General features: G+C 41.2%; 1 protein-coding gene across 1 annotated transcript; it reads left to right on the top strand.

Moving 5' to 3' along the window:
• Positions 1 to 32,314: 32,314 nt before the first annotated feature.
• LOC147624835 (uncharacterized) lies at positions 32,315 to 37,831 on the top strand. The gene is made up of 2 exons (XM_086818065.1): positions 32,315 to 35,059; positions 35,257 to 37,831. The coding sequence occupies exons 1-2, from the start codon at positions 33,728 to 33,730 to the stop codon at positions 37,363 to 37,365; spliced, it is 3,441 nt and encodes a 1,146-aa protein (XP_086674191.1). The 5' UTR covers positions 32,315 to 33,727; the 3' UTR covers positions 37,366 to 37,831.
• Positions 37,832 to 72,089: the final 34,258 nt, after the last annotated feature.

Here is a 72,089-nt window from a genome sequence, read left to right on the forward strand (position 1 = left end):
CATACCAAGGGCTATGTAGTCAAAGGGTCGAGAAGAGCTATACATGTTGTGTTATGGTACAACATAGTTATGAAGAAAGGGTGTGCCGTAATTTTACCACGCATTTTTCGACGGTGTTTTTGAAGACTATCTCAACTGATATTTCGACTACTATTTCGACGATTATTTCGACTGGTATTTTGACACTTATTTCGACTGTCATTTAGATGCTTTTTTCGATGGATGCAGGAACTTTCGACGCTGTTTTCGAGCAGATGTAGGAAACTTTCGATGCCATTTTGGACGGATGGAGGAAACTTTTGATGCTTATTTCGACGCATGCAGGCATTAATTTTTTTTGGCATAATGGTGCATCCAGCTGCACTCTTGTAGCTGGATGCACCATTATGCCAAATTTATAGAGTACCAAAGGCAACTGTACTCTGATGTGAAGAACGATGCGAATTTGTTGAAAAAGTTAGAGAGAGTGCCATAACGTTTTCAACATTACAAAAGTAGGTACACAATTCACACAAGTGCAAACAATGGCCAAAATTAAAATTTACACATCAAGCTCTGACGAGATAAGCCAAAATTTGCATACAATCTATACAAGCTCAAACAAAGATGTGAGCTGACCAAAATGTGTATGTACAAGGGGAAAGACATGGGCAAGGCCACTCTGCGGAGCCCTCACTCAGGATCAAGCATTGGTCCCTACAAAAATCATACAAGACGCTTTTTTTGGTATACCAAAACAACGATTTAACATGACAAGGCAAAGCAAGTATACAAATCATAAGGTTAAGTCTTGCCGTATACTTACCATATCTACAATGCGCCCCCAATTGAGGTTGGCGCCTTCTCGCTCAAGCTTCTCCAAAAGATAGTATGTGTTATGGCGGTGAGCAATGTCCTCCTCTTCTCCCTTGTCGGCTGACCAACCACTTGATTCTAAAAGTACCAAAACAATAAGATAGGTGTTGATACTTACAAAGTAGACATAACATCAAATGAAACATACAAGATAAATGTTGATACTTACAAAGTAGACATGGAATGCGTCCCAACCGCCTCTTCCAAGGTGAGAGCTTCCTACGCTCTCCATTCGGGCTTTGGCCGCATCCTCTTGTTGCTTGTAGCGTTGGGGATTTCGAGCATGCTTTTGCCTCTCCTCATTCCAATCCTCGGTGCTCATGTACCAAGGCTTCTCACCCCCTTCCTTCACTCTCCTAGTCACATTTCCCCACCAATGTTTCATGACGACCACCATGTGGTCCTTTATCCACCTTATGGGGATGACATCACTACTGCCGACCGGCTTGTACTAATCCTTGATTTGATTTATGACTCTATCTTTCTTGTCTTTATCCAACTTTGGCCATAAAGTCATAAATGGTAACAATTCTAAAATGGGATTGATCATGGTGATTAGACACAAGATTAAGCATAGATTAAGGTGGGTTATACCACACTAAGAACTCCATGAGAGAGAGAGAGAGATTGCACACTCAACACTCAATTCTATTGCTCTATCTCAAATGAACCATACAATGATATAGGCTCTCTAGCCTTATCACACTTTACATGTCATCATCCATGTGGCACTCCCTTTTCCACTTCTTTTGGTCAACACTCACACACCATACAATATTACATGTGGCATTCCTATCTCACCACAATATCTTGCACCTTTAGGGTGCTTTCCCACATACACACAACACCGCGATTACATCTCTCAACACCCCCTCTTAATCAAGGTGTTCTCACTCACCCATCACCCATACAATTTAGCATTGCCCTCATGCAATGCATCTCCTCTCTCAACACTCCCCCTCAATGATAAATTGGAGTGTTCAACAAACAACATGTGTGCGCGTGTCTACCATCTTAGACACCAAGTCTATTTTGAGCCGACTCGCTCACATCGGAACCACTGAGTCCGATTTGAACATGGAAGTTCGGGTTGGAACCAACCCATGCGCATGAACCTCACACGTGCATCGCTCATGTACACATCACGCAACAACCATTTCAAGCTTCTAGGTGCTCGGGCAGAGCGACCCTCATACCAATGATGCCATGGGTGAAATACACATACAAAGCATTTTGGTGAAAGCCGAGCAGTGAACCCTATGTGTGAACAACCTCTTAACAATTTGTGTGTGTAAACTTTTCCATATACATGAATAGCTTGCAAGATTCTATATAAACAAAAACTTTTTTCGTGGGTGTGAAAGACCCCTTACAACATTAAGGGTTAAACCTTCAATAAAAAAATTTTCTAAAAAAAGAATCGACTTTATCCACCGCTTGGGAGCCTGGCATTCCTTCAATGTGCCGATCATGCCGTTTCTCTGTGCGCCGAGTCTATAGGCTTTTTCTTCCTTTGGTAGACCTCGACCCCACTAGGGTCTTCTTCTTTGCGAGCTACCTACGGTGCCGGCCTTCCATGGCAACCTTGTTGCTCAATCTACCTGCATTGCTTTTGTCTTGCTGCGCTTCAAGCTCTTCACAAAATGAGATTCCATGGCTTGCTTAACGTGCTATTGTGCTACTGCTAAATAAAGGTGTTGTCTGAGATACCATCTCTAAGATCAACATTTGATAGGAGTTGCAGCACTTCTCTGTTGCTTTGAGCTACGTAGAGTTAATGATTCTTTATGTCAATTCTTTGCTCCCTTCTCTTGCCAGTTCTCCTTCAGTCCACCTCGGGAACTCTGCCTTAGCTTGAGTTTGCCGAACTATTCCTTGTCCATTCCCTTATACTTGCAGTTGCCATACCTGATTTCTTTCAGCTTTCGTGAATCTATGTGATGGCATATTATTTTTTAATTTTATCTTTATAGTTGTGCGATAGGTTCTCTCATCTCCTATCCGCTTTATGAGCGGTGATGATGACCATGGCATGCTGATTCAAGGTTCTCCTAGGATGTCGTCTCTCATAGCTTGCCATTACCTGTGTTGTCCTTCTCTTCTTTCACTTGTATAATTTAAGCTGCTTTTAGTTGTCAGAGCTCTAATCTTGAGCTTCCATTTGCTTGTTCTCACCTCAAGCTTTAATTGCCATAAAGCTTGCTTCTCATCTCTGTAAGCTTTCTTCTGATTTTCTTATAGCCCATTGACATGGCAAACATAAGCTCTAATGTGAGTTTTTCCAACTCGCATGCATTCTTCTTGACAAAGCATGCACTCCAAGAACTCTTAGACATAGCTCCTCCTTGTTGGCCAAAAATTATTTGCCTCCTCAACCTCTTTCATAAGGTTTCATCATAGCCATTTACATGGCCATGTTGAGCTCACACATGAGCTCCATAACTGCTTGCCTCTTCCATCTTTGACAAGCAAGCTTTCCATGCGGCTTCTCTCACAAGGAAACCACTCCAAGGGTGCCTTCAACTAGATTTCTCACAAGAAATCTCTAGGTGCCAAACATGTGAAAGCTATTAAGTGCTTCCACCATTGTTGCCCATCTTCCATGAGCAACTATGTGAGCCATGCCCTTTCAACATGCTCCAACATGAGCTGCAATCAGCCCATTATAGCTTGCCACCAAGTTGACAAGCTTGCACCTCTTACACTCTTTGCCCAAATGCAAAGAACCATGGGATCTTCTCATCCCACAAATCAACAACTCTTCAACATTGAGCATTTTTCATGCTCAAAACCAAAACTTTGAGGCAAAACCTCACAAAACCAACCTTCTTTAGATGCCTTTGTCTCCTTGGCAACTTTCTTGTTGACAACAAAGACTCCATAGCCTTCATACTTGCTGAAATGTCCATTTTCAACTTCCATGATGATGAGCAGGTTTCCCATGTTGCAAAAATCCCATTTACAACTCTTGGGCAGCTTCTATGCAACCTCCTTGTTGCAAATCTCCTCTCAAACTTGAGAATGGCAGCTCAAAATCTCTCTCAAATCCTCACAAATGCAAATCCAAATGATAATATGAGTGTGCTTAATTTTTTCCATAATAAATTAAAAATAATGCTTAATCAAATAAACACATAACCAAAAAATTAATACATAAATATTCACCATGACCAAGAGCCCACCCATGCTCTGATACCATGTTAACAATTCTAAAATGGGATTGATCATGGTGATTAGGCACAAGATTAAGCATAGATTAAGGTGGGTTATACCACACTAAGAACTCCATGAGAGAGAGAGAGAGAGAGAGAGAGAGAGAGAGAGAGAGAGAGAGAGATTGCACACTCAACACTCAATTCTATTGCTCTATCTCAAATGAACCATACAATGATATAGGCTCTCTAGCCTTATCCCACTTTACATGTCATCATCCATGTGGCACTCCCTTTTCCACTTCTTTTGGTCAATACTCACACACCATACAATATTACATGTGGCATTCCTATCTCACCACAATATCTTGCACCTTTAGGGTGCTTTCTCACATACACACAACACCGCGATTACATCTCTCAACAACATTTGCAAAGACAATGTGGCAAAGCTCGCGGATGCAACTCTTCATCTCTTGCCCGACATTATCCAAAACCACATTGCCATTAACAATTGTGTAAAATTTTTCTCCACTGGTAGGTGTGGGTTATGTGTCAAAACGTCGCCCACCGATGATCACGAGCGTGGAGTGCTTTTGGCGCTAGATGGGGAAGGACGCTCACGTGGGGGCGTAGACCCATCCGTGCCCCCACTTGGACAACAACCGCCTCCACCTCCACTACTCGAGCGTTGTGCTCTGCGAGTGGATGAGTGACCTGATAGGAAGGGGTTCTAGCGGCTCTTTGTGGGGTTTCTACAGGTGAACTAGGGTTAGCGCGGTGGTGGTGCCCGATGGTGCGCCCGAAGTGCCTGCCCCTCTCCTAAAATATTGTTGTGCCATCGCTCTTTGCTCGGGCATGGCTTGTGCTAAAAAACCCATGAACTGGTCACGCGACATGACATATGGAGAGAAGGATGGAGAGTAAGCCGGTGTCTCATCTGGAGTGCGAGACATGTTTCAACACACACATAACAAAGCCCACATGGACACTTTAATAAGAGCATACACATGAATTATCCCTCAACATTCATTATGCATAAAGCTATGCATGAGGCTTATGCATAAAGCACTATGCATAAGGCCTTATGCATAATGCATAAGGCCTTATGCATAAAGCATTATGCATAAAGCTTATGCATGAGGCCTTATGCATAAAGCTATGCATGAGGCTTATGCATAAAGAATGAATGAGCATTATGCATAATGCTTATGCGCAAATCTACAAAACAAATCCCTAGCACCCAAGGGTGCAATAATAATAGAGGAAAGATAGAAAAGCACTTACCTCTTTTTCGTGATGTTGAAAGAGAGAATTAGAGGACCTACAAAACCAACAAAAGGGTGAGAAAAGGATTAGTAATGCATACATACAAAAGCTTATGCATGAGGCCTTATACATAAAGCTTATGCATAAAGCATTATGCATGAGGCTTTTGCATAAAGCACTATGCAAGAAGCCACGCTATCCTAAACTAAACCGTATCCCGGCACTATGCATTAAGTATGCATACATAGAGCTTAATGCATGCATAGATTAAGCTCTATGCAGGCATTAAGCTCTATGCATAGAGCATAATGCATGCATAGATAGAGCTGAATGCATGCATAGAGCTTAATCTATGCATCCATAGAGCTTAATCTATGTATTAAGCTATACAAATAGAGCTTAATGCATAGATTAAGCTCTATGATTAGAGCTCTATGCATGTGCATTAAGCTCTATGCATAGAGAACCTACAAAACAAAACCACTCTTTTTGGTAGATAAAAATAGAGGAAAGAGAGAAAGGAATTTACCTCTTTTTGGTAAAGTTGAAAGAGAGGATTAGAAGACCTATAAAACAAAACAAAAAGTTAAGAAAAGAAATAGTGATACAAAACCCTAAAAGTGTGAATAGCATGGATACACAAAGAGGTTTATCCTTCAACACACACACATCAATTTTACAACTAAGAGGAGAGGAGAGGGGAGGGGATGGGAGGGGAGAGGAGGGAGGGCAAAGAAGGAGGTGGAGAAGAGCTTGGGAGAGAGAAAGAACCTGCAAAACAAATGTGTAAGATTCCTCCTCAGCCTGAATAACAATTAAGCCTCTACTTCAATCCCTTGTAATCGTTCTATGTTTCTGAATACAAGAAAATATTATTTTTCCTTGTTTGGCCTAGTGAGATAAAAATTTCTAGAGAGTGGTAAATCAATATTGGGATATTTTTGGATAAATAAATTCTACAAATATCAAAAAAAAATTTCTCTCAAATAAAAAATCAAAATAGATTTTCCAAGGTGCAATTGGAATTAATAAAAAAATGATTTAGAAGACCTTAGCCTAAGGGTCAAGATTTTCTAAAAATTTTGGATTATGGTCCAATTAAGGTTCCTATGGACCAATAAGATTAATCCAAGTGTTGGGATAAGATAAATCCAAAGAATAAAAGAAAATACCCAAAAATGAGTAAATGCCCACATAAGATGAAGAGTTGACTGAGTACTAGATTTATTAGTTAAAAATTATGAAGTATTAATAAAAAAATGAGATATTTTGGAGTAATCATTCATTTTTGACACATTAGTAAGGAGAAGGGGACCCTTCAAGGAGGCACCTATTTCACATGTGTGAATGAGTTTTAAACTAAAAAATAATAGGATATTTTTATCTCTCCTCTCTCTTGGATCAAACCAAATAAAAAAGGGAGCCAAACTGGTTCAAATCTTATCCAAATTAGACAAACGGGTTCAAATCTTGTCCAAATCCAGCCAAACTGGTTCAAATCTTGTCCAAATCCAGCCAAATCCAGCCAAACTGGTTCAAATCTTGTCCAAATTCAGCCAAACTAAAGTTGAAAAATTCTAGAACTCAGTTGGACTTAATTAGTGGCCTCTCTCACCTATAAATAGACCCTCATTCTTTTGTATTCTCATCTGTGAACTAAACGATACCGATATTACTCTAAGATAAGCTTATTTTCTATTATCCTCTACAAATTGAAGAGATTGGAGCTTCTCTCTCTCTTCAATCTTCCTTGGAGTCTTCAAACCAATTGATTAGTTGAGGGCCTCTAGTTTGATTAAAGAATCAAGCAATCTAGGAGGTAACATGTGGTTTATGGTCTTTTTTTTTAAAAAAAATCTCCAAATGTTTCTCTCTTCTAAACCCCTCTCAAGCTTGAGAAGCATTCAATTGAATGGCTTTTTAATACATTTGAAGTTTAATTGTAGTGATAAAACACATAAATTTCCATTTATGCTAAAATTGTAATGTTTTTTTTAAGCATTTCTCTCTCTCCCCCAAAGAATGGTCATTCCTATGACCTATTCTATATTCAAATGAAGCTTCTCATGAAGCAATTCTCTAATCTAAAAGTAATTTCTATGCTTGTCAAATTGAGACCAAATAAGTGGCTTTTTAATACTTTTATGCTATTTAATTCATGAAAAAATTAGGAATCAAGTCCATAATTAGATATTGATCCAATTAATGATTATTCTATCATATGATATTACTAAACTTTATGTTTTCAAAATTATTGAGAATTATCAGTAATAGCAAGCGGAGCTATGGCAAAATTTCTAAAATATTAACATATAAATCATTTTCATTCATAATATGAAAAGAGGACTTCCTACCATATTCTAGGATTAATCATCCTAGATTAATTGAATGATTCTCATTATAATCATGAAAAAATTAATTTTTATGTTTATGCATAAATAGTTAATTAGAAAAAAGAGAAATTTCTAGTAATCCATTTTTATGTTAAAAGAGTAATCCCCATGTCAATGGAAATCCATGTATTCCAATGAAGTAAGAGAAAAATTGGGATGCTAAAATAATGTATATTTTATTTAAAAATTAAAGAAAGATTTTAGTTAAATTTATCTTTTTACATAGATAAATTTAAATGATGAAAGAGGAATTCCCACCATATTGGAATTCAAATACTTAAACGAGGAAAGTGTAATTCCTAGTGTAAAGGAATTAATGGAGATTTTTATTTAAACTTTAAGAGAAAATTTAGTTAAATTTCCCTAATTATGGGAGGGAGTTCTGAGACTACTTTGCATGGAGGCTGCAGGCTGAGCTGGCACTCTTCTAGGGTTGCCCTGATTTTGGCACGGGGGACTGTGATTGGACTGATATGAAGGAGTTTGTCTCTGAACTCTCGGACCTTGGCTTCCTTGGCCCATGGAAGGAGTTGGGCAATCCTTGAGTTGGTGCCATAACCCTTGATAACCGAAACACCTGTTTTCCCTTCGAAGCTCTTCCCATTGCATTCTAGAAGAGCCAGAGTTCCTAAAAAAGTGCTCTGAAGGAAAAGGTCTTCCTTCATTTCTGAAACTTCCCATCTCTTGGTTCTGATTGGGACCTTGGTGTCTTTTAGGAGGTGGAAGGTTGAAAGTACTTCCCAGGGTTTGGAATCTCTTGAAGGATGAGGGGGCTAGCTTTGGCGCGGAACTTTAACAATAAAGGCTTCGACAAAGCTCTTCGCCATCCTTATAGCTTCAGCCATGGAAACTGGCTTGGCATTCTTGACCGGTGTCCAAAGGTTCGTTCATTCCTCAAATGAACCTGGCCATGGGTTGCTCTTCGTCTAGTGGTAGTGAGTACTTGAGGAGAAGAGCGAATGCCTGGTGTGATATTCTTCAATAGTTTAGCTCCCATGGGTTAACTCTAAGAATTCATTCATCTTGGTTTCCAAAAATCTGGGGGGACAAAATCTCTTCCTTAAGTAAGTCTTGAGATCATTCCAAGACTGGGTGTTCCTATCCAGATGGTTGGTCTCGCAATGGTTTCTCCATGCCACCCTGGCTGTTTCCACTATCTTCAGCCTTACCAGAGCCATTTTGCTCCTCTCGTTGTATCCGATGATATCAAAGTATTCTTCCATTACTTTCGACCCACTTCTCCACAGCCTCGCCCAAGTTCTCCCCTTCACCCTTGAATGGACTTGGCTGGGTTCTGTGAAGGCTTTGCGAACATCGAGGTCAAGCTCTTCCTCATGAGTGAGAGGATCTGGCTATCGGCCCATGGTTCACGCACCTCATGATTCTGTAAAAAATGATACATTATTAAATTCCTATTTGATTTTGTCAACGAGATCCTAAGACTTAAGAGATTCACAAAATAATTGCTTAAACAAGATAATCGATCTTATTGGAGGTCTACGACATAGGTCCGAGGAACAGATCTTGTTTCTTCAATTCGTCATATAATAAACAAATCACTTATATAATTGAGAATTTTCCATAAAACATTTCTTTATTTATATAAAGGTTGCAATATGTACATAGAGCAACATGGCTCCATAAAATAAAAACCTCCATGGTATAAGCATGAGACTGCAATACTAGGCTACTGGCATGCCACAATACAATTGTTTCCTTACCGCTAAAGGTGCTACAATATTACTACTTTGGGATAAAACATCTAAGAAGTCTATAAATATGACAAGAAAGCCTAAAATCTTAAGGTGTGGAGTGATATAGGTTAACACCGCGAACCACCTTTAGCCGAACAGGACCATTGCTAAAGTGATATTATTCCTCATCAGGCGAGCGCTGGCAGGCGAGCGCTAGTTGCAAGAGGCATGGACATATTGCCCTGCGTGCCACTTATGCTACCGTCTCTCAGCCGGGTCCGGGAAATATAATTCCTCGAAATGATTTGCGAGTCTGGCTCTACTCATTTTGAGTCGTAAAGCAAAGGAGACGATATGCTCGAAGGCGAAAGCAGTTATATCTTGAGGGCTGAGAGTGAGATCGGGAGGAATACCAGATAAACATGGAACTTCCATCTATAAAACCAAATTCATTGATTAAAAGTCTTCATTAATGAAGCTTAAGGAATGAAAACACAATACGTAAATGCTCTTTTTAAGTTTTTATTATAAATTTATGATAAAATTCGTTTTTCCTTCTTAGTTTCCAACAAATCTCTGATACCAGCTAACGAGACCCCTGCCCCCTCTGCGATTTCCCCCTCCGGGGTGCCGATCGGACGGAAGCAGTGTGGGCCTCTCACGCAAGGTAGGGATTCACACTCGGGGCCTCGCCCCCACGGATGTCCGAACAAGAGACTAGCCTGGCGAACCGAACCCAGAAAAACTTCCCTCGCCCGGAAGGCACGGGCGATTCCACTAAGAAAATCATCTAACGGGAGAATTAATCTATCGAGTCAAAGTCTTAACTAACCAAACTAATCCGACCAAACTCGTAAGTCACATGGTCAGATCAAGGAAGAGACTTGCTCTTGGTCTATAGAATCACCGCTTTTTTTCCCCTTTTCGAGGCACATCCGTCGTTGATTCCTTCTCACTGAACAAGGGTCTTCCTAGGACTTAATCTAACTAACGTAACTTAATCGTATCTATCTGTAGTATCGCAGGAATCCCCCGATCTAGCCTAATCCCAATTGGCCCATGGGTTAGCCAACCGCCCAATCATTGTATTGGTAGGATTCCTTTATATAAAAATTTGGTTATATTTTGTCCCGGCGGGTACTGAGGAAAAGAGTTCCCAGGCCCCCTAGCCAGTGCTTCAAGCAAAATTCAAGGTAGACACACCACTTACACTCCTTAGATGAAATTGCCTTTTTAATAGATTTGACTATCTTTAAAACAATCTTTCAATGAAACCATAGTATCCTCCAAAATATCCAGTCCATTGTTTTACAAAATTTATCATCAAGACTCTCCAGTTGAAGACCAACTGGTCAACCAACGAGATCCAATATCAAAATTCAAGGTAGACACACCACTTACACTCCTTAGATGAAATTGCCTTTTTAACAGATTTGACTGCCTTTAAAACAATCTTTCAATGAAACCATAGTATCCTCCAAAATATCCAATCCATTGTTTTACAAAATTTATCATCAGGACTCTCCGTTGAAGACCAACTTGTTGACCAATGAGATCCAATATCAAAATCCAGTTCACAAAAATAAGTCCCTTCTATATCATCGAAATCTTCCTCGATATATGCATGGGTGTCCTAGCAACCGCGAGCCTGTGCATCACCTGGTCAGAACCTCTAGGATCCTACTTAGGTGTCCTAGCACTTCACTTAGGGACCGTTTCGTCGGTCCTCGCCCATCATACCGGAAGCGCACCAGTTTAACCGTATCGTGGTTGGTCATCCAAGACCTCGGCTGGCTTTGCCCACAAGACGAGGGACGTCCTTTGACGACTCCCCGCCGCCAGCTGCTGCTGCAAACAAATCTCTCCTTAGTTTTAAATCATAAGCCAAATGCTTCCTCCAGCATTCTAGTGTAAAACAGTCCTTTAAAATATAGAGGTTCTATGCAAGTAGAATTCCCAGTTTGAGTTTGATTCCACAAAACCCTTTCTCCCACAATCCAGATTTTCTTAATGAGAATCATTGATCTCACATCAGGGTAATCCCGTGACATCCTTTGACGACTCCCCGCCCGTTGCAACGAATCTCTCCTTAGTTTTAAATCACGAGCCAAATGCTTCCTCCAGCATTCTGGCGTAAAACAATCCTTTAAAAACAGAGGTTCTATGCAAGTAGAATTCCCGGTTTGAGTTTGATTCCACAAAACCCTTTTTTCCATAATCCATATTTTCTTAATGAGAATCAATGATCTCACATCAGGGTAATCTACCCATCATTTGATTGAATTTCCAACTTGACTCTTGATGATTTCGGTTAAAGGAAAACTCCTCTAATTCAATGGTAGTCTATTCTTTGTGTCGAGATTTGGAATTGGTCACGAGGTTTTTGCTTGATTCAGATTCGAGAGACGGGCAAGTAATTTACTGGCCGCCATTCTCATGGTCGTGGTCTAACAAAAAATTATTCAGTTTACTTCTAGCTTTGATTCCTAAGGATTTTCTTCATATAATTTAACGGAACTTCTAATCGTAAGGAAAATTCTAACTTTATGAGTTTCTTTCCTTTCCAACCACAATAGAATTTAGAAATAGTTCTATACAAGAATATTGGGATTTTATAAAAATATTCTTCTTCCACTAATCTAATTTTTGACTATATATCAATTTATTGATTTATCCACATATAAATATCTTAAAATATTCTTTCCACCAATTTAATCATCAATATTAGTATACCCTAATTTCCTATGTGAAATTTTGGTGAAAACTCCTCTTTTATCTCAAAATTAATTTAGACTTTTTTTTACTTAAATACCATGAAAATTTCTCTTTTTAATTAAATACAAATATCCATATTTTGGAATATGTCAAAAATTTCTCTTTTAACATTTAAATGATTGAATCCCAAATATCATGGGAATTCCTCTTTTAACATTTAAATTCTTATGCATAAAACTAAAATTTTCAAAAATTTCTCTTTTCTCTTAATTAAATAATTATGCATAAATACTAAAAAGTATTCTTTCATGCATAAATACTAAAAAGTATTCTTTCATGAATATGATAAAAATCATTCTTTTTGTTTAAAATTTCTAAACATAGAATATGGTAGGAATTCCTCTTTTAGTATTATGCATATAAAAATAAGATATGTATTTTTTTTTACAAAATTTACCATAGCTTTGCTACTATTACTGATAATTCTCAATTTTTCTAATTGAATAAAAACTTGTAACGAAAATATGATAGAAGTTTTTCTTTTAAGCTTAAAATTAAACTATGTATACATATCATAATTTTAACCATAATTATAAGCATAACTATGATTATTCTCCTTGATTAAGCTAAATTAAACATTCCTCTTTTGCCAATTTGTTAGGATAATCCTTTTCTCATTTAGAATGAGTTAGAGTTTTTTTTTCTACTCATAAACAATCTAAAAAGAAATAACCATTATTTTTACTAACACAAAATCATGAAAATATCAATTCTTAATCTCTAGCTCATGAAGCCTAGATTTGAGTTTTGAAATAAGAGATTATCATTGAGAAATATTCTTTTGCTAAAGATTTAGCCATAAAGATGACTACTCTTTTTAAGAGAGAGATTTACTTAAGGAAAGAATTACAATTAAGCATAAAGATTAAATTAGACATTAAGAATCTTAGGGAAAGCTTGATTTGAATAAAACCATCATTTTGAAAGCTTCTCAAGCTTGAGAGGGGCTGAGAAGAAGAAAGTTATTGAGATAATTGAAAAAACCATAAAAATTAGTCTTACCTCTAAGTTTGGCTTGATTCTTTAATTAGTAATGAAGTCCCCAACCAATCAATTGGCCACCAAGAGGAGAAGAGAAAACTTCAAGAGTTGTTGGAGAGAGAGAGAAGCTCCAAGCTCCCCAAGAGAAGAGGAAAATTAAGGGATAATAGAAATATGCTTAGGGAAAGCTTGATTTAAATAAAAACCATCATTTTGAAAGCTTCTCAAGCTTGAGAGGGGTTGAGAAGAAGAAAGTCATTGAGATAATTGAAAAAACCATAAAAATTAGTCTTACCTCTAAGTTTGGCTTGATTCTTTAATTAGTAGTGAAGTCCCCAACCAATCAATTGGCCACCAAGAGGAGAAGAGAAAACTTCAAGAGTTGTTGGAGAGAGAGAGAAGCTCCAAGCTCCCCAAGAGAAGAGGAAAATTAAGGGATAATAGAAATATGCTTATTTTAAGATAATACTAGCATGGTATACCTCAAAGATGAGAATCCAAAGGAATTCGGGTCTATTTATAGGTGAGGGAGGCCACTAACCAAGTCTAACTGTGTTCTAGAGCTTTCCTGCTTCAGTTTGACTCAATTTGGACAAGATTTGGACCATTTTGGCTCCCTTTTTGATCCAGTTTGTTCCAGGAGAGAGGAGAGATAAAAATATCACATTTTTTTGAATTAAAAAACCCAAGTAATGATGAAGAAAAAGGCACCTACTTGACGAGGCTCCCGCTGCTTACCAAGGTGTCAAAAATTCATCATTTCTAAATATCTCAAATTTTTTTTACTAATATACCTTAATTTTTAACTAATAAGCCTTGTACTTAGTCAACTCTTCATCTTATGTGAGAATTTACTCATTTTTGGGTGTTTTCTTTTATTCTTTGGATTTTATCTCATCCCAACACTTGGATTAAGCCTATTGGCCCATAGGAACCTTAATTGGACCATAATCCAAAAATTTATGAAATGTGGACCCTTAGGTTAAGGCCTTTAATACACATATTTAATTTATTCCTAATGTACATTGGAGAATTTATTTTGAACTTCTATTTAAGGGAAATATATCTTAGATATTAGGATAATTTTTATATCCAAAAATGTCTCAATTTTAAATTACCTCTCTCTAGAATATTTTCTCTCTCTAGACCAAAACAAGGGAAAATAATATTTTCTTGCATTCAGAAATAGGGGATGATTATAGGGGATTGAGGTAAAAGCTTATATCTTACACTGATATAACCCTAACCATAGAGGGAAGCCATATCCACACTCACATAATGCATAATAGAGGAAGACTACACAAACACAATACATGTGTTGTGTTCACACACCAAATAACCCTAACTAAGGTCCACACACTATGGCTAGCTAGACACGGCCATTTATTGCCACACACATGCTATTGTCTACCATGCTAGCACATATCATGTCTGTCACATCGAGCTTGTAATCTCAACACTTGTAAGATCTGCAAGGTAACATGGTATAACTAGTAAGGTGTCCTAGTCAAAAAGAATTGCACTTTAAGCACAATGTAAACACCTAATCAAGCAGTGAGGAAATGTTTTTCTGATTGGTAAAATTTTTCCTAGTTATTTATAAGGGTAATATTAAGGTTGGTCCAAATTCAATTTAAGCCAAAATTGAGTTAAGAATATGCCTATGGTTATGAAGTTAGTCTCTACACACTATCATTTTTTGTGAAAGAAAATGAGTCATTTCAAACAACAAAAAAAATCACCAAAACTACACCCCACCTCAAGTTTTACCTAAAAAACCCAAAAAACCTACATTTTTTTATAAAAAGAAATCGACAAAAATGCATCAAAATACTACTAATTTATATTTTCTTAAATAATCCACATCATAATAAGGTATACTCCATTCCAAAGATAGCATGTTTTTAATAACAAAAACCTTATGTATTACTATGAAAAGGTGCCATAGTGACAAAAAAGAACATTTTGCAGCTCATATCCCTTGGCTCCCTCACCATTAAATCCACCACATGGTATGGTATGTAGGAATTATAACCACCAATCACTCCACATCTACTAAGTTAACACCAAAAAAGGGACTAAACTAAGGCTTAATAAAGCATTATCCCTCCATACTCAAGTTCAAGGAGCCTAACACCACCGATGCATCAAACCACTACCCAAAACCCATGGTCCAAACCACCTACCTGTAAACCCATGGTCCAAACCACCTACCCGTAAACCTCTAGAAAAAACCATTTGTGGTTAATCCACTTACCATTTTCCATTTACCACTCACTCAAATCCACCTAGTTTCATTAAACCATAGTTTTTACCCAAGCCTTTGACCCTTAGACTATTTAATTAACTTGTCCAAGGATACACACACTTAGGCTAAACCAATTTAGTTTATCTTTCCAATGTGTTAATAATGTTTTTACACATACTCTTGACCCTAGGGTAAAACACACATTTTGAATTTAAATATGGACTGTAAGTTTTTTAAATTCTCTTGGGATCTAGGTGCTTTTAAACATGGGTATAGTCACACATGTGCACATGTGCTCCCGTATTTCATCTATAATTTCTTACGCACTTTTCCCTTTCTGTAAAAGTACACAATTTTGTCATTTTTAAGCCAAAAATATTTTATTTAATTATCTCTTTTTTTACACAGGTGAGAGGGATCTTACATTCTCCCACTTAAGCATAAAGATGTCCTCATCTTATGAAATGGGGGTAATATTTGGCTACATCCTCCTCTTTTTCCTATGTTGCATCTTCAACAGGGAAAAACTTCTACTTAACCAAGTATTCTTTTAGAACTCTATTTTAGAAAGGCTTTTTCCTAATGTCTAGGATCTCTTCCGTTTCCAACTCCATATGTCCTTGTACTGGCATGATGCTATGATCATCCTCTAAGATGTGATCAGGGTTGGGATGATACTTCTTCACACAGTAGTAGGCTGACCTAAAAGATATTGTAATCCTTAAGATGTGGAGGAAGAAGCAACACATAAGCATGATCCCTTCTCATGTGATAACACAATACCCACAATATCGTGGTGATAACTTCTTGTACTTTCCTAGGGATGAAGAACTCCTCTCGGGCCGTACATAAAGAAAAACAATCTCGCCTTCTTCAAACTCACGACTCAATCCCTTTGGATCTACATATTATTTTTGTCTATCATGATAAAGAAAATTCCCAAGGATATAGAACTCCTCTTGTGTCATACACGAAGAAAAACCATATCGCCTTCTTCAAACTTACAACTCAACCTCTTTGGATCTACATATTGCTTCTATTTGTCTTGAGCAACTATGATATCTTTTCTTATGGACTACATCTGGCTATCCATTTCATCAAGCATTTTCCTCGAAACCTCTACCCTAATTAGAGGGCCAGACTAACTCAAATGCATAGGGTAGACTTGACCATGTACAGAGATTTTAAAGGACTCATATCAATACTTTAATGATAAGAATCGTTATAATCAAACTCCATTAAATATAGGTAATTCATCTAGTTGTCCATTTTTTCAAGCATCTTCCTCAAAACTTCTACTCTAATCATTAGGCCAAACTAACTCAATCTGGTTGTCCATTTTATCAAGCATCTGCCTCAATACTTCTACCCTAATCAAAGGGCTAGACTAACTCAATCTGGTTGTCCATTTCATCAAGAATGTGCCTCAAAACTTCTACCCTACTCAGAGGGCCAGAATAACCCAAGGACATAGGGCGACCTTGAACATATAGATCTTTGTGAAAGGACTCATACCAATCCTTCGATGATGATAATTAGCATTATAAGCAAATCCCACTTGATGTAGCTAATTCAACCATATTTTTGGCTCACGTCCACATTAATCGTATATTTGATAACTTGGTTAACCCTTTTAGTTTAGCCATTGTTTTCTAGATGATAAGGTGTGCTAAGATAAAGAGAAGTCGTGATGACTGCTTCGAAGAATGATGTCCAGAATCGAGAAATAAACTTTGCATCTCTATCACTTACAATTTTAAGAGGTAATTCATCTAAATGATTGAAAGAATATTCTACCAATATCTGATGTAGTGAAGGTGTGCAATTTTGGTGAGTATTACCACTATAAATATGGAATCATATCCAGAACTAGAATGCAATCCGATGATGAAATCCATACTAATGCACTCTTGTTTCATCGTTGGAATATCCAAAGGATGCAATTTCCCAAGTAATTTTGCCCTCTCAACTTTAATCTTTTGATAAATAAGGCATTGGTGGGCAAACACATAATTAAAGAAAAGAATACATCCATTTGAATCTTCTTCTTAATTTTTGTAGAAAAAGGATTTTATACTCGTTATGGCAAGTAAGGATACTTTCTAGCTAAGGGCACATATAGGCTGCATTTTCTTTCCCAAACTTGTATTTGATTTCAAAATCAGGCTCTTACAATATTTGCATCCATCTTCTTTGATGCATATTGAGATCAATGTGCATAAATATCCACTTCAAACTCTTATGGTCTATTACCAAAGTAAACCTCTATCCAAGAAGATAATGCATCCATACCTTTAATTCATGAGTGACTGCTAAAAGTTCCAAGTCATGGATGGCATAATTCCACTCATGGGGTTTGAGCTTTCATAACTCATAGGCTACTAGCCTCCTCATATAAGGATTCCACCAACTGCGAAAATCCACTTGCATCAGTTAGATCAGATCAAAATGCTTGCCAAATTCTAGCGATTTTAGCACAAGGTTGGTCACTAAAATAGTCTTGAGTTTATCAAATGCACTTTGAAACATTGACACCCGTTTGAAGGGTATATTTTTCTTTAAAAGAGTCGTTAAAGTTAAAGTAATCTTGGCATATTTTTTATGAATATATGATACCACCCTATTAATCCAAGAAAAGCTCAAACTTCTTTTACCATTTTTGGTTCTGGCCAATCTATAACACTATGTACCTTAGTAGTGTCAACTAAGATACCATCCTTGGACATAATTAGCCCCAAGTATTCTCTATGTGATCAGTGAAAAAGGTGCATTTTTTCTTCTTGGAAAAGATTTTGTGCCTCCTTAGGATGTCCAAGAACTTTTCAAACATGCTTTTAATTATTAACAAAAGCATCCTTGAAGTAGACCAAGATATCATCAAAGAATACCATAACAAAATCATCCAGTTGCTCTCTCTGATTAAGATTTCTTACATAAGCTGATTGAAAGTTGAAGGTGGATTAGTCAATCCAAAAGACATAACTATAAACTCATAGTGTTCATATCTTTTATTGAATGTTGTCTTTGGTCTATCTTGTTTCTTGATTTGGATATGAATATCGAAACCTTAAATCAATTTTGATGATATTTATGTGCCATGCAATTGATCTAAAAGTTCATCAATCCTAGGTATTCTTGATTGTAAGCTGATTTAATCCCATGGATTTGATGCACAACCTTAGAGTTCTCCATCCTTCTTTCTTTGAAAGAGAAATGGCACACCCTATGTAGTTAATGCACAACCTTAGAGTTCCAACCTTCTTCCTTTTGAAAGAGAATTGGAACACCCCATGGGGATACAGTAGGCTTGATAAAATTATGTTCCAAGGGTTTCTTTAATTACTCATTAAGCTCAATATAGCCATGTTATAAGTCCTCTTTGTAGCTGGTATAGTATTAAAATTATGTTCCAAGGGTTTCTTTAATTACTCATTAAGCTCAATATAGCCATGTTATAAGTCCTCTTTGTAGCTGGTATAGTATTAAGCTCTACGTATAAGATCTATCTCATGACCCACGTCTCAGATTAGGGAAATTTTAGTCAGCTTCTTGGGAAATACATCTGCATACGAGCACTCAACCTTTCAGGTTCAAACGAGCATGATTATCTTCCAATAGAGTTGAGCTTAGTAAGATAGATTACTTCTTTCTTTCTAAGCCCTTTCAACATTCTGGATGACTTTACCAATTTTTGGAGACCAAGTAATTCTTTCCCAATAGAGTTGAGCTTAACAAGATGGATTGCTTCTTTCTTCCTAATCCCTTTCAACATTCTGGATGGCTTTACCAATTACAACTTTGGAGATCCAGTGACTCTAATACCTTCTTGGACCTTATTCCATGAAGATCCAACTTTGGAGATCTAGTGACTTCAATACCAATTGTCGTCTTTCCTTGTAGGCACTCCTAAGGCTATTGAGCCACTCGTCCTTAGTTTCTTGAATTGGGGGCAGGGTGTGGTTCGTAGCTAATACTTGCGGAGATTTAGGGACAAAGTTGGAGTCATTCAGCTTTGCATTTGAGCTACGTAGGTAATCTACCACATTTTGCTTTATGAATGGTTTGATGGAGCCAAGAGTCCTGCTTAGGGGCTTGTATTGGTTCTTGATACTTGATATAGTTTAGAGTAGAGAAGTGTCTATTGTCCTATACTAGAGTATTGGGCAAGCATAGATCTTTGATTTTCTTTGTGAATGTTAGAGAAGGTCTATTGTCCTATACTAGAGTATTGGGCAAGCATAGATCTTTGATTTTCTTTGTGAATGTTAGAGAAGGTCTATTGTCCTATACTAGAGTATTGGGCAAGCATAGATCTTTGATTATCTCACCTAAAAATTTGTAAGTATAGCACGTGAGTTTAAATGAAGGGATTTTTTAATTAAAAAATTTAAGGTAAATTTATAAAAATACATTTAACTCTAATCCCTTGGAACTTATTATTTGCATGAAGATCCAAAAGAGCGATGGTCACCTTGTGGTAGTGGATATCTACCTAATTATTACTAAGCCAATCCATTCCAAGGATTCCATCATAAACCCCTAAAGGTAAGAACTTAAATATGCACTCAGTGGGGGGTGGAGTTCCCATCTACAAATAAACTTGAGATTGTCTACCTCATGGCAATGACCAAATGTTTCCCACCACTAGCCAACTTGACTCACCATGTTTCTAATCTAATTATATCTCTTCCATAGGTAAGAAGGAAAAATGAAAGAATGAGTACTTCTAGAGTCAATCAAAAGCTAAAACTTTTTACCTTGGAAATTAGCAACAAGAACTTGGGCACTCAAATGATAGAGAACTATTGATTTTTCCCTTGATGCTCAACATGCAATTCTGGGATAGAGGCCCTTGGTAACTTTGGGTAGATCAATAGTGTTGAGATATCGAGCTCAACTAGTGCTACAGTGGACATTGAAGACCCGCCTGGGTGATAGCTTTCTCATCTACACCACTGGAATGGTTGGTGAGATTATGGGTGATATGCAACTAGTGGGATGACAGGCTATGTAACAGCCATTTTGGATTACTAGAGACTGGCATAGTAATAGTGCCAGCTCATTTAGTTGGGTTCACATTATGGACCGACCCTTGTATGTTGTAGTAGTTGAGTACTAACCCATATAGTGTGTACTCTTATCTTTATGTTATGTTGGTTGAGTAGAGAAGAAGAAGATAGAAGAAAACTCAGCTATTCATCTCTCTCTTTGTCTTGCTTTCTCTTTTTTGTGTGTGTTTTCTTGTTGCTAGGATTTTAAGCTCTCCCTCTCCCCCACATTCTCTTTATGGTATCAGAGCCTGGTTCCTGTGAGAGCTAAGGAGGCAAGCAAGAGGCAAGAACAAGCAAAAAGGAAGCGGTACTATATGGGTAAGAGCACCATTATCTCTTTCTCCTTCTTGGTTTAGACAACACCCTCTCAGTAGCTCTGGGAGCGGTACTATATGGGTAAGAGCACCATTATCTCTTTCTCCTTCTTGGTTTAGACAACACCCTCTCAGTAGCTCTGGGAGCTACACATCTCTGATTGAGGAGATGTCTTCATGGGAGCAGAGCTACAGGGCAAGTATTTTCGGTAGTTTTCTAAAAGTTATGGTAGAGAATTGTTTCTGCTCAAAATCAGGTTATTGCAATACAACAGTGCATTTTGGAAGTGTAGACAAGGTTTGCACTTGTATTGTTGATACTAGGTGTATGTACATGTACTCTGGTCACATTTGGTGATACACAGGCTATGCTGAAGTATCGTTGTGCTACACCAGTTATAGGAGATACTGCTATATTACAGGTTGCACATAGAAGTTGTCTGTTTGTAGGTTATTTGATTGCTGGAAAACATGTCTAACGGAATTAACCAGATTGTTAGTGAGAAGCTGGATAAGAATAACTTCCATGCCTCGAAGTCCAGAATGATAAATTTCCTAATGGGTAAAGGATTTTGGGATTATGTAGACAGAGATAATGAGGAGCCTCTAGAGTTATCTAAGGAGAATGCCACTCCTGCAGATATAAGGGCATTCAAGGATTGGAATCAAGGTGCAAGAAAAGTCATGTATTGGCTTTCAACTAGTGTCACAGACACTATGATAGGACATATACAGTATGCAAACACTCCAGCAATTGTATGATAGAATCTGGTTCAGATGTTCCAGACTAACACAACGGCAAGGAAGTTGCTGTTAAAGCAAGAGTTGCATACTGTGGAAAAGAAAAACATGTCCATCAATGAATATGCCTTAAAGATAAAGGGCATTGTTGAATCCCTTGGGTCTATCAATGTATCAGTGGAGGATGATAATTTGGTGAGTGTCTGTCTCAATGGGCTTGGCAAAGAGTACAAGCTATTCAAGACCTCCATTGCAGTTAGGGACAATATCCCCAACTTTCGGGACTTGATATCTATGCTGATCATAGAAGAAAAGGCTTTAGGGGCTGAGGATTCTTCTTTACAAAGAAAGAACACTCGAAACAGGTCTTCTACTCTAATTCAGGTAGAGGTAGAGGTAGAGGTCGAGGCCAAGGTGGTGGCTGACAAGGAAAACAGAATTCTATACACAACAACAGTCCAATGATTCACAACAGCAATCATACACAGGTGGAAGAGGCCAGTCTAGAGGCAGGGGAGCCAAAGAGACCGAGGGGTTGGCAAAGAAATCAAAATGCAAATAGCATAGAGTGCTATTACTGTGGCAAACCAGGACACATGGCAAAGGACTGCTACAAAAAGCAGAATGACATTAAAAGTGTGAAGTTGTAACAAGGCAACTATGCATTATCTAGCACAAACATGGAGGTGATGAAAGAAGTGAGCAGCTGTTTGTGATGCAGAACATGCTTAGTTCCATAACAGGGGATGTGTCAGGATCTCAAGATATATGGTATGTGGATTCTGGTGCCTCTAACCACATGACCAGTCATGCTGAGTGGTTTAGATATATGTAGAAAATGGAAAAACCAGGTTATGTAGAAACAGGTGATGATACTAGGCATCCCATTGCACATGTTGATAAAGTGCCATTGTCTATGCAGGATGGCAAAATGAAGTACTTGGCTGATGTACTTCATGTTTTGAATATTACAAAGAACCTGGTTTTTGTTGGACAGATGGTTGAGGAGGGTCTGCAACAAGTGAGGTTTAATCCTTAAGGATGTTTTGTGGAAGACTTCAAAAATAAGTGTCGCTTGGCTGTAAAGGGTAACAGAAATGGCAGGATGTTTACTTTGGATGTGAACATGCATGAGATAAAGGTAGCCATGTTTGCGCATGGAACAGGTGTCATTGTAGATATTGACATATTATGGCACAAGCACATTGGTCATGTGAATGTACATCAATTGAAGTCTATGCAAGCCCAAAATATTGTTGCAGGTTTGCCAAAGTTTAAGGTTGATGGTATGCATAAGGTATGTGAAGCATGCCAACTTGGTAAACATGCCAAACATGCTTTCCCACATGAAAAGCATGTCAGTGCAAGGCCATTGGATGTCATACATTCAGATGTATGGGACGGACCAAGACTAGAACAATTGTAGGTTGTAGGTACTATGTTACATTCATTGATGTGACCACACTAGGGAAGTGGGGGTTTATTTCATGAAGGAGAAAAGTGAGGTGTTTGCTCACTTTCAGAGATTTAAAGGCTTGGTTGAGAAGGAAAAAGGCGTGCAAATAAAATGCCTAAGATCAGATGGTGGTGGAGAATATTTTTCCAATGAGTTCAGCGATTTCTCCGCAACAACAGAATGGTGTTGCAGAAAGGAAAAACAGGCACATTGCAGAAGTGGCACGTGCCTTGATGGTGTGGCTGAAAAGAATATGCCACATTAATTTTGGGCAGAAGCAGTAGCAACTGCTCTATACATTATGAACAGGACACTCACTGAAGCTGTTCATGGGGTATGACTCCTGAACAGAAGTTTACAGGTATAAGACCGGATGTGTCTCACTTGAAAGTGTTTGGGTGAATTGCATATGTACATGTTCCTGATGAAGGTTCCTGATGAAGTGTGAAAAAAGTTGCATCCAAAGGCAGAGAAATGCATCTTCATTGGTTATGCTATGGAGCAATAAGGTTTTAAATGCTCTATAACCCTACCACTTGTGAGATGCGAGTAAGTAGAGATGTTGAATTTAATGAGATGAGTGAGTAGTTGGTATGCACCAATAGTGAAGGCAACTGAAGATGCAGATGTAATAAGTGATGATGTTACACCACATGAGCAGCAACAATCACAAGTACTTAGTGGACCTGGGGAGTCCTTAAGTAGTGGATCCAATGTTAGCCCATGGTCAGGCAGAGGAATGATGTAGGTACACATGTATCACAGAAAGGGAGGGAAAAGGTAGATCAACCTTTTGTGCCTGATCTGTCCTCAGCAGGTCACTCATATGTGGATGGTGACTCTAGTGGCTCTCAGCAGAGCCTTGATGAGGATCTTGGCATTCCGTCTATAGTTCCTCCTGGTGTAAGGAGAACCAAGGTTGTTTTGAGGACAGTGATCTAGTGTACGTAGGTCTACGAGGGTTAGATACCCTGTTGACAGGTTGAGATATGATGGATATACATCCCATTATTATGCTTACATGGTAAAAGTAATACAGGAGGTTGAGCCCACTTGATTTGAGCAGGCAATTGGAAATAAGAAATGGGAAGATGCCATGGATGAGGAGATGGCAGCATTGGATGCAAATGCAACATGGGAGTTAGTGCCTTTGCCTAATGAAAAGAAGGCAATTGGATGTAAGTGGGTGTATAAAGTCAAGCAAAATGCTAATGGTTCAGTGAGAAGATACAAGGCAAGATTGGTTGCCAAGGGCTATGCGCAGACTTATGGCATAGACTATGAGGAGACAGTTAGTCTGGTTGCAAGAATGGCAACCATGAGAGCTGTCATTGCTATGGTTGCAGCAGCGAAAGGTTGGTCTTTACATCAAATGGATGTAAATAATGCTTTCTTGCATGGTGATTTGCAAGAAGAAGTGTACATGATGCAGCTACCAGGTTATGAGAGTGATGCACATCCAGATTTTGTGTGCAAGTTACACAAAACCTTGTATGGCTTGAAGCAGGCACCCAGAGCATGGTCAAACAAGATCAGGGAGTATCTTGTTACCATTGGATTTCATATATCCAATGTAGATTTTTCACTATATGTGAAAAAGACAGATAGAGGGATCATGCTATTAGTCATCTATGTGGATGACTTGATTATCACTGGTGATAGTGATGCAGAAATACATGATGTCAAGATGCTTTTGAAGTAGAAGTTTTAAAGAGAATGTGGGGAAGAGGGAGAGATTCAAACCTTAGCAAGCAAGCACACACACACAAAAGAGAGCAAGACACAAGAGAGAGATGGATGGCTGAATTTTCTTCTATCTTTTTCTTCTCTACTCAACCAACATAACATAAAGATAAGAGTACACACTATATGGGTTAGTACTCAACTACTACAACATACAAGAGTCGGTCCATAATGTGAGCCCGACAAAATGAGCTGGCGCTATAACTATGCCAGTCTCTAGTAATCCAAAATGGCTGTCACATAGCCTGTCATCCCACTGGCCGCATATCACCCATAATCTCACCAACCATGCCAGTGGTGTAGATGCGGAAGCTACCCAGATGGGTCATCAATATTTGCCTCGTAGCACTAGTTGAGCTCGATATCTCAACAAGTTTGAGATAAAGGATTTGGGTGAGCTGTGGTATTTCTTGGGCATAGAGGTGGTAAGATCACCTCATGGGCATCTTGCAATTAAAGAGGCAGTATGGCTTGGACGTCCAAGTATGGTATGACAGGTTGTAAGCCTATTTCAGTTCCATTGGAGCAGAACACAAAGCTTTTGCAGAGCAGATACAGGTGAGCTTTAGGAGGACCCCAGTACATACATGCGCATAGTGGGTAGTTTATTCTAAAGGACCATTACAAGGCCTGACTTGAGCTATGATGTTAGACTTGTGGTCAGTTTATGCAGGCCCTTAGGAAGCCACACTTGGATACGGCTAGACGGATCCTCAGGTACATAAACACAGTTGATTATGGACTTTTCTATGAGACTAGTATAGAGATACAGTTGCATGGGTACATAGATGCTGATTGGGCTGGTAGTATTACAGACAGGTTATCTACTAGTGGTTTTATGTTCTCATTTGGGAGTGTTGCTGTGAGTTGGAGTAGTAAGAAGCAGCCAATAGTTACCTTGTCGAGTACAGGTAGAGTACATGGGTACTGCTATGGCAGCTTGTGAGGTAGCTTGGTTTCAAAAGCTACTTGGTGACATGGGAGAGCCCGTGGATAGGGCAGTTGTCATATATTGTGACAACATCCACTAACCTAGTATATCATGCTAGAACAAAGCACATTGAGGTGCATTATCACTTTGTGAGGGAGAAGGTTCTAGCAAGAGATGTAGATCTGGTATATGTCCGCACAGAGGATCGGGTGGCTGACATCTTCACGAAGGCATTGGGCACAGAGAAGCTCCACAGGTTTAGGAGCTTACTTGGAGTGCAGTGTGTGGAGTTGAGCTCGAGCAGGAGTGTTGAGATATCGAGCTCAACTAGTGCTACGATAGACATTCATGACCCGTCTGGGTGATAGCTTCCACATCTACACCACTGGCATGGTTGGTGAGATTATGGGTGATATGTAGCCAATGGGATGACAGGCTATGTGACATCTATTTTGGATTACTAGAGACTGGCATAGTTATAGTGCTAGCTCATTTAGTCAGGTTCACATTATGGAACGACCCTTGAATGTTGTAGTAGTTGAGTACTAACCCATATAGTGTGTACTCTTATCTTTATGATATGTTGGTTGAGTAGAGAAGAAGAAGATAGAAGAAAATTCAGCTATCCATCTCTCTCTTATGTCTTGCTCTCTCTTGTGTGTGTGTGTGGCTAGGGTTTGAAGCTCTCCCTCTCCTCCACATTCTCTTTAAATAGGTCTCTAGTTACTTTGATCAGATGTCGCTGGGCTTAAAATGTGAGGTCTTGCAACACTTCGTATTGGATAAGTTACAGTGAGTAGCACATTTGGACATTCACTCCTAATGTGTCCTCGGCTGGTGAAATCGGTGAAATTTTTGTTCCCTTCTCTAACATGTTGCAAAGATCCTTTAGATGCTCAGAAACTTTATCTTCTTAGCCCCACATTTTTACCTTGGCTCAAATTTTGAGCACTATTTCTCTTTATCGTAGGTGGATTTTGGTTGTCAAATAGGGTTGAGAACCAAACTCCTAGGTGGATTTTGGTCCTCAACTGGGGTTGATGACCTCTTTGGAGCAACTAGGTGGATTTTTAGTTCTCAACTGGATTTTGGTTCTCAATTGGGGTTGATGACCTCTTTTTGGAGAAACTAGTGGAGAAACTAGTGTTAGCCTTATAGATTGAGGGTTCTCCTTTGGGAAAACTTTGGAAAAGTATTCTGCCATATGTAGTGCTTTAGCTATAGAGTTTGGCTTAGAATTTTTTACCAGCTTATCTATAGGTGAATCAAGATTTCCGACAAATCTCTTAAGAGAAATGTAGTATCATCCATGGATGGAGTGAACCACATTAGATTAGAATAAGCATATTTTCCCATATTGAGATACTTCCAAGAACTCATTCATCTTATCCTGTTTATATCATGGTGGGCAATGGGAGTTCTCCAATTCCGAGCTAAAACCCTTACGCAACTCAGCTTATGTAAGAAAATGGTAGGGGTTTGATGAATACCATGTCTTGCATCACTGATTGGGAGCATGTATTTCAATATTTTTCGAAGGAATACCACAAAAGACAAAAAGCAAATTTTAAACAAGACAATCACCTCTCGATGTGCACATGGAGGACATAAACAAAATAGATTAAGTGTGTCATAGTATAGCCGAGTTACACGATGGTATCCCCTAGCAAGCTATGCCATGGGTTAAGCTTCAACCTTACCCCAAAGAAAATACACCCACATCTTCCTACTAAAGTCAACGATGAGTAACAACACATAGGAAGAACTACCTAATGTAATGGTTGGAATTTTACCACAAAGATCTATGTATACAAGCTCTAGAGGAGCCGTTGCACAATTCTTGCTTTCTTGTGGAAATGCATGTCGATGTTGCTTGCCCATCATACAAACAATACATTTGACATCTCTAAAAATGTTGGTAGATGTGCCATCATCCTAGATCTTTGCATCTCTTTTAACACTATAAAGACCAGTTGCCCGAATATACCGCAACTTGCTTATCTTGCCATCGACTCAGGCTATAAATGATGATAGCTCTACTACACTCAATTGATGATAACACTTTTACATTTGCAGAAATTATCTATGTGTATACCCCACCCCTTATCTAAATAGTTATAAAATTCTTAGTGCAATGCTACTGGGAAAACTTTTTAATACCGTTAGATAAATTTTCACACACTCAAAAAATCACCTTTGCATAAAAGCTTCTTCAACTCCTTGTACCTACCCTTAGCTTCCCATAGCACAACCAAAGAACCATTAAGGGTTTGATACTAGCACTTTAGATTATTACATCATTATGTAAAGGAAAGATAGAGATATTAATTATCACTAATTTATTTATAAAGAACTAAAAGGAACCACATGTACCATCATGCCACACTCTAGAGAAATAGATCCTATTACAGGCTGCACTATCCCTCTGCTATTGCAATGGACAATGCTTACCTTAACACGTCATGGGGAACTTGCTAGCATCCACTAAGCTCGTATCTATGAAGACTCCAAGATATGCTAGTGGTAGGTAGCTCCACTCCATTTCCTCCTCCTCACACCATGAGGTTGCCTCTCTTCTCATAAGAACACTGACTCTTTATGTGAGGATAGTGTGTACGCACACATGTTTGTGTGAGTGCACCTTTATGTATTAAAGCCTTAATGAAGATGGCTCGCACTTTACCCTCACGCTGAGACTGTGTGTATCAATTCTATGTGTGCACACGTATGATTACGTATTCGATAAAATTGCATGTGTACATGCAACCTAATGTGCTTATGTATATGCACATGTATGTGTCTCTATGTGTGCGTACACGCAAGAAAGTGTACATGTGCATGTGTGCCTATGTGTGTGGATGCACATGTGTATATGTGTGCATGTGTGTAACGTGTGTGCGTGTGCATGTGTGCTTAGGTGTGCATGCATACATGAATGTGTATGTGTGTATGCGTGCGTATTTGCATGTGTATGTCTGTGTGTATCGTACATGTCTATGCAATGATGTGTGTGTGTGTAAGCATGCAAGTGTGTGTGTGTGTGTGTAAGCATGTGAGTGTGTGTATATTGGAGTCATGTGCACTTGTGTGTGTGTGTGCAAATATGTGGGTGTGTGTAGACCCGCACATAGCAACAAAACTCACCAATCACCTTGAAATAATATTTCAATTACCCTATGTACCAACTTGTGAGCTTATATTTGAATATGAGTGACTATATGTGTGAATACACTCATAGTGTGAGATGTGCATATGTTTTGTTGAGATGAACACTACTATAAATATGTATGTGTACATGTGTGTGGGTTCACACGTCTCTCTCTCTCTCTCTCTCTCTCTCTCTCTCACACACACACACACACACACACACACACACACACACACACACACACAAACTCTCGTGCTCCTGCAAAGGTATAGACCCTTGCACTCAAATAGTGTACATGTGTGTTTTTATATGTGTACACACACATGGACATGTATGTGTGTATACATGTGCATGTGTGTGTCAACTGTGTGCATGCCAACTTTGTGAGTGTGCATGTGTGAGTGAGTGTGTGTCCTTTTATGTGCTGATAGTGTGTGCACATGTGTCTATGTGAGTGCACCATCAAATAGTAGAGCCTTAGTGAAGGCGGCTCATGCTACACTCATGCTCAGATCGTGCGTGTGTTAACTATGTGTGCGTGACTATGTGTGTCAACTCTGTGCATACATGTGTGTGTGTATACCCACACGTGTAAATCTGTGTGTATGTGTGTGTGCAAGAGAGTGTGGGTGTACATTTATGTGCTTGTGTGTGTGGATACACGTGTGTATGTACGTGCATGTGTGTGTACTAGTGTACGTGTGCACATGCACAAACACGTATGTGCATGTGTGTGCATGCACGTGCACGTGCATGTGTATGTGTGTGTGTGTGTGTGTTGTGCAAGTGTGTATGTGCAAGCATGCAAAAATGTGTGTATACGTGTGTATGCATATAAATGCATGTGTGTGGGTGTGTATATGTCGATTCTATGTGCACATGCAAGTGTGTGTGATTGTGCGTGTGTTGATTATGTATGTTTATATATGTGCACACATGTGGAAGTGTATGTGTGTATATGTGTGCATGTGTGTGCATGCTAACACTCTGTGTGCGCACATGCGTTTGTGCGCCTTTACGTGTCGATAGTGTGGCACACATGTCTGTGTAAGTACACCTTTATGTATTAAAGCCTTAATGAAGGTGGCTCTTACTTTACCCTCACGTTGAGGTTGTGTGTATCAACTCTATGTGTGAACGCGTATGATTATGTGTATTGACAAAATCGCAAGTGTGTACAGCACTATGTTTGTGCTTATGTGTATGCACGTGCATGTGTCTCTATGTGTGTGTACGCAAGAGAGCAGATATGTGCATATGTGTGCCTGTGTGTGTGGATGCACATATGTGTATATACGTCCATGTGTGTGTAAGTGTGTGCGCATGCATGTGTGCTTGTGTGTGCATGCATATGTGCACGTGTATATGTGTGTGTACACATTCAAGTGTGTACATGCACTCCATCTCCAAGACCATACTAGATGAGTATCAAAATAAAACCCAAGACATGTCTTCCATCATTCAATTAGAATATATATATATATATATATATATATATATATATATTGGGTTTTAGGGGGGTGTGGAGGGGTTATGTGTGGTTTTTTTAGTAGTCATCTGCCGTATTCTATGACTCAATGTAAATATAAAGACCACCTTTTCCTTAACAAAAACATTCATGGCAAGGATTATGTAAGATTTTAGTACTTTTGTTATTTTCCCTTTGTGGAATCGCACTTTGGTTAGTAGTATTGTGATGAAGAGACCTTTCCCAAAGGAAGAGGTTGCTCCTTCCTTTTAGTATTCAAAAAGTAGTAGTTGTTAATTCCCACAAAACCTTTACAATGATGCATAATACCTCAAAAGGTGAGCAAAATACTTAAAAGAAGAGTTGTATGTGACACTTATGTTAGGTCTTAATTTGATAGAAATAAACCCAATCAAAGCCTTCACATATATGGAGGGTTGCACAAGATAAATGCAATGACGCAAAATCGTCCATGTGACAAGGAGGTGCAAAGGATACGCCGCCGGGGGGGGGGGGGGTATCCTTTCTGCTTCCACTAGGCTTCTCCTTCCCCCTACCATTCATACACTTTTTTGTGTATTTAGTGTGGGAGCAAAGGCAAGTGGCCAAAAAGATAACATAGCGCACTTCCCCTATCAAACGAGGAAGGGCTCTAATGATTTCCTTCACAAGGATAGGCAATTGGTAATGTGAAGTCAAAACTTGGGAGGCTTTGTAGCATGAAGAAGAAACTTCAATGGGGAAGGTCTTTAAGGGTTCCTTTGAAAGGAGAGGCAAAAGAGGGATTTGGTAAATTGGTCGGCCTGGTATGAAGTTGGAAGGGAGCTAAAGGAGGTAATACTTTTTTTAATCTTCCAAAAACACACAGAGGCTGGTTATAACTTATGGCTAAGTAGGACCAAGGGGATTCACACATGTTAGAAAACAAGGAGAGAATGCTGCATTGATAGGTAAGCAATTATAGTAATTAGTACTAATATGGGTCCTAAATAATTTTACATTAATTATTTAATTAGTTGAGAGGGAAGGAATCTTAGACAGCTACATTTAAAACCTTAGGCTACACCGAGAAGCAAAACCTTAGGCTATACTAGTGAAAGCTCTAGATGCTTTGAGGCAGTTACGAGGGTTGAAGCTCACCTATAAATTCTCAAGTTGGAGGAAAGCCTGTGAGATTGTCTGCCTCTCAGTGAGAGAGAAAGAGAGATGAATGGACTCTATGTGCCTGCGTGATGTGTGTGTGTGTGTGTGAGTGAGTGAGAGAGAGAGAGAGAGAGACGAAGGAACGCTGTGTGTCAACACGATAAGAGAGAGAGACTTTGCGATTTTAATTAAAGTGAAAAAGAAAAAAACACGTCTAGTGCATGCGTTCTCTCAAAAAGAGAGAGATAGATAGAGAGAGAGAGAGAGAGAGAGAGAGAGAGAGAGAGAGGGGGGGGGTTTGAGCATGTGATTTTAAGATTCTAAGGTTAAAACCTTAGGTAGACCTCATTAATTAATTAGTGCCCTAGGCACTAATTAAGTAATAACCTAATATCTACTATCTAATATTAATTAATAACTAACCTAAACCTCATATCTAATATTAAGGGCCCTTACAGAGGCCAGCGTAGAACAACATTTTTCACCGAAAAGAGAAATAATTTAGAGATTCTCGCTTTGATCTCGCTTGCCCAAACTCATTCCAAGGAGTCTTCCTTGTCCATCTCCCCCACACGGATTGCTAGGAGAAAAAACCACTTCTAGAGTCTTTAGATGTGTAAAGCCCCTAATTAATATCTAACATTACATAATATATTGCAAGTTCCAGAGCTTATATTCTCTATGGCTCATAGGAGTAGGTATCTCCAATTCGTCCATTCTGTTTGTTAAGGTTCCATCGTCCGTCGGTTTGGTTGAAAATTAAAATAATACACAAGAGTGGTCTTGATCAAGGCCATGGATGATGGCCATACCTATTTCAATTAGCTGAGAGTGGTGTAAGGGCCATGGCCCATCATCCCACATGGGATGATGTGAGTCATGGGACTGTTGAGTGATTTGTAGGTTTTGTCACTAGGATTTGATTACATATGTGCCGACGACACACTTAAGTACAGGGGAATGAATTCCTCGAGAAGAGAGTGCAACCATTAGTTCAAGTGCGGTTGAAATATAGTATGACTAATATTCAAATAATTGGCCCGGCAATGCCCATGATGCCCCCGCGGCCCGATGGACCATGTTCACACAAGGCTTGGTTGGGTCTTCAATGCTGAATCGCTGATCTTGGTGGGGGGTTTCAGTGGAGAGGAAACTTCCTTTGTGGCTGATGCGTGCTAGGCTCCCAAATCCCAATGGGCGAAGCGTTTTGCTCATTGCTGCTGGTGTTGATGTTGATGAGAGGTCGGGTTGAGTGAGGGCTTCTTCTGTGATGTGGGTTTTCTTTGATTTCTTTCCTGTTGCGGCGCTTCCCCTTGCTGCTGCGCAGTGCAGTGACCACTTCTGTGATGCGGGTTTCCTTCTGCTTGGCAGTGCTGTCTGGACAAATAGGCGAACCTGATTCCGTCCAATGCCCACATTCCCTCTTCTTCCTGATTCCTGACATCTTTTACTCCGGAATCCTAAAGAGTTAAGGTCTCTGCACAGCCCACCAGTCTGTGCGCTGCAGCGCCTGTGCCGTCGCAACATTGTAAGGCAGCAAGGCTTAGGTTTTAGTACCGTAGTAGTAAGCTGCAGGAGGAATCAGACTGTGCAGCAGACCGGTTCGACTTTTGAAGTTTTGGGCTCACACTGCTCTCTGTCCCCTCGGACGTTCTCTGACTTTGTTCTGTTTTACCCTCTGTTTCCTTCCAATTTCTGTATTCTGTGTGCTTTCCCATACTGCACAGTGCACAGAGACTCAGAGCCCTTTTTGGGCATCTCTTTCTTTCTCTTCTTTTATGGATCCTTCCATGCCCTATTCCCCGCCTGTTTACGAGTACTTTGCACCTTCACCCACTGTTCTTTCCTCCTCCAAACCCGTCTAAAACTCTCGATACCCACCCAGCCCCCACCAAGCTTGTACTAACCCACTGAGCTTCCAAAATCTACAAGATTGCGCTGGTGGGCCCCACCTGTTACCTTACAAAACCAAACAAATCTACATGCAAGCTTGCAAGGAAAAAAGCACACTAGATGTTGTCAACCCTACGCAATTTACCTGATAAGAATCAACACAAACTGTATTAACATCAGGTGAAACAAGCTGGCTTTCCAGGATGGAGCACCCTTATAACCCTAGCTCTCACATGAACCAAGCTGGGTTGTGTTTCCGTGGGCACTAAAACCCTAGCTTCAACATGGATGAGCTGTCTTGCAGGTAGGAAGAACCCTAGCTAAACCAAGATGGATCAATCAGCCTGCGTTTCCTTCTTGCAGGCAGTGAACCCCTAGCTTTAACATGGACCAGCCTGGGTTTCCTTCTTGTATGCCTAACCCTCAGTTCTACAATGGATAAGCGTTGTTTCCTTCTTGCAGGCCTTTCCAAATGAGAGAGGTCTCTTTCTCTTCCCCTTCTTCTGGGGGCTACCAAGGCCATAACTTGGTGGAGTCCATATCTGAGGATGATCGAGCAACCCTTCTCCCCATCATCAAGATAGCTTTTCCCTTTCTGAAATATCCAATGCTGGACCCATTTTCCACTTGGGAAGTAGATGGAAATATGGGAAGGTCAGATAGCATCATGCAGATGGATGATCTACACATTACATGTATGGGTATGGACGGGATCACACATGAACCTCAGCTGGAAAGCTCATTGCACAATCTTATCCAGAATGAGGGTGATGTGAAAGAGGATGGCATCGTGCAGCACAGCCCGTCCATTGGTATGGATGGGTCGTCCACACATGAACATGAAATGGAAGACTCGCAGCACTATGTTATTCAGAATGCAGGTGGCATCATGCAAATGGATGATTCACACAGCCCATCATCCTCGTGTATGGATGGTTCTGAACATAGACATAAGATGGAAAGCTTGCAGTACAATTTCATCCTGCCTGTTCCTTCCATTACAGCATGCAGTGCTAATTCCAGACAGCAACATCATGAGATGGAAGGCTTGCAACCCAAACCTTGGCACCCTGGAGGAATCTGGGGTAGAGCTTGTAAACTTGAAAAGGTGGAGACTCCCTCTTCCAAGGTGGAAGAGTTGCTGCTCACACAAAGAGCTGAACCTGAAGGATCATCCACCATAACAGATGACAAGCTGTCGCTTTCGCTAGCTTCTGCAAACGGCGAGTCAGACCTTCACATGAATGCTGTCCAAGATATGATGAACCCGATAGATAATCTATCACCAGAGGCCTCTTGGATGCAAGGACAACGTGACCCTCCATTTGATGAAGGTAGTGAGATGGCTTATGTGGGACATTTTTGCAATCCATCTAGTGACGGCAGAAGCCTCCTTTCTAGAAGCACTGAGTGCAGCAATGCTGTTGATCAACCTTCTGCAAAGGGAAATACAAGGTCTGAGGCTTGTATCAGGTCCATGCCAACGGTCGCATCGGAGCTTAAGAATGGTTTAGGCTTGGCTTTTGGACTCCCTAGTGGAGAGAAAGTTAAAAGCCTCTCTTTTGCAAATTCTCTGGATTTTAACAATTGCGTTGGTCACTCGTCTCATGAGATCAATGGGACCAGAGATGTCATCCTGGATGTAGTTGGCAGGGTCAAGTGGCCAGAAACTGCAGGATGGCATGGTGCCCATATTGATCACAAAAGAAAATATAGCTCCGATTGTGCCACAGAATATGAACCAAGATTGAAAAGCAGGCAAGTTTCAGGTCATACTGGAGGTGGAAATGCAATAGTTACCCAGGTGTGCAAGGCCACTTCGTGTGCCTCTCTTTACATCTCATGCATGTCTGGGTCGTATGTGCTCGAGTCTTGCATTAGTTCATGACAAAGTAGAGGAATTGAAGGTCTTAAACCAACAATTGACTTGTGAGAGCATTTTATTTTTTTCAAGTTTCAACTACTGACATGTCCTCCTCTCATTGTATGCATTGCCTTCAGGTTGTTTCCTTCTTAAGCTCAGAAAACACTGTAAAGGAGCACAAAGCTGAACAATGTCACAGATCAAATGGAAAGCAATGGCGATGTTCGCGAAATGCCACTTCGGGCATGCTGTACTGTGAGCTCCATTACGATTACAGAAGGAAGGCAAGGGTGAAGGATCATCATTTACCAGAGAAAACATCTTGGACTGACATCCAGGGCCAGAAATCAGAAACTCCAGATAATGTACAAGAAGAGTCTCAAAAAGCGGCTGATAGCTGCTCTGGGCAAAGAAGGGAGCTTTCTTCAAAAGGAAGACAGCTTGATGTTGCACGCTGTCGCAGAAGTGATGGCAAATTATGGCAGTGCTCCAGGCAAGTAATGCCAGGCTCTATTTACTGTGAGCATCATCATCATAGACGGTGTAAGAAGGGAAAAAGAAGTTTTGCAGCAGTAAAAAAGACACAGCCAGATGTGCAGGTGCCTCAAGCATGGAATGTAGACAATGGGGTCAATGTGGGCAATGCGGATAGCGTTGGCACACATGGGCAAGTTTCTGGATCAAGACAAGATGTGAATGGGTCAGATCAATGTGCTGTGAGGATGTCTCAGCAGATTGGTGACAAGGGAGAGGGATGTGTGCAAGCACATCATGTAATTGCTGGAGACACAAAGGAAGAGATAATTGTTCCAGAGGTATGTGGAGGGTCCATGCCTACTAACATACAAGCTAGTGAATCAAAAGAAAATGGCTGTGGTACCGAGGCAACACAGCCTTTGCAGATGTGTGCTGTGGCTGGACGAGTGACTGCCAACCATGGATGGAAGGATAACACAAACCAGCATGCATGTTCAGAACAAGCATCTCCATGCATGCCTAGTTCTAAAGGAAAAGATAGCGTCGGTGGGTATGGTCAATTCATAGAAGATGGTAGCAAGCAAGCTATACAGGCTGTAAGGGTGGCCTCTTGTTTGATTCCGTGGAATGTCGGGTGCCCTGGAGACACAGGTGTAGATCATCAAGGCAAGGAGAGCAGACTGTTGGAACGGTGCCACAGGAAAGATGGAAAGCAATGGCAATGCTCTCAACTATGCAAGCCTGGCTTTGTTTATTGTGAGCGTCATCAAGGGCGCCTGCGAAAAGGTAGGGCTGTAGTCAGTGGGCAGGCAAAGATTGAAAAGCCACCAGCTATAGAAGCACACGCTGAAGGCTTTCCTCATCAATTGGATGGGGAGTGTCACTTTGCTAACAATGTTCATGGCAGGGTGCAGGTACATAAGGAGACACCACAAATTAATGATGACTGCTCACAAGATGTTGGAGCAGAGGTGCACGTGTCGAAGCAGTGTCAGAGAAAAGATGGGAAGGGATGGCAATGCTCTCAACATGCCAAGAATGGATTTAATTATTGTGAGCATCACCTTGTTTATCTCAGGCGAACCTGGTCCAAATCCTCTAGAAAAGAAAATGTGGATCTTCACAAACTTGCCACTGAACAGCAAAAGCAAGAGATCTCCACAGCTCACGAGCCTTCACATAGCTGTCCATCGGCTGCCCATAGCATCCAAAAGCGAGAGCTCTCCACCGCCTATAAGCCATTACTTGGCAGCACTGCCCATCCATTGGCAGCCTGTAGCATCCTAAAACAAGAGATCTCCACTAGCCGTGAGCCATTAATTGGCAGCATTGCTGCCCCTAGCATCCAAAATCAGGAGATCTCCACTGCCCATGAGCCATTACTTGGCGGTATTGCTTGTCCATGGGCTGCCGATAGCATCCAAAAGCGAGCGATCGCCACCCTCTATGAGCCACTAGTCGGCAATATTTCCTATCCATCTACTGCCCACAACATCCATAAGCGAGAAATTGGCACTGCCTTTAAGCCATTACCAGGCTGCATTGCCTATGCAAAGGCCGCCTGTAGCATTCAAAAGCAAGAGATATCCACCTCGAATGAACCATTACTTGGCAGTAATGCATATCCATTTGGCAGTATTGCCTACCCACCATTGGCCGCCCGTAGTAACAGACTGTGTGTAGACCCAGAAACTCATGGTCCATCACACTCAGTAAAGAGCTGGTCTGAGATGTTGACAATGGGGTGCGGCTCTGACAGTGATGAGTAGACATCGTACAACCTCTGTGCTGTGCACCCGGTCTGATTTAGGGGTCGTTTTTTGAGGAGGGCTGCTATCAGTTATGTGCATACGTTACTAATTAACTGGGCAAAGTGTGGCCCTTTCCTTTCTTGGGCCATGGGTGATACTTGACATGTCTGCATTTTTGGCGATGTGGATAGATCACCTGCCCAGCTTCGTTAACATGCGTTAACTCCAGAGAGCTCGTGAATTAGGAAAAGTTAATAACTATGCTTAGAGATGGTGTTTGATTTCCAATGTATTTCGCTTCCTTTTCCAGGAGGTGTTAATTTTTTAAAAAAAACTTTTTGGGTTGGTATTTTGCGATAAAGGCACGGAAATTACATGCCATCATCACCATCCATTTTGGGTCCGTTTTGGAAGGTGGGTAGATTCGAACCCTGGAAAGGTATCAATGCTCCAAAGAAGAATTAAAAGTCTACTCTCTCCCCCCCCTTTTCTTCTCTTTACTTCTTTAACTCAGTGCTAGAATTTTTTTAACTTACTAGTGTATTTTCGATTCCTATTTTGAGAAATCTGGTTTGAATATGGCTTGCCTTTGAAATTAATGGTTGAGATTTTAGTTAAAACCGATTGATGAGCTGAATTCTCAAGAGAAAAACCATTGTCACTAGGTGTTACAAAAAACGCGTTTCATAAAACATGTTCGAATGGTTCGCAAAAATTGGGTAAGTCTCAAGAACATTTCATTCACATGTCTAAAAAATGCCAGATATATGTTTGCATAAATTGGTGTAGTGTAAAAATGGACCTTTACACCTTTATCCAAATAATGAAACTACTTGACATATTCAGTCTAGTGAATATGTTAATTAATTAGTGCAAGCAAGCGGGCACTAATTAATTAATGAACAAGGTATGGTGTCTCCATGCACCCAATAGAGCGAAGTGAAAGAAAGATCCTAGCAATCGCACGAGAGAGAGAGAGAGAGAGAGAGAGAGAGAGTAGCAGACCGTGGCAGACATACCCCACTGCATGTAGGAAAAAAAGAGACCTTGGCGGAGGCAAGGAAAAAGAGCCCGCACCTTGGTAGACTGCATGAGAGAGAGAGAAGATCGAGAGATAGAGAGAGACAGCTGAAAAAGAGATGCCAGAAACATCTAGAGAAATCCCACCACCTCAACCTCAAAGGTTTAAAAAAAAATTAATCAACCTCAAAGTTTCGAGCCCCTCTCAGTAATTAATCAACAACGAAAAGAAATTTGGGACCCATATTTGCATTTTCATATCTCTATGCATGAACCTCCATATATGTCCATGGGAGATACGTTCTCACTCAGGCATTAGTGGCTTGAGTACAAAGCGGAGTGGCCAAAGGAGCACCCCAAAATGGGGCCATGTACATGAGGAAGGACAAGCATCCATGCATAGTTTGAGGGCCATCATCTCCACCACGGGAACAAGCATGGCTAGGATGATGGTTTAGCCATGAGGTATGCAAGCACCATCGGTGGTGTGTAGTCAGCCAAGACACGCCATTGGTGGCCAAAAATGTGCATTTCCAATGCGCATGAAAATGTCTATGGCTGGCCAAATTCAAAGGTGGTGGGGATAGTCATTTGATTCTTAGTGAAAGTGTGAGGTGAGTGAAGCTAGAATTTGGCATTATTCCTCCATTCAACATCACAAAGTTATCCAACCATGGTCGCACAAAACAATGTCACCATTTTGACATTTCGTTCAATGTTGTATGTTAATGTCTATTCGTACACTTCACTGTGACGGATTTCCAATAAAGCCTATCTGTTTTTTCAAATGTCAACATAGTTTGTGACTTGAGAAAAAGATTTTTTCATGATAGATTTCCAATAAAACCTATGCATTTTTTCAAATGTCAAGGTAGTTTTTGACTTGAGAGAAAGATTTTTTTTTTGGTGTGTTTTTTACGTCCAAAACACCCTCCTGTAATTGTGTAGGTATTCTTGGTCCAAAAACATTTCATTCAAGGAGTCTTAAAAAATGGTAGACATGTTGTTCATATGTATGGATAAACTTAGCAACTATGCTACAATGTAAAAATGGATAAACTTAGCAACTATGCTACAATGTAAAAATGGACTTCCATCTTGATAATGGAACCACGTGAAATCTCTTCACAATATTTACAATTTGGTTTCTTTGTTCATGGACCTCCATATTTGCCCATGGGAATTACATGTTTCCACATGACATCCCTAGTTCAAGGCATTTTGTAGAAAGGAGGAGATTTAGGGTAGTTGCATGAAAAATGCTAAATTTTAAAATTTCTTAAAAATATGACCAACTCAGAAAAATTTGAAGGTCCTCAATGTAGCAAGGTATACAAGGTCGGAGGTTGATCCAGGGCTAGCAAGGTATACAAGGTCAGAGGTTGATCCAGGCCACAAATTCTAGGGAAGAGATAGTGGTAGGTGGTGTAAGAAAGGACGATGCATTGTTAAACTTTTGAAGTATATTCTTTTCCTTCATTAACACGAGCTGCTACTTGAAAAAGATAAATTTTACCATTACAAATTTCGACATGTTCAAAATGTTTACAAAGTTTGAAATGCGTTCCATGGTAACTATGAGGAGAACTAGCCAAGGTCAAGACCATATGTGTCTTTATTTAGTTTTATTAGGGAAAACGTTTTTTTATGGCATTGTTCAAAATCTTGGGTTCCTAGCTTGAAAGATTTGTTTTTTTTTTCCTTCTTGTGGGTGATCAGCCATGTAGGCCTGATAGAGAAAGCATGTGATCCTCTACCTTGATGTTAATATACTTGTCACAAACTAAAATAGGGAAAATGTGCAAAACCTTGACAAGACATTAAGCTTGAACCTTGTTTTAGAGTTGCCGACTAGAGCATGGGGATTTGTTTTTTTCCCTTTTGTTCTTGTGGCATTTAGTTTCGATTTGGAAAATTAGACCTATTAAAAACTCATAGAAGACCAATCATGGGATTAAATAAACCATCTCTGCAAGATTTCATCATGAATCTTTTTTTTCCCCAAAGAGATTAAATATAATATTCAAATACTAGGGTTCAAATTTTACACTTATGTGTCTAAGGTGTTACCGCAAAGGTTACATTCCATTAACATCCATCATAATCTTTTCGTGAGAATAATAAGTAGTTATTTTGAGGTTCTTGTTATTATAGGGGATCTTTTTGCCCCTAATGTTGGCTATGATTTTGGTTCTTTTGAATTTTTCATTGCAAGGAATTGCCAATTTATGTTTAAAGCACATGCATTATAGCTATTTAGTGATACTTGTGAGAAAGAGTGTGTTGGCTACTATATAGACGCAGACAAGTTTGATTTCCAAACATGTCATACTATCTAGCAATGTTTGATGTGATGTTTTACATACGGCTCATTTTCTTTCCATCATAGTTTTCCTTGCATCCACTTCTCAAGATTTTGTATCATAATAAACATAAAGAGATATTAAATGTTGCTAATATTTCCTACCTCATAGTGCACAAATGTTAATAATATTTCCTATCTCATAGTGCACAAATGTTAATAATATTTTTCCTACCTCATAGTGCACAAATATTAATAATATTTCCTACCTCATAGTGCACACATATCCTCATAGTCTAAACATCAAGAAATATTAAATGTTAATAATATTTCCTACCTCAGTGCACACATATTTAGACAATGGATAATGATTATCATTATTTTGAATATCATTTTATATGTCGATAGGATTCTCCGTGTCTTTAGGAACATGCATCATCATAAGTTATAACCATATCAATATGTACACCTAGAAAAAGGGCATATTATCGCAAATATGATGAAATTTTCATAAAAAATTTGAGAAAATCAACACTCTACATTGCAAAGATAAAAGACTCGTTTACTGCTAAGCAACTTACAACAAATGACATCTTCCTTCACTTATGTGCTCTTAAGCAAGGGGCTTAGATGGAGGTGCATAAAACATGAGGTTGGATAGTGGTTTAAGAAAAGGACAATAAGTTACACGGTGTGATAAAGAAAATAAAGAAAAATGAGGTTCTTATTAAATGTTTTTTTAAACACTTGTCACATCTTTTAAAGGGTGGTTTGGAGATAAAAACATGAAAATATCTTTTTCTCAAGTCAAAAACTACGTTGGGTACGTTTTATTGGAAATCCGTCAAAGTGAAGTGCACAAATGGACATTAAAATTCAACATCAAACTAAATATGTTGAAGAAAACGACTATCAACCACCATTGAATTTAGCCAACCATGGGACACTGTAAATTCACACATTTTTGGCCACTGATGTGGTGTGCCTCGTGCCACCAATGGTCCTTGCATACTTGGTGGCCAAGCCATCATCTTGGCCGCTTGCATGTATGTATGCATACACACGTCTGTGTGTGTGTGTGTGTGTACATGTATGTATATATGTGTGTGTGTACACATATCTACATACATACATACACATATATATCTAGCTATCTATCTATCTATACAAAATAAACCACAAGTGCCTGAGGATCCACGTGGCCAAAGGAGAGGGAGAGTTAAGAAAAGAGAGGATAAAGGAGAGGAGGGATAGAGCCAAGGGAGAAAGGGAAGAGATTCACGTTGCCCCTTTCTCAAATTTGAATTTTCTCATCTCATATCATTTCAATTTTTGAAAGGAGAGCTATCCTTTCTTACCTAATGATTTTTTTGAGAGAGAAAATAGGGGCCTCCCTTTTAAAAGATGAGCTTCATGATGAAAACTTCATGTACGTATCTCTCTCTTTCATTCTCTTATTATAAAGAAAAGGCAAAAGACATTGTATGTAAGGCCCATTACATATCGCCATACCCCTGCCTGTCCATGCTGATGTGGTGGGGGTATCCACTGCCCATAATTCATGGGCATGCAATCTCCACCGCCCATACATGGGTGGTGGGGTGGGTGGTGGGGTATGTGTAACGTGCCTAAGATACACTTATTTAAGAGTGAGCACACCTCACCATGTATCCCCACGTATAAAAATTTAATATTAATTAAAATTATATGTGTATGTGTGTTTATTTATTTTTATAAATGTAAATGCATATATAGGTATATGTCTCTAAATATAATAAAACATAATATTGTAGATTAAATATATTTACGTGTGTGTGTGTGTGAGAGAGAGAGAGAGAGAGAGAGAGAGAGAGAGAGTGCACGCATGCGTGAGAAAGAGAGAATTTGTGTATGTGTGTGTGTGTGCGTGCATGTATGTAAGAGAGAGAGAGAGAGAGAGAGAGAGAGAGAGTTTCAACATTTGAGAGTGTGTGCGTGTGTATGTGTATGAGAGAGAGAAGATATAAGAATGTATAAGTATACGTGTCTATCTATAGGTATATTTGTTATACTTATAATATATCTATGTATTTATATTTTAAATACATAGATATATGTATGTATTTATATTTTAAATACATAGATATATGTATGTATAAGTATATGTGTCTATGTATAGGTATATGTATCTAAAACATAATATTGTATATACTATATATTTTCCTAAAGGTCGAAATGGCCCATGAGACCAAAACAAGGTACAACTGATGATGATGATGTCTCATCATAACAAATCTCAAAAAAAGAATGAAAATAGTAACATCTTAACATAGCTAAGAGTTGAAAATAGTAATATCCTAAGAGAGCTAAGAGTTGAAAATAGTAACATCCTAAGAGAGCTAAGAGAGCTAAGAGAGAGAGAGAGAGAGAGAGAGATTTCAAAAAAAAGAAAAAAAAGAAAAAAAAAGAGAGAGCTTGGAGAGTGTGAGAAGAGAGAGGAAGTGTATGCATACTTGAGTGCATGTGTGTGAGAGAGACATAGTCCAGGTGTATACATGTGAGAGAGAGAGTTTCAACATTTGAGAGTATGTGTGTGCATGAGAGAGAGATAGGGAGAGGGTCATGTGCATGAGAGAGAGAGAGAGAGAGAGAGAGAGATATGGAGGCATTCCTACTAGAGAAGGGGGGGAGAGAGAGAGAGAGGAAGATGGGGGGCAGGCCTAGGAGTGAGAGAGAGATGGCTGTAGAGAGGGAACCGATTATTTTCTGGAAACCTTGGTAGCCTATGGAACTGATTTCGCTGATTGGAGAAGAAAGCTACGCTGTTCAAGGTTGAAATTCGAATTCCGCGCCTCGAACGGGAATTGGATCCCTTACACCTTTGAAAAATGTTTAGTCGACTGTTTGGCAAAACCCAACAGGAGCCCACAACATTGGCTACCCTTGACAAGCTCGATGAGGTGAGAAAGCCTTCTCTCTTTGCTCCTCTAAACTTCCTCTAGAGGTGAAAGAGCTCTTTTTTGTGTAATCGTTAGTGATGGGTTATCCGCTGGATCCTGTGAGGCTATGTGATGATGGGCCATCACAACTATATGTCAATGACCCTTCTTTTGAATAAATATCAATCTATTTACCCACATTGAATTGTAAATTGGGCCAGAATGGCATTGCCCACATGTAGAGGGCACTGGATTTTAGGGTCGCATCTGAGTCCAGCCAGTAGCATTTGCTAACGTGTGTGGCCTTTGTAGAGGCTAGAATCATCGAAGCATGGGACACATCATAAATCACCTGGCTTATTCTATATTCATCAAGGGTGTTAGGGCATCAGCACAACAAGCGAAGTACTCAATCCGCATTCCCTCACTGGTCACCACCCTTCCATAGGTTTAATACTCTTGAACAAACAACAATTTACACATGAAAGTGCACACCTGCATTGTGCCTAGTTATAACTCTCTCTCTGGATAAATAATCAAAAGGAGGCTCCTTCCATCATGAACAAAAACCATATACAAGCAATATTTATTTTTTTGGATATCTTACAATAGGGATAATGTCATTATAAAAATCCGCATCAATAACCATATGCTTCCCTCTTTGGTGCATCAATAACAATATGCTCTTCTCTATTGTGCACTCTAATCTTTGGAAGAGCAAAATCAAAGTGGATTGGAGCTGTGTATGCCAAGTCATGCCCAAAATAACATATTATTCTTGAAGAGGGGCTATGAAGAAGTCTTCTTTATCCAAGGAAGAACCAATGATTGGTATAACTTGAGATTTGGTTCCTTTGAAAGACCCATCAACTTTCATAGGAGTGTGAAGCTGTGGAGCACTCAATATTAACACACACAAGCCATTTCAGTAGAGATGAGGTTGTCGGAAAGCACTGATTTTGAAGTTGTCCCCATCCGGGCCATCCCTTAGAAGCTTCCAACTCGCATCTCGTTGTCCGCCAGTGTTGCCAATGATATGGTACGGCATGCATCACAGGCTTTGCTTGATTGTCATTCTCCAAAAGTTGACAAACAGTAACATATGGCTTTGGTTACTTTAATGGCCCCAAAGTTCAAAACATGGCTGGCGTGTTATTTTAGGGTAGGGCGGTCTAAGATGGGACGCAAGGGAATAAGTGATTATAGGGGTTGATTGGCAAGGGTGGTGGTATGGGACGCTAGGGTTTGGTGTTGAGTATAAACATGGTGTTATTCTAGTCTCATAGCTTGGGGGTGCTCTATGGTTGGGTGGTGAGGCGTTGGCACCATATGTATGTTACTCTCTGCATGTATTTGTCTTGCAAGAGCTGCCTGGGAGATAAAGGGCTGTTTTGAAACATCTACTCTCTGTGTTGGCACCATATGTATGTTACTCTCTGCGTGTATTTGTCTTGCAAGAGCTGCCTGGGAGATAAAGGGCTGTTTTGAAACATCTACTCTCTCTCATATAAGTGTGTTTGATGAGCTTTGAGGTGAGAAGATCGACCTGTCACCATTTGGCTCCCTAAGCATGATTAGTTGTGATGTAAGAACATCATTAATTTTAAAAGTTTTTCTCTGGGACATTATGTATACTAGTGTGACTAGCCATTGTGTCTATATTTAGCCAGTATGATTGGTGTTGCTCTAGGCCGGTATGACTGGTACTACTTCACTGTAGTGTGACTAGAGTCTAGGGGTTTTGCTAAGTGTGACTAGTATCTCCTATGTCCGGTTTTGATTGGAGCTTGCTAGTTTAACTAGTTGATTCTTCTCCCTACCTAGTTTGAGAGGTGAGTTTGACGGGCTGTGGTGTGCCCCTGGTTGACTAGGACACACACGAGGGTAATCTAGTATGACTAGATCCTTGTGGTAACGGTACAAGATTTCAGAATGGGGGATTTCCATTTTACATGTGCATGTGCATAGCTCATGAATGCATGTGCTGATTAGATGATTTGCTAGAAGTATGCTGTGTTTTCTTGTGCTGCCAGTACTGCTGTGGGTCAGTCTTGTAGCGCGGAGGACTCCTGGGACTATTGGCTACAAGACTGACCCACAGCAGTACTGGCAGCACATGGGACTATTGGCTACAAGGCCGTCTGAGTGCGTTTGTCTGAGTGGTGGTTGGCATTTTGCAAGGCTCTGAAGTGGTGCCAGAATTCAGCCAAGAAGCCATGTTGGGACTTTGTCAAATTTTCAAGTCTTACATGTTCACACTCATTAATAAGTGAGTGTAAACATCATAAGTGTGGGTGTTAGAAATTGTGCATCTCAGTGTTATGGGACTCTGCCTATTTTATGGGCTTTATTCCTTTTTCTTTCCTTGTGTAGGTCGTGAGGCAGTCGGCCAGCATTATGAGCAGTTGGCCAGCTTCCTCACATCACTATAAAAGGGGTCCTCCCATTATTCACTTGTTGTATCCCATCCAAGCACAAAAGCAATGTCGGAATGCACAGCGGAAAAATGAGACGAGTGTTGTGGAGAACAAAACGTAGAAGTGTGTAGAGAGAGAAGCTGTATAAACTTTGCTATATACACAAGAATCCAATACAAAAGAGTGTAGGGTTTATACCACCCTACAGTGCTGGTTGGCCAGATCAAAAACAGCCGACAGCCTGTAGAACATGTCCATGACTCTGTAAAATACAGTTGGCCAGCACATACATAGTCGGCCAGAAGAAGACATCAGTCGGCCAATCTAGAGAGAGTCGGCCAGCAGAGAGAGTCGGCCAGCACAAGGCAGCCTCCCACAACCCAAAAACAGGGAGAAAAAACATGGAAAAATGGGAAAAGCTCATGGGCGGGCACACCCACAGCAAAGGCCCTCACTGAGCAATATGTACGGACAGTAGATGACTGTTGGATGTGGAACCAACCCCAGTGAGCTGGAGTGCTGCCGGAGCATCGCCTGAGGTAGAGACTTCGTGAAGAGGTCTGTCGCATTGTCCTCCATCCAACAAAGCTCTAGCAAGATGTCATCAACAAAAAAACTTTTCACGAACAAAGTGACTCTGGATGACCGTGGGTTCCACCAGTGGAAACCCGGTCTTGCCAAGTAACCTCTGCAACCTCACCACCTCGCAAGCAGCACCACAAGCAGCTTGCCTTTGTAGACGACAAGGCAAATGTTGGCTGCCTCTTGCTGCTCCATGAAATGGCTCTCGAGCCAAGGGTAAATACGTGGCCTGATGTAGATCTCCTCGTGTGTGGATCTCCTCCCCAATCCGAGTCACTCCAACCTTGGAGTCTGACTCCATCCGTCGTTCCCCCTCTAGTGTCATAGAAGAGTCCAAGATCCTTCGTATCAAAGGCGTCTACATGAATGAGCTCAATAGCCTCACTGGGAAGCTCAAGTCCAATCTGGTGTTCAACAACCAAATCAATGAACCAACATGTTTTCGATACAAGGAGGCATCAACTTGCTCACAAGGATCATCAACGGTAACTTTGGCATGCCAAGTCGTGGAACCTGCTAAAGACCATATAAGGCCTTCCGGAACCTGTAAACCACCCCCTCCGAACCCGGAACCTCAAAGTCTGGAGGCTGCTCAACAGACACCTCCTCCCGCAAGTCACCATCTACCACTCGCATGGCTTTCCTACAAGTCCCCTGGGAAAGAGCTTCCTCAACTGCAGTAGGCTTTTTGTCCTGAATGATATGAGACATCAAAGCATAGTTCACCTGTAAAGGTTCCTCTGTAAACGGAAGGGCAATTGAACACGGAAAATCTAATCAATCATGAAATCTGAAAATACACATAAGCATGCCAGATAAAACAAGATGACAAATTTGCACAGTGCACCACACTAGGGGCCAGAAGATGGGCTGACCCCCCCCTTTTATGGTTAGATTACCAACAAGGAGTCTGCTTCCAATACAACTTTGCGGGTGCCAAGGTTCACCACTGGCTGCACCTGTTTCTTCCAATACAAAATGAAAACAAGAAAACATCACATAAACTGAATTTTGCTCACAATTCTTAGCACGAGTGAGCATTCCCGCATCAAGCACATGCAGGACAACTATGGACAGCCCATAGCACTCCCACATCAGCCCGGGACAACTCAACTTCATCATCTTCTTCTTGTCTGGCTCATAGAGCAAGTCGACCAGCCCTCAAAGGCTGTTTTCAGCAGTCAACTAGCCCTCAGTAGCCTCAGAAGAAAGTGACCAGCAGTTGTACACAAGCCTGCAAACCCCCGGTTGGAAGGAAAACTGTCTAGATGCCCACGACCAGCTCTTCCTCTCTGTTTTTAACCTCTGCCCAGCCTCTGTTCAGCTGTAAATCAGCCGGCCACCAGTGGAGAACATGCAGAAAGAGTCGGCCAGCACCTCCCATGCACTGTTAGGTATTCGTCACTCACGATAGAAGGCTGTAAAACAGCTTGGAGAAGCAGTCGACCAGCCCCCATGTACCTGAAAAAAGTAGGCTTCTACCTCCAAACTGGACTTTTCTCCCATAATAGGACTTCCCTGCTGAAAATAGCCCACACGTGTGCTTTTCTGGTCCAGAAAGGGGGCGCCTACATGAAGGAGGTCCAAATAATGTCAAGTGCCCAGTTTTTGGCCGCCACGTGTATTAAATAAGTCTTGCTCAATGTGTACTCACTTATAAGTTGTCCGGTCACTTATAAGTGAGTGGGAACCTGCACCAATAATTATTAACATGTGAACTCATAAAGCTGTAAATTGAGTTTTTGGGAATACTTACCACCTGCAAAACACATGTAGACCACCTGTCAGTCCCAAACACGTGTGCACATACACGTTCTCACAGGGTGCCCAGGCGTCCCCAGCCCCATGGACAACACAGGCAGAAATCTCAGGCATTGTCCAGGCAAACAAGACAAGTCATCCAAAGATAAAATCAAGGTCAAGCACACACATGAGTGCAGTTATATTGGAAGAAACACCCATCTGCTCAGTTGTATGTGATAAAATGTCCAGGGCTCATGATCCTTCCGGAACCTTCCCAGAACATAAATACAAAAGATCTCCAAGATAGCTACTCCCAGAGAATTTCATCATGTCAGGCTCCATGGGCCATACATGTACATCATGTCAGGCCCCACAAGCCACACATGTACCATCATGTCAGGCTACATCAGCCATACATGTATTGTTATGTCAGGCTCCATATGCCACACAGACACACCATGTCAGGCTACACCAACCATACATGTATGGCATGTCAGGCTCGACATGCCAGTGGCCACACATGAACAATAGAAAAATAGAAGTTGTAAGGAATTTTGTGACATTCCCCCCGGCTTCTAAGCGGTTGACCGCAACTAAAAACCTTCCAAGTAGGCCTTCAGAAGTTCCGGATAATCCGCAAAATAATCCTCGTCCATCCATTGTGCATCCATAGCCGAATAGTTTTTAAACTTCACAAGATACCTGCGCACTAGCTTGCCACCTGCATGCTTGCGCACTTCATGAAAAACTATCTACTCAGGTTGCAATACCTTCTCAAGTTCATTCACTTTTGGTGGATCTTCCAAAACTGGTTCCATAGGAGGTGGTCCCACATAAGGCCTTAGCAAACTGACATGGAAGGCATTGTGTATTTTCCAGTGATCGGGCAATACCAATCTATATGTCACTTCATTTATTTTCTGCAAAATTTGGAATGGCCCATAAAACCTGTTTGAAAGCTTAGGAAACCGGCCTTCCTTACCTAGCCGCTTCTGAAGACGTGCTTTCTCAAACTTAAGTAATACCCAATTACCTTCCTTGAAAACCACCTCTTGCCTGTGTTTGTCAGTTGCCTTTTTCTGCTTAGCTTGAGATCTTTCTATGGCTGTCCGAACTTGTGCAAACGCAGTATCCAAATCACGGACATACTCATCTGTTGCAAAGATTTCATCTTTTGTTTGTAAGATAGCTGGAAGCACCACCTTGCCAATGATAGGTTGATGAAAAACTCAACTTTGTGCCCATACTATTAAACAATGCCCGCAAAAATAAACTGGTAGCTCGAGGATCTCTATCCCCCACACAATAGACTTGTGCATGCCATGATGTTTGAAAATCTGAGCTAGGAACAACTTATCATGTGCTCTAGCTTGATTGTTTTCCTCACAGCAATAAAGTGTGCGTGTTTGCTAAAACGATCTATAGACTATATAGCATCATTTCCACGTGCCGATTTCGGTAGATCCATAATGAAATCCATAGCAATGCTGTCCCATGGTTCTTGTGGAATGGGTAAGGGCTGAAGCAAACCAGGTGTCTTATGTATGTCAAACTTGACTTTCTGACACACTATGCACTCTCGCACATAAGCTTCAATATCCTTGCGTAGAGATGGCCAAAAGAAATATCTTTCCAAAGCCTGTGTAGTAGCCAGAATACCACGATAACCAGCATATGGTGGAGCATGACACTCTTTCATAACCTTTTGGCGTAATTCATGCACTACACAAATACGATTCTGCATCATCAGAAACCCATCTCTAATCGAATAAGATGGGACAGCAATACCATGATTCAAATCAGCCCAAATAAGCTGAAAATCTGTGTCCAAAGTATACATATCTTCATCCCTGATGATAAGTCCTTATGGTAGGCGGTAGTTACGGCATGCACTTGTGGGATGTGTGACGAAGCATCCGCCAAAATAACCTAAGAAAATGATCTCTATTGGCTAAAACAATTTAGAAAATGTTGAACAATCATATTTCCCTCTAAAAGTAGTTGGAAGTGTAGTATCTCCCTCTTGAAGAAATAGCCCTTTTAATGAAAAGAAACTCAAAGGATTGAAATTGCACCATGAGAATGAATAATTATTATTGATTATCCAAAACACACAGAGATCAGTCAAGTGGTTAAGATTACTCAATGCTATTCATATAAGATAATGCCTTCTCGTGAAAGATTTTGGTTTCATATTTGAGAGAAAAACGTATATTTATACTAGCGAAAGTGACATGGTTTTATGGCAGTATTGATTTATTGTGCAAAAGAGGGATTTTCCACTGTGGCATTAGTTTCATATAGTAAGAAACTTATGTTTGCATGAATTTATCTCACGAAAGAAGTTTCCCCATTGAGGTATTGCCTCTTTTGTGAAAGATCCTACTTTGTTCATATTCGTGAAAGTGGGGGTTTATTTCATAAGTATTTCATTGTGGAAAAGAAGATTTAGAAAATTTGTGTCAACTTGTTGTACATTTATTTATTTTGTATATTTAAGCTAATTGAGTTCTAATTTTTTACACTAAATCACATTTAAGCTTAAAGGCAAGTTGTCTTTAAAAATTTGGAGGATAACCACATCAAGATCATACATAGTCCACGGCCTAGGCATTTTAGAATTTGTCATCTAGTTGGATACAAAAAATAAAGACTTAGTTTTCATAATCAGCTTCACCTTTGGCCCCTTTGGTAGTATCTTCTCTTTTCACAGTAGCATCTCTCTATAGTAGATCTAAGAAAATGATGCATCGAGACCCGAGCCGTCACAGTGCATAACAAGCAAAGACTACCAATAATATGTGTTATGATGAACTGGTTCCATGTGAGCCGAGTCTGGGACAAGTCAGCCAGGGATCCGTGCATTGTCCTGCACAGGAGTCCAAGGTCAGGTGTGCACTATCCTGCACATGAAACAGTGCCAGTTCGCGCTGTGAGTCTCCCTCTGGAATGATGTCAGGGATTCTGTGTATCTGGTATGGTACCGGATGCCAGATCATTGAGTAGTTAGTTAGGGTTTGATTATAGGAAAAGGGGCCAGCCCATAGGGCTACCCCAAGTCTTAGGGTGGGCATGGGGATGGTGTGAAACCACCCCCATGAGGGCCAGGAAGGTCTTGGCTGTACCCACCAGCCATGGTAGGCCATGGAGGGCTGTAGGACAGCCCTAGGGGCAGGCCAGGGGTAGCCGACTAGTTATCCAACCCTAGGAGTGGTGTAGGGCAAGCATGGGGCAGCCCAGCCCCCCAATGTACTTGCAAATTCAGTGCCCAGCCTCCAAAGAATCAGGCGCATGATGCCCAGCCAGCCATGAAGTGATGCGCAGGTTTTTATGTGTTATTTTCAGCATTTAATGCTGAATCTACAATTGTGGGACAATTTGTTGCTGGCCGCTTGGATTAATGCTGGCCGACTGCTCATCCTAGAGTAGTATAAATAGATGAGCCACAATCCCATTGTTTCATCTCATTTTTCACCAAGAGCCAAGGCAAACAAGGGCTAGACAAGCCAAGGAGTTGCTAAAGCAAAGGGGTGAAGGACTGCAGGTCAAGGGCAGAGTTTTCTCAGCCAAGAAAGGTCAAGATTTTTGTATTTTCTTTTCAGATTTACATCATTAAAGCAAATACACCATCTGTGGTGGGGGCCCTACAGAGGGTATTTGGGACCCAATACCGTGTCCTCTCCATCCCTCCCTCTCTCTCTCTATTTTCTGCACATCTTCATTCAGTTTGTGCGTTAATTTCCGTCGTGAAAAGAGTGCTGATTTCTGAGCATTGAAGTTACCGATCTTCTCCGAAGCTTCCAAATGTTACAGTGGTATCAGAGCCTACTTCAAGTGCAAAGATTCAACAAAGAAACCATAATTTTTTCTCGCTCATGTGGTTGGTTTTCACATGCCGGTGGACTACCCTTTTCGGAGTGACTCCAGTCCCTCGAAGGACGGTTGGTTTTCAGCCTCCGGAAGCCTCCGAACGTCTGCCACAGAGATAGTGGATGGTCAGATTGCGTTCCGGAAAGGAAGTGCATTTTCCTGCTATGGTGAGCTTCAACGACGAGAGAGACCAAGAACCATGGGACGAGAGTGCACCAGGCAGCCCAGTTAGGACACCAGGCTTGAGTGTTACAGATATGTTCTAGCAGATGATGCGAGCAATCGCAGACCAGACAACCAAGTTAGACGAGCAGAAGGCGCAGATCTTGGCTCTGGAAGAGCGTACCCGTTCTCCAGCGTCGCATTTTCCATCTCCTCCTCCCTCTCCTTCCGTATCCCAGATTCCAGATCCTCGACACAGGGACCCTCTCGCGAGGTCACAACCGCAACCGAGCTCGTTGCTTGAGTTGTAGATGCGTGCATTAGAGATCCGAGAACGTGAAGACGAAGCCATGCGACGCGTGGAACACGAGCGTTACCAGCAGCTTTGGACTCCAGATTGACACCGGCGGTGCCCTCCAATCATTTTTCCGAGAAAATGAATTTCAGTAAGTATAAAGCTTACCTTGCTGTAGTTAGAAAGACAGATATTGACAGAGTGATCTTAGCCAGTTGGTACTTGGAAGGTGAGGCCATTCCTTGGTGGACTCAGTGGGCTCATGCCCACACCAGATTAGGTATGGCAGCTTATGTGTGGGACGAGTTTGTCCGCGACCTTAAGCAGCGGTTTCTACCGCCCCACTACCTTGAGCGACTCGAAGACGAGTTCAGGGGAGCGCGTTAGAACGTGCAACCAGTCCTTCAGTTTGCCAATAGAATTTCGACCTTATGTTTGCAATTAGGCTTATCTGATTCAGACAAGAAAGGGCAGTTTTTGTATGGCCTTGACACACAAATCCAATGGGAGGTGTGCATGTTTAGGCCAGCCACCTTTGAAGATGCACTCTCGCTTGCGCAGAGTGCAGAAATGAAGCATTATGGTGGCAAGCCCAAGACTTTCCAATCGGCTTCTCCCAAGGCTACCGCCTCGGTGGGCAAAGGCCAGAACCAGACCGGGTCTTCCTCAGGACAGAGCCTGGGAGCCTCTGGCTCCAAGAACTTGAACAATGCGTCTAAGCTTACTCCAGACCAAAAAGCGGAGGCAGGCAAGACAGGTGGCAAGTTGAGTGCTGAGGAGCTTTCTCAGTACAAGAAGGCATACAAAAGGACATACTTCTCGGGATTGTCCTAAGAAGCCTCCAAAGCCCGCCGCCACTGCCTCCACAGCTTCTATGGTGAGCTCAGCTCCCACACAGACCCTAGTGGCTACCCCTAGTTCTTCAAACCCCGGTGCTTCAGTTGGAGCAATTATTAGCCGGGAGCTCGAAGATAAGCAGAAGGGCGCCCATGACCAGGAGTATGAGCGCAACAAATTGCTCAAATCCTTTGGCTACATAGGTGGCCAGAGAGTCGTCGTCTTGTTTGACATCGGCAGCACAGAGGATGTGGTCACGGAACAGGCCGCTAGGCGTGCCCGTTTCGACCTGACTTCGGTGGACAAACAAGTTGAGGGTTTTAGCACAGGCATGACAACGAGCATCAAGTATGAAGCTCTAGGTGCTAAGTTAGTTATTCATGGCATAGAGAATGTGCGTGATTTTATGGTTGCCCCTCTTGTAGGAGCAGACATAATTTTGGGTATTGAGTGGTTTCACAAGTTTCTTCCAGATGTCAAGTGGGACAAGCCAACGTTCCAGATCAATCAATGTGTCAAATGCCCTAGTGACCATTAAGTGTGAGCCAAGAATTCCGAACTTTCCGCTCATAAGCCACTTGCAGGCTAAGCGAACAGTCAGGAAAGGCGCACAGTGTGCGATGATATACATCCAGACAGCCCAGACGGTGGCCAGTGCTTCTGAGAAGTACTCGGCTCTCCATGAAAAGTTTCAGAACATTTTTCTTCAAGACAGCCTCCCTCCCTAGCTCCCCCCGTCGAAACCGGAGGACCACAAGATTGACCTCCTCCCAAGCTCGGAACCCCTGAGCAAGTTTCCTTATCACCTTTCCAAGACAATGGAATCGGAGTTGGACCGCCAACTCCAATAATTGTTGCAATTTGGCTTCATCCGCCCCAACGTGTCACCATTTGCAGCACCGATCTTATTTGTCAAGAAGAAAGATGGGTCTTCCCGTTTGTGTGTCGATTATCGTGCACTCAACAAGCTGACTATCAAGAGCAGATTTCTGATGCCTCAAATAGATTATTTTCTCGAGAGGCTAAATGGAGCAAAGGTGTTCTCGAAACTTGATTTAAAGAGTGGGTACCACCAAGTGCGGATTGTGGAGGGGGACATCCCCCGTACGGAACGGGCCCACGATAAATTTGTGGTCATGCCATTTGGCTTGACGAATGTCCCAGCTACATTTAACCGCATGATGATGCGTGTTTTCCGGGATTTGATTGGAAAGTGTGTTCATATTTCTGGACGACATACTGGTATTTTCAGCTACGGTTGAGTAGCATGACATTGATGTGGAGAAAGTTCTTAAGTTGCTGGAAAGCAACAAGCTCTACGTCAATGAGAAGAAGTCGGAATTTTATCTGTTCCAGGTGCATTACTTGGGATACATAATTAGTGCCGAAGGCATTCGACTTGATCTGGCTAAAGTGGCCGAGATTGTCAACTGGGAAGTACCTCAGACAGCCTATGACATCAGATCCTTTGTGGGTATATGCTAGGCATACTCCACCCACATAGACAAGTTTTTTGATCTCTCGGCGGATCTCACTGATCTGCTAAAGGGTGTGAAGACAAGAAGGCAAAAGATTCGAATGACTCCACGAGGGTTGGAGGCATTGAAGAACCTCAAGGTGGCTTTATTAGAAGCGCCTTTGTTAGCACTTGTCTTGTGGGATGAGCCATTTCAGGTGGTCATCGATGCGAGTAACATCGCAATTGGAGGTGTATTGCAACAGAATGGTCATCCAGTAGCGTACATGTCTCATAAGTTACTGTCCGCAGAGAAAAACTACTCAGTCTATGATTGTGAACTCCTAGTAGTTATATAGGCCTTGAAACATTGGTAACATTTTCTGTATGGCCGTGACTTTGAGGTTCACACTGACCATCAGGCATTACGCTGGATTCAGATAATACCGAGTGTACAGTGGAGTGATCGACAACACCGCTGGAGTCAGGTATTCTAGCAACTCGGTGTTATGATTGAGTATCTTCCAAGAAAGGCCAATCCAGTGGCCGATGCTTTGAGTAGGTTTGGACAAGTGACTACGATTCAAACCACTAGACTCGATCTTGTTGGGATAGGACTAGATGACATGAAGCACACGTACGCGGATTCTGAGGAATTCGGTACACAGTGGGAACAGGCATTGGATGCCACGGGACCATGCCACTTTCTGATACGCGATGGTTGGCTTTTCTACAAAGGCCGACTCTGTGTCATGGAGTCGTTCAGGGTAGCTCTTCTCCATGATGCCCATGATGCCATCATAGGTGGTCATAGAGACATGAATTCGACTCTGGAGAAATTGGAATGGCAATATTATTGGACAAAGATGAGGCGAGATGTGTTTACATATGTACAACGCTGTGATATTTGTCAAAAGTTGAAAGCTCCTCGTGGAAAGAAGATAGGGTTGTTACAGCCCTTGCCAATTCCCGAGGGTCCTTTCCAAGATATTTCGATGGACTTTGTCACGAATCTGCCTCCCAGTCCGAGTAAGCGTAATACGCAGTGCTTAACTATTGTTGATAGATTTTGCAAATTTGTTATGCTTATTCCTTGTAGGGCCAATGTGACCGCCGAGGATGTTGCCCAATTGTTCATTCGGCATTGGTACCCGATTGGCAGGATTCCTAGGACCACAGTGTCAGACCGCGGTGCCAAGTTTACCAGTCATTTTTGGAGGGCATTGTTTGATAACTTTGGTACTAAGTAGAATTTTTCTAGTGCATTCCACCCACAGACGGACGGCCAGACAGAGATATACAACCAGATGGCCTTTGATGTGCTGAAGTGTTATGTTCACGATCAGCAAGGTAAGTGGGAATCTTATTTGCCTTTAGTTCAAGCTGTTTTGAATGATTCTTTTTCTTCAGATATTGGCAGGACTCCATATGAGGCAACATTTGGAAGACCTTTCTAGTCATTGTTGACCAGGACCTCATCTTCAGTACCTGAGGCGAACAGAGTGACGGAGTCTTACCAGGAGATTTTAGAGTCAGTTAAAGACAGGTTGGCTAAAGCGCAAGAGGCCTACACTCGACAGGCCAATAAAGACCGAAGGGATATGAAGTTTTCGGAAGGGGATTGGGTTTATCTTTGGATTATGAAGCAAAGGTTGAAACAAGTGGGCAAGCGATACCCAAAGTTATCTTTCAGGAGCTTCGGACCTTTTCTCATCAAGAAAGAGATTAATGAGGTGTCTATGCAGTTAAAGCTACTTCCGAGTTGGACTATGCACGATGTGTTTCACGTGAGTTGGTTAAAGCCATATGCAGGTCCTATCCGTTCAGAATTCAAAGACGAAGCGGAACCAGATATTGTTGATGAAGCAAAAGTTATGGTTCCAGAACAGATCCTTTTGCACTGTTTAAAGCATGGCTCAGGCCGAAGACTAAGACAATTCCTCATGAAGTTTCAAGACTGAGGGACCCACAAAGCGGTATGGCTCGACAAAGAGTTTTTCGAAGACTATCCGGCATTATTGACGGATTATTTGGAGGCTATGCAGCTTCCGTCAAGTTAAGCAGAAGGGAATGTCACATGCATCCCGCACTTGGATGCCACGTAGACATATCTGTACAGAAGGTGCAGGACTTGGGGATGGTGAACTGGTCCCATGTGAGCCCAGTCCGGGACAAGTCAGCCAGGGATCCATCTCACTCGTTCGAGGTCAGGTGTGGATTGTCCTGCACAGGAGTCCAAGGTCAGGTGTGCACTGTCCTGCACATGAAACAGTGTCAGTCCGCGCTGTGAGTCTCCCTTTGGAATGATGTCAGGGATTCTGTGTATCTGGTATGGTACTGGATGCCAGATCACTGTGTAGTTAGTTAGGGTTTGATTATAGGAAAAGGGGCCAGCCCATAGGGCTACCCCAAGTCTTAGGGTGGACATGGGGATGGTGTGAAACCACCCCATGAGGGCCAGGAAGGTCCTGGCTGTACCCACCAGCCATGGGTAGGCCATGGAGGGCTGTAGGACAGCCCTAGGGGCAGGCCAGGGGTAGCCGACTAGTTATCCAACCCTAGGAGGGGTGTAGGGCAAGTATGGGGCAGCCCAGCCCCCAATGTACTTGCAAATTCAATGCCCAGCCCCAAAGAATCAGGCGTATGATGCCCAGCCAGCCATGAAGTGATGCACAGGTTTTTATGTGTTATTTTCAGCATTTAATGCTGATTTTATAGTTGTGGGACAATTTGTTGTTGGCCACCTGGATTAATGCTGGCCGACTGCTCATCTTGGAGTAGTATAAATAGATGAGCTACAATCCCATTGTTTCATCTCATTTTTCACCAAGAGCCAAGGCAAACAAGGGCTAGACAAGCCAAGGAGTTGCTAAAGCAAAGGGGTGAAGGACTGCAGGTCAAGGGCAGAGTTTTCTCAGCCAAGAAAGGTCAAGATTTCTATATTTTCTTTTCAGATTTACATCATTCTAATAAAGCAAATACACCATCCGTGGTGGGGGCCCTACAGAGGGTATTTGGGACCCAATACTGTGTCCTCTCCATCTCTCCATCTCTCTCTCTCTCTCTCTCTATTTCTTGCACATCTTCATTCAGTTTGTGCGTTAATTTCCGTCGCGAAAAGAGTGCTGATTTCTGAGCATTGAAGTTACCGATCTTCTCCGAAGCTTCCACATGTTACATGCTCCTACAGCCAGGTATACCACCATTAGGATTGTTTTGGCTCTGGCTGCACACTTCAGATGGCCCGTGTTCCAGATGGATGTCAAATCCGCTTTTCTGAATGGAGATTTAGAGGAGGAAGTTTATGTTGAGCAACCTCCTGGTTTTGTGATTCAGAGACAGGACACATGTTTATCTTCTGCAGAAGGCTCTTTATGGTCTCAGACAGGCACCCTGTGCCTGGTATCAGAAGATTGATGCCTTCTTGTTATCTCTTGGCTTTGAGAGGGCATATGCCGACAACAATCTCTATGTGCTTCTTTCTGATGAAGATATCTGTGTCATTGTTTTGTATGTTGATGACCTCATTCTTTTTGGCTCAGATTCTGGGTTGGTCACACAGGTTCAGTCCAAGCTTTCAGAGACATTTGAGATGACTGATCTTGGCCTTCTACATTATTTTCTTGGGCTGGAGGTTTGGCAGAAAGATGATTGTATCTTCATTTCTCAACAGAAGTATGTGAGGAAGCTGCTCACACTTTATGGGTTGTCAGATTGTACACCTCTCTCTTGTCCCATGGATCCCAATGCCAAGTTATCCAAGGAGGGTGATACACCCTTGGTGGATTCCACAGAGTACCGGCAGATTGTTGGCTCATTGCTTTACTGTCATGTGCATGATAAATGCCATGGACATAAATCTAGAAGGGGCAGCCAAGAAAAAGAGTATTAGAACTAGGACATGGAGCACAAAGTGCTATTTGGCAGTGTACGGATTGGAGCAAGGCATGGAAGACTTGGAAGAGGCTGTCGGCTGCAAGACAAGGGGCTGTCGGCTGAACAAAGTGGAGTCGGCTGTACCTGATGAAGGCGACTGCAAGCGCTCAGCATTTAATGGAGAATTATACCAGTTGGCTGGTCCAACAGCAGTCGGCCAGCTCGTCCAATTATTCAAGAGACTATAATTAGCATAAGATGCTCATTGTGTTAGTCATTCATTCCACTAGGGAATGGATCATTAGGGTCCAAGTAGGGACTAGACTTTTGGGTGTTTATCACCTTTTCTTCAAGGCAGCCTAGGGCTGTGGACTGAGTACCTTTTTGTACCATATGAATATATTGAATTTCCAGCACATCTCTCTCTCTCTCTCTCTCTCTCTCTCTCTCTCTCTCTCTCTATCTGCGTTTTGCATCAGATAGTTTCCAAGAGTGTTTAGGGCTGAAAGAAGAATCCCAGAGCTTCCGCGTGTTACATTGGTATCAGAGCATCAGGCTCAGCAAAGCTAAACACTGATTCAGTCCCATATGATGGTGTACAAGTCCAAGGTACAGGAAAGTATACGGATACGAAGCCCAAGGCAAGGAACACAGGAAGGGGAAGAGCTCCCAGGAGGTTGGTTGGTGGTGTTCCACAGTGCCAAAGGGGATGGCAGTCCTGTGAGCCAGATAGGTTCTCAGGCAACGGTCCCAAGGGAGGTTTATCCTCCAAGGGTGATGTGAGAGTGCCAGACTCAATAAAGACCAAGACGGTGTTTAGAGTCAGGGCAGGAATAGATTGTGGACTAGATGGAACAAATGCATAGATCTTCGTTTGAGACAGAGTGGTTTGGAGAACAGGCCGGGCTTTCAGAGAAAAGGGATTGCCAGGGATGGACGGATGACAAAGAGACTTCGGGAAAGGATTGGGATGATGACAGTCATCCAAGAGCAGGTTGGATTCCCGTCATCAAGTTTAGCAGAGGGGGATGTCATGTGCATGATAAATGCCATGGACATTTTCAGGGCTAAATCTAGAAGGGGCAGCCAAGAAAAAGAGTATTAGAATTAGGACATGGAGCACAAAGTGCTATTTGGCAGTGTACGGATTGGAGCAAGGCATGGAAGACTTGGAAGAGGCTGTCGGCTGCAAGACAAGGGACTGTTGGCTGAACAAAGTGGAGTCGGCTGTACCTGATGAAGGCGGCTGCAAGCGCTCAGCATTTAATGGAGAATTATACCAGTCGGCTGGTCTGACAGCAGTCGGCCAGCTCGTCCAATTATTCAAGAGACTATAAATAGCATAAGATGCTCATTGTGTTAGTCATTCATTCCACTAGGGAATGGATCATTAGGGTCCAAGTAGGGACTAGACTTTTGGGTGTTTATCACCTTTTCTTCAAGGCAGCCTAGGACTATGGACTGAGTACCTTTTTGTACCATATGAATATAGTGAATTTTCAGCACATCTCTCTCTCTCTACTCTCTCTCTCTCTCTATATCTGCGTTTTGCATCAGATAGTTTCCAAGAGTGTTTAGGGTTGAAAGAAGACTCCCAGAGCTTCCACGTGTTACATTTACCTTGCCAACATCCGTCCAGACATCTCCTATGTTATGAGTGTCCTCAGCCAGTTCTCATCAGCCGCTCGAAGGTCTTATTGGCAGGCAGCTTTGAGAGTTCTTCGTTATCTTCGAGGTACTTCAGATTATGGCATCACCTTCTCTTGTGGTGCTGATTTGGTTGGCTTCACAGATTTTGATTGGGCAGGCTATATTGATACTCGGAGGTCTACATCTAGATATTGCTTCATGCTTGGTTTTGGATTGGTTTCTTGGAAGTCTCAAAAGTAGAGGACTTTGTCTGCTTCTTCCATTGAGGCTGAGTATAAATCCTTCCTTCTCTCCTCTACTGAGGCACTTTGGATTCATTAGATTCTGGAGCATTTGTGCTGTGCTGACACTTACCCGGTTACTATTTTCTCGGATTCTCAAATTGCTATTGCTCTAGCACAGAATCCTGTGATACGGGGACGATCCAAGCATATTGAAGTGCATTATCATTTTGTACACGACTGGATCGAGTCGGGCCTTCTTCGACTGGCCTACTGTTCTACCAAGGACAATGTGGCTGATCTCTTCACCAAACCACTTCCGAGAGCTACTATGAAGGTGTTACTTTAGTGTGCTGGTATTGGACCACCCCTCTGGCGTTGAAGAGGAGGTGTTGGATTATATCATCTCCAGAGGGTCTACATCATCTTTTTCATACTTGTATTGGCCATTTATGAGGCCCTGCATTGGCATATCTTAGTAGAGATTATTCATCATTTTTTCTACCATTTTTTGGTATTTTTAGGCATTTTATGTAGCATTTTATGCTATTGTCATGCTGTTGGCTTGCTACAGCTGGCCGACCAGCATCCTGAGGGAGTATATAAGGGCTGGCTCCCTTACACTCAATTCATCTCATTTTTCAGCATTCTGTTGAGGTCATTAGCAGCTGCCACTACTGTACAGCACCTACGGGCTTCCCTCGTGCTCAGATTTCAGCAATAAACATCAGTTTCCAGCGTTTATAGGTCTTGTACCTGGGCCTACATCTTTGTTTATTATTTGCTTCACTTTCTACTTGTCAAGAGAGTGTCTTGGATATGTGTAAACAAGAGGTGGCTGGAGACATGGAAGAGCATGAGGATGCCTATGATTGGGGCTTTGATGAGCCCATGATCGAGATGGATGCAGATATGCAGATCTTCGTGGAAAGAGCCCAATCAAGATTGCACATACTGAAAATTAAAAGGGATGCTAGGATATGTTGCTTTTTATGCATTCTTGTTTGGATGTACTATGCAGATTTTTGGGATGGCCGTGTTTATCCATATAAAAAGGGGGTTGGGCATGATAGCCATGGAAAGGAGATGCAGTCCATGTGTGGATTCGAATGCAACAAAAGATTTTGATAGGGACCTAGATTGGCACACTCAAGAGCAAATATGGCATGGAAAGAGGTATGTAGATCATCTGTTTGATGGTGATGACCCAGCCACAATGCATGTTGGGAGAAGATGGCCATTTGATAGAGGCAAGAGGGGTGGGCAAAGGTACATTGCAAGGGACATCCAAGTGTCTGATCCTGGTGGATATAACCTTCATGATTACGAAGCATGGAAGGATATGCTTATGCCATTTGATCCAGGTGGACCGTGTTAAGGTTGGGTGGTATGAACAAGCAGATAGGAGGTAGTTGTTGCTAGTTGGAATAAAGTTTTGCCATGTCTTTTGGTTGAGCATGAATGCTCTAACCGAAGGGGGGTGGGCAAACTATGATAGGCTTTTTTTCGGTCAAGAAGTAAGCATCAACATGTGGACATTGTGCTCAGCTTGGATGGCAAGAAGGCATGTCATGCCAATTCAATGGGTTTGTGCGATGCATGGATGAAATGGCCGGCGTGAACACCTCCTAGGGGGACATAAGCATTGAAGCTTTTTATATATCAAAGGCTGAGAAGTTTGGGGTGAAAAAACCTTACAAGGCTCATTGCATGCGATGGCATGTGGAAAGATTCTACATGTAGGCGGCTAGTTCACTGACAATGTGTTGCAAGGGATGGGGGAGGCAGTAGAGGATTGTGTGGTGGGCTCTGCAGGAGGAGGGTATGGTGGTTGCAGAAATGAAGGACCCTGATCACTAAGGCGGCAAGAAAAATGTGTGAAGAGGAAAGTTCCTGAGGAGCAAGGGTGTGGAATCGGTTGGAGCAGTCAAGTTTTGTTGGGGAGCAAAAGTGGCTGTGGAGTTGGCAAAGAGTGATTGTCTGAAAGCTGCAGTTTTTTTCCATCCTTCTCTTAACATCAAAGAGGTAGTAGCCAGGGCTTAGGTCAGGGAGGCACCAAGGAAAAGTGCATGAAGGGGAGTTTTCTGGGAAGAACAGAGAGTGGATGGAGCCTGTGTGGGATGCTATTGTGGAAGAGCATGCTCTGTCACCTACTAAGCTTGATGATGTGGGGAACTAGTGGTGAGTCGACCTGACGTTGTTTGGAGACTTTTGGCTGGAAGGTTTTGCCTCGAAATTCCACCCTATAATGGGCAGTAGATAAGTTTGAAAAAGTTGATGAAGGGTAAGGAGCCTGTGTGTCGGGCTGAGGGCTCTGCCGAGGACTGAGAAGCGATCCATCGTCTACAATCTGGAAGGCTGGAAACAGAAGACAAGAGGGGGCCTTTGCTCGAGTTGTGACGTTGCTGGGCTTTTCGGAGTTGTCTGCCGAGTGGGCAGGGCAGCGCCTTTCTTGGATGCTTGGATGGTGGAGCATTGGTGATCTCTATGGCTGCTTGCGCTTGTGTAGGTGGGGAAGCACTTCTTCTCATCATCAAAGCTGGCCGTGTTGCACGTGTTCTGTGTGGTGGCCGTATGTATTGGTATAAGCTCACATGTGATGTTATATATAGAGAGCTGTTCTCGTACAAGTCCATCCAAGTTTAATAAGATGTGAGGCTGCTCCAATCACTTTTGCTTTCTCGTTGTGTTATATCAATCTTTGAACTTGGTTGGAGATCTTGTGGTGTGCTTTGTTGTGGATGGGACGTTTTATTCTTGTGGGTTTGGAGTAGGATGAGTCTATGTTTGGTTTTGGCTGGGTTGTTGGATGCTAGTGTGGTGAGAGCTTCACGGTGGAGCATTGGGACAGAGCTATAGAGGCGGTCTTCCTTGGGGCGCTTTAGCGTGTGACTCAAGCTGATGTAGTGCTTGATCTCAGAGGCTAGGTGCTGCCGAGGCAGACCCTACACAATGGAGTAAATGAGGCTCTGATACCATGTCAAAATTAGGAGGATAGGAGGAAATGCGACATAGCGACCATCATAGATAATTGAATGAACTATTGAAGAATTGAATCAACATGGTTTATATTATTGAGTCAGATGAGATACATGAATAATAATTTTGACTCTAATCAATGGATGGGATAATCCCCAAAACCCTCATCCTAGTACGAAGGAGCTCAAACAGCTCATATATGACAGTTCATTCAGTGTCGTGAGTGTCAGACTTGGACTACACTCAGCAGATGGCTTCTACTTACTGTGTTCACTTCAGTTCACCCAGTTCACTCACTATCACTACTGCATACAAAACATGCTTTTATAATGATCCAGGATGAGCAGTTTCTCGTTGCCGATAGTAGACATTGTGCATCTCCGTCGATGTAATTAGGTAGGTGTGACTAGAATTCTGTAGTTAAATCACGGCAGTTAGGTGAGCTATGTAGAATTATCTCCTGAGATGATGGCAACCTCCAATTCCTCCTTTGATGTAGGGATCGATTTCTACTAAATAGGCGGTGCATCTACAAGGCTTAGGAAACCTTAGAATGGTGTGAATCTTAAATCTTTTGACATAAAATGTCCACCACCGGCGATTCCACTGAGCTTCTTCTAAAATGGCCAAGAACTCATTCTCTCTGGCACACCGTCTCAACATGTGATCTTTGCCTAGCTTATTCGATTGACCGGCTACTATCAATTTGTAAGGTAATGCCAACTTAACAGGTTGTCGTATCTTATCCTTGTTCAATGGCTTGTCCCGCGGGAATCTATAGGCAAGATACTTGGAGATTTCTTCACTCCACTTTAGTACCAGATCTAATTTGAATAACATCGAATCTGGTAGTTCATCATCAACACTAGTGGTAGGTTCTCCACCATTAGGTATTCTCGACATGTGATATTCCCTAGTACATGTTGTGAACCTTTCCTTACTGTGATAGTAAATTCAAACTCCATCAATAGCAACAATCAGTTGGTAATTCGCCCAGTCATGTAAGGTTTGTTTGACAAAATATAACAAAGCTTTATGATCCATAAAGAAGATGAACTTACTAGATATAGTCTACTTGTTCATTGCATACGCCATGGCTAGTCCTTCCCTCTCAATTGTGGTGTGATTTATCTTAGCTTCATTGAGCCATCGACTTGCAAAGCAGATTGGGTAATCCAATTTATGCTCTCTTGGTGCTAAAACACACCCAATTGCAAGGTTTGATACATTGATATATGCACATGGAACATGAGATCCCAATTTGGTGGTCTCAAGACAGATGCACTAGCTAATTTCCTCTTCAATTCATCGTCGTAAGCCTATTGACATTTCTCAGTCTATTCAAATACAATCAAAAGCTTATACAATGGACTGGCAACATTATCATAAAACACAATGACCCTTCGGTAATAGCCTCATAAGTCATTCTACTCCCTTGTAGTTGGTGGGTGGTGGCAATTTTAGTACAAGGTTTTACCTTACTATCCTCTATGGAAATCCCATACTATATGTCCCAATATCACTCTATGCTTTACTTAAATTGGCATTTCAAAGGGTTTAAGGATATACGATACAATTGACACCTTTCAAAGGGTTTAAGGATAACGGATCTAACTAGGTGAGAGTATATGAGAGCATGAGGTTCAAGGAGGGTGTATAGATCATTGTGACCCTCGATTTTATCATAGAAGTGTACTTCAACCACATGGGATTCTCTGAGAATATGATTATGCCATGCACCCTTTCGTGTGCTAGTTGTTAACCACTTTGGCTTACTGCATTTCATAATGTAAAAATATTTGTTCTTTTCCTTAGCATTAACTGCAAAGTTACCTCCTTCACACAATGCATCACTCAAAGCATCGTGGTGACCAGCATACATGGGCACATCAACACCCTCGTCATCACACTGGAGTCATCATCTGAATCTTCATCCTCAGCCAATGGAACAATGGTACATGGACACATCAACACCCTCGTCATCTCACTCGATTCATCATCCAAATCTTCATCCTTAGCCAATGGGACAATGGTACGGTACTCCCACCCGTCTACAAGTGCTCGGTTCTTGCATCTTCTCCGCTGCCCTTGTATACATGAATCACAAATGCAAGAGAACATTCTACATCTCAAAGCACACATATCTATCCTTGAATATCCATTTATGCAATGAATTGAGCGTGAACCCTTCACGATTGCAAGCCCACTTAGTAGCTCTCTGTACCTCACCCTCCTTGATTTCCCAAAAGACCGTATTCACCTCTCTTTTAGTAGATGAGTAGCTCGTGTGGTCTGTACTATCAAATGTGGTGTCCAGAAAACCCACCACGTCAACATACACACTTCATAGGCCAACTACATTTGACTTTGGTTTCTCATGTGTAAGTTCCCTCTTGATGAATGTCCATGCTCCATCGTGTGATCACCTTTTCCATGGCTTGAAGAAAAGAAGTTATGCATCATCTTGAGACCAGTGAGTTTGAAGCACCTTGCGAAGAATGGACACTTTGCTTTGAATTGTGATGCAGCTCCATCAGACCACACCAAATGTCATATTAGAAAAAAGCATTGACCTTTTAGGAACTTGTCATGCACGAGGAAACACAAATACATTTTCTTACATCTTACCATTAGAGATATAGAAATGGATGGTCTTCTTAGTGTCACCCAACGGTGTGCGAACATATGAGATATGAACCAGGATGGTCACGTGATTAGAATACTAGTGCATTGATTGTATTTCCTTCTTATCTTTAAATAAATAATTCTTTGAAAAGTCAACTACTAACACCAGCACATCATTTGGAAACTTTAGCAAATAGGCTTTGAATTGTTGAGCCTGCCATCTATAGATGAAGTTATGTTTGATGAAACTTGTGATGTGGTTCGTGAATAAGGATATAAACTCATTACCTCCCATCTATTAAACTACAAGATCCTTTCTTTTCTTCACTTCTCCATCCTTATCAACATGGTCTATCTCTATGTTCGCAAAGACTTTAACTGAGACCAACAAGCTATTCTCAATAGTTGGAGTAATGAAATAATAATTACCTCATTTACATGTGTATCTATTGTTGTTTGGCTCCTACTTCCCATTTTGGTATTTCAATTAGTGTGAATTTTTAATGTATTCTCCTATCTAAATTTAAACAATCTTCACCATCTCCAAGATAAACTATAGGCATCACAATTGTAATATCCTCCCTACCACTTTCTTGTTGAAGAACCATATCAAAATCAAAAAGTTTAAATTTTTCTTTCAAATCACTTAATATAACCTCACACAACTCTGTGTCATATCTAATTTGACAAACACTTGTCCCTCTTGTTGAGATGTCAAGCTCAACATGAGCTGACACTCACGAGACACCTACGTGACCGTTCGACATTTACATCACTAGCGGGTTTGGTCGCTGGTACCAACATATCTTTGCCAGAGATTCTACAGTTGGACTACACCAACTAGTCCATACCTACCCACTCCACTTTAGCATGTTCACATTATGGACCGTTTGCATATACTCTAGTATGTGTTTTAGTCACTTTATCTCTTTAGTAGACCTCTTTTGTTGAAGAAGAAGAAGATCAATTTTCAGCCTCTCATCTTGTGTGTTCTCTTCTAGGGTTTGTAAGAGCGTGTGTGTGCTTGTAAGAGCTCAAGCTCTCTTCCTCCTTGCATCTTTTCATGGTATCAGAGCTTGGTTCATGCCAAGAGCTTCACCTACTCTTTCCCCTTTGTGTTGGCTACTACACCCTTGTTAGGAGCTCTTCGGGTGGCACCAGCAAACAAACTCTGATTGAGGAGCTTTCTTCGTGGGAGCAGAGCTTAAGGGAAACTATATTATCCTTTGGATGAAAATTTTGGGCCAAAAATGAGTTTCGGGTGCGTCTGGACCTCCGTTTTTCAGTTCACGTTGGGCATTGCGGGTAAGTTTTGATTCTCTGCAAAATTCTATTTTTAGTATTACAGGAAGGGTGATTGGTTGTGCAGACAATGTGTGTACTACAAAGAGGTCTTACAGGTGGTATTGTATGTATGCAAGTTAAGGTCACTAGTTGTGACAGTTTGAGTGTAGCATAGTACCACTGCAAAGAATACAACAGTTTGTGCAAGTCAAGCAAGAGTGTTGTTTTTGGTGAGTTTGTGTTGAAGACAAGTTGTCAAATGATGGAATTAACCAAATTGTTGCAGATAAGCTTGAAAAGAATAACTTCCATGCTTAGAGGTTTAGATTGATAAATTTTTTGATGGGAAAAGGCTATTGGGACTACATTGAAGGTGAACATGAGGAGGCACCAGAGATTAATCCAACTACTGCAGATGTAAAAGAATACAAGGATTGGAATCAAGGAGCAAGTAAAGTCATGTATTGGCTTTTTGTAGCATACAGGACACCATGATTGGGCATATACAGGATGCCAAGTCACCTAAGGAGGCATGAGACACCTTGGTGTGAAGCTGTATATGAAACTAACACCAAGGCACGTAACACCAAGGCACAAAAGATTTAGTTGAAGAATGAGCTTCATACTATGAAGAAGAAAAACATGTATGTGAATGATTATGCCTTGAAGATCAAGGACATTGTGAAATCCCTTGCATCTATTGGTGTTTCTGTTATGATGATGATAATTTGGAAGTATGTCTATGTGGTATGCGGCCATAATACAAGGCATTCAAGACATCTATTCAAACTCGAGAGAACATTCCCAACTTTACAAATTTGGTGTCAATGCTCATTTTTGAAGAAAAGAGTTTGGGTGAAGACTAGTCTTCATAAAACAAAAATAGTTCAGAGCAGCAGGCCTTCTACACAAGTTCAGTTAGAGAACAAGGTAGAGGTCATGGATGTGGCCAAGGTGGTGGTCGAATAGGTAATGGTCAACAGCAACAACAATCCCAAGATTCACAACAAAAATACATAGGTGAAAGAGGTCAGTTCAGAGAAAGGAGGAGTCAAAGAGGTCATGGTAATTGGCAAAGGAAGCATAATGATACACGAGATTGTTTTTATTGTGGTTAGCTTAGACATGTGCAGGCAGATTGCTATAAGAAGAAAAATGACATGTGAATTAAAAAAGTGCAGCAAAGTAACTATGCGTCCTCTAGTATAAATAATGAGGATAATTAGAGGTTGTTTGTTATACAACATGTAGTTAATGCTATGTCTGGAAATGATGCAGCAGCATGTAAGGATGATGTATGGTATGTTATTTCAAGTGCTTCAAACCATATGACAAATCATGGTGAGTGGTTCAAGAAGGAAATGAAGAGTCTTGAAAGACCAGGTTTTGTTGAAACAGGGGATGACACTGCTCATCCGACTGCCCATGTTGGAGATGTGCCATTGTCTATGCAGGATGGTAAGGTGAAGTACCTTGCAAATGTACTTGTACCTTGCAAATGTACTTCATGTTTCAAAAATTATAAAGAATTTGGATTCTATTGGCCAGATGATTGAGCAGGGGTTGCAGGTTTACCTTAACCCTGATGGTTGTTATGTCGAAGACTTTAAAGACAAGTGTAGGTTGGTTGCAAAAGGCAATAGAGTGGACATAATGTTTACACTAGTAGATGTAAATATACCTCAAGTGAAAGCTGCAATGTTTGCATAGGATTCAAGAATTGTTGCAGATACAGACATTTAGCATAAGAGAATTGAGCATGTAAATGTGCAAAGAATGAAATCTATGCAGAGTAAAGAAATGGTGACATGGCTGCCTAAGTTTAAAGTTTATGGTATGTAGAAAGTATGTGAAGCATGTCAATTTGGGAAGCAGACAAAGCATGTGTTTCCAAATTATAGAAATGTGAGCAGGAATGTACTAGATGTTGTGCATTCAGATGTATGGGTTCCTACAAAAACTACATCCATGTGTGGATGCAGGTATTGTGTAACATTCATTGATGACCACACGACGAAAGTGTGGATGTATTTCATGAAAAGGAGAAAAGTAAGTTTTCACTCATTTTTAGAATTTCAGAGTGATGGCTGAAAAGCAAACAGGGAAGCATGTTTAGTGCCTAAGGTCAGATGGAGGGGGAGAGTACTTTCCCAATGATTTCTTCGATTTCTTGCAAAAGAATGGCATTCAGAGATAGTTTACATGTAGATACACTCCATAACAAAATGGAGTTGCTGAGCGAAAAAAACAGGCACATTGCAGAGATAGCACGAGCATTGATGGTAGAGAAGAATATGCCGCATAGCTATTAGACTAAGGCTATGTCTACATTAGTTTATATCATGAACAGGACTCCTACTGCAGCCATACATGATGTAATGCCAGAGGCAAAGTTTACTAGCAAGAAACATGATTTGTCTCTTGAAAGTTTTTGGATGTATTACATATGTGCATAAGCCAGATGAGTTGCATACAAAGTTGGATCTAAGGGCTGAAAAATGTGTGTTTATTTGATACTCCCTTGAGCAGAAGGGATAGAGATGATATAACCCTACTACATGTGAGTTGAGGGTAAGCAAAGATGTTGTGTTTGATAAAATGAGTAGCTGGTATGCTGCTGAAAAAGATGTTGTTAGGGCTGATGTAAGTGGAAATGTTGTTGCACAGAATGCAAGTCAGTAATCATAGTCATAGAGTGGACTAGGAGAGTCCTCATGTGGTGGTGTTATTACCCATGGAGTAGTAGGCCGCGTCATAATATCAGTCTTGGAAATGCACTTCGTACATCACATAAAGGCAGAGGGAAAGTGGTTGAGCCCCTTGGTATGCCTGATATTTTTGTAGAGCATTCTTTTGTTGATGGAGAGTCTAGTGGCTTGGAGATAAGTCTTGAGGAGCTTGGGATTCCAACAATGAGGACACCTGGTGTGTAAAGAAGGCTTTGGAGACCATGAATGAAAAGTTTCGAAGATATAGAAGAGTCAAAAACCTTGTGCAGAGGTTGACTTACGATGGTTGTGTGGCACATCACTATGCTTATATAGCAAAAGTTTTGCAAGTTCTAGAGCCCATATGTTTTGATGAGGCTATTGGAAATGTGTATTGGGATAAAGCCATGGATGAAGAAATGGTTGCATTGTATGGGAATGAGACTTGGCATTCGGTGCCATTGCATGAAGGCAAGAAAGCTATTGGATGTAAGTGGGTGTATAAGGTGACAATCTTAGTAGTATACAGTTGGCCAAGAAGTTTTTCATGCACGAACGAAACACATTGAGGTACGCTACCACTTCATCAAGGAGAGAGTTTTGGCATGCGACATCAACTTGGCCTACATCAACACACAGGAGGTTGCTGACATCTTTACGAAGGCCTTGGGAGCTAAGAAGGTCCGCACAGATTTCAAAATATTCTTGGAGTTCAAGAGCTAGAGTTGAGCTTGAGGAGGAGTGTTGAGATGTCAAGCTCAACATAAGCTTACACTCACGAGGTGCCTACGTGACCGTTCGACATTTACATCACTAGCGGGTTTGGTAGCTAGCACACCGACATATCTTTGCTAGAGATTCTATAGTTGGAATACACTAACTAGTCCATACCTACCCACTCCGCTTTAGCGTGTTCGCATTATGGACCGCTTGTATATACTCTAGTATGTGTGTTAGTCACTTTACCTCTTTAGTAGACCTCTTTTGTTGAAGAAGAAGAAGATCAATTTTTAGCCTCTCATCTTGTTCTCTTCTAGGGTTTGTGAGAGTGTGTGTGTGCTTGCAAGAGCTCAAGCTAATTGAGAGCAATAAATATTTTCAAACCAAGATTATTTTACTAAAAAACTTGTCCTATTAATAATTGGTTGGTATATAGGCTAGCACAATGTATATTATAATTTATAGCCATTTAGTTGATTTACTTAACTATCTCAAGGTTGGATTTGAGTTACATAGTGGACTTGGAGAGTCAATTTATGCAAGTTCCTTGGAAGCTAAAGATTCTTTAAAAGTTTCTGGAACTCCTTCCATGTCGTAGGTCATGCGTGCTAAGAAAGTGAGAATCGTGCTAAGCCTAGTCCTAATCACATATTAAACATATGCTTAAGGAGGCTCATAGTAATTAAGAAACTCCATAATGTTGATTGCACACTAATGAGAGAGATAAGATAGGTACAGAACACCTTGTATTTGTATGACCAATTACATACGAATATGCTTCTCTTGTGTGTTTCCACTGTGGTGAAATGCCTGAGTATGTTATGTCATGCCTGAGTGTGGTGAAATGCTTGAGTGTGTTATGTCATGCCTCACATTTTTGCCAGAAGTGGTGATTGATGGAGTCTGGTGGCATAGCTCCACAGTATCAAACAAAAGGAAATGGAGTCAATGAGAGACTATGTGTCTCAAATTAAGCACTTAAATTCAAGGTGCAAACTACAAGAGAGGTTAACTGATGATGATCAGTTATTGCCTTGCTTTCGGAGAGGGGTTAGAGACCACAAGATGCATGATTAT

Source organism: Cibotium barometz, chromosome 24, assembly GCF_041138505.1.
Source record: "Cibotium barometz isolate CiBa-2024 chromosome 24, ASM4113850v1, whole genome shotgun sequence".
NCBI classification, from domain to species: Eukaryota; Viridiplantae; Streptophyta; class Polypodiopsida; order Cyatheales; family Cibotiaceae; genus Cibotium; species Cibotium barometz.

Bases quoted from the DNA above. Each gene is read 5' to 3' on its own strand.
- LOC147624835 (XM_086818065.1), top strand. From the start codon at position 33,728: ATGAGAGAGGTCTCTTTCTCTTCCCCTTCTTCTGGGGGCTACCAAGGC. The intron at 35,060-35,256 runs GTGTGCAAGGCC...CATTGCCTTCAG, and splicing joins GAAATGCAATAGTTACCCAG to GTTGTTTCCTTCTTAAGCTC.